The 71546-nt window shown below is 39.2% G+C and overlaps 5 protein-coding genes across 5 annotated transcripts in view; 2 read left to right on the plus strand and 3 right to left on the minus strand.

Annotated features, from left to right (window-relative positions):
• Positions 1–6038: 6038 nt before the first annotated feature.
• Positions 6039–13137, minus strand: LOC102777575 (G protein-coupled receptor family C group 6 member A-like). The gene is made up of 7 exons (XM_087852457.1): positions 12956–13137; positions 12708–12874; positions 11228–11334; positions 10066–10815; positions 7815–8030; positions 7339–7465; positions 6039–7171 (listed from the first exon to the last, which is right to left on the minus strand). The coding sequence occupies exons 1-7, from the start codon at positions 13135–13137 to the stop codon at positions 6039–6041; spliced, it is 2682 nt and encodes an 893-aa protein (XP_087708583.1).
• Positions 13138–23809: 10672 nt separating this feature from the next.
• Positions 23810–29555, minus strand: LOC102777284 (G protein-coupled receptor family C group 6 member A-like). The gene is made up of 7 exons (XM_087852607.1): positions 29362–29555; positions 29109–29275; positions 28839–28948; positions 27787–28536; positions 25894–26109; positions 25139–25265; positions 23810–24966 (listed from the first exon to the last, which is right to left on the minus strand). Exons 1-7 carry the CDS (start codon positions 29553–29555, stop codon positions 23810–23812), a joined length of 2721 nt encoding a protein of 906 aa, XP_087708733.1.
• Positions 29556–34011: 4456 nt separating this feature from the next.
• Positions 34012–51069, plus strand: tmem63a (transmembrane protein 63A). Its single transcript, XM_087851890.1, has 24 exons — positions 34012–34158; positions 36898–36985; positions 38630–38806; positions 38996–39075; positions 39200–39278; positions 39828–39865; positions 39995–40137; positions 40409–40460; positions 40573–40681; positions 40857–40927; positions 41037–41117; positions 41517–41634; positions 43245–43378; positions 43924–44067; positions 45284–45437; positions 45521–45627; positions 45721–45807; positions 46169–46234; positions 46615–46777; positions 46926–47031; positions 47153–47320; positions 48694–48809; positions 48898–48948; positions 49470–51069. Exons 3-24 carry the CDS (start codon positions 38654–38656, stop codon positions 49653–49655), a joined length of 2406 nt encoding a protein of 801 aa, XP_087708016.1. The 5' UTR covers positions 34012–34158; positions 36898–36985; positions 38630–38653; the 3' UTR covers positions 49656–51069.
• A 12246-nt stretch (positions 51070–63315) lies between these two features.
• Positions 63316–66917, plus strand: rsph9 (radial spoke head component 9). The gene is made up of 5 exons (XM_006797222.3): positions 63316–63705; positions 63819–63987; positions 64236–64365; positions 64781–64927; positions 66398–66917. The coding sequence occupies exons 1-5, from the start codon at positions 63479–63481 to the stop codon at positions 66556–66558; spliced, it is 834 nt and encodes a 277-aa protein (XP_006797285.2). The 5' UTR covers positions 63316–63478; the 3' UTR covers positions 66559–66917.
• mrps18a (mitochondrial ribosomal protein S18A) overlaps positions 66758–71546 on the minus strand; it is a 5390-nt gene continuing 601 nt past the window's right edge. Inside the window, exons 2-6 of the mRNA XM_006797221.3 lie at positions 70641–70672; positions 70254–70358; positions 70039–70162; positions 67406–67478; positions 66758–67307 (exon numbers count right to left, since the gene is read on the minus strand). Coding sequence (XP_006797284.1) covers positions 67163–67307; positions 67406–67478; positions 70039–70162; positions 70254–70358; positions 70641–70672 — 479 coding nt within the window. The 3' untranslated portion in view covers positions 66758–67162. The remainder of the gene's footprint in view (positions 67308–67405; positions 67479–70038; positions 70163–70253; positions 70359–70640; positions 70673–71546) is intronic.

Raw genomic sequence — 71546 nt, forward strand, 5'->3', positions numbered from 1 at the left:
GTACTGTGGAGCAGCTTGGTTGTAATATTTGTTCCTTAAAGACACAATCACGGGTAGTCCAGTGCTGTATCACTCCTCTGGGAGAAAAACAAAATGTTTTTAAAATAGTTTTAACAAACCACCAAGAGAGCCGCGTTTTTCTCAAAAACAAATGTTAGCTATTGTGGCTGTCCCGCCAACAGGTTGACTTTAATTGGCATTTAGATTAATGCAAACAAACATGTAAACAAGCATTATGAATGGCAGATTATCAAGAATTATGATGCGCTTACATGGGTGTGGGACGTAGATAGAGAGATAGAGTCTGTGACAGTGAAAAACAGAGGGAGCATGTCAGGGGGATGTGTGTATTCCTGTGGGAGGCTGTGTGCATGCGTGTTTCCTGTGTGTGTGTGTGTGTGTGTGTATGTGAGAACATGAGTGTTTGCGTGCCTCAGAGAGAGAAACAGTTGAAGATCTGATGCAAAGTTCAGATGCATGCACACACACACATGTGCACGCACACACACAGAAACATATCACAGGCAGCATAGTGATAATGACATGGAAATGATATGGTAATGATATGGTAATCTGGCAACATTATTCTGCCCACCAGAGACTAGGAGGGAGAAGAACCTGCCACACACACACACACACACACACACACACACACACACACACACACACACACACACACACACTGACAGAGAGAGCAAGCAGAGATCTATGCACTGACATGGCAAAGGAGAGTAAGACCAGTGTGGGGGAAGGTGTGTAACGTTAAAGTGTTAACGGTGAAAGGAAGGGTCTTTGGTTTGATTTCTTTATCATTACTTTGTTGATTACACAAGACTTTAAGTGTCTAATCTTTTTAATAAACTTAAAATTGAAAATCTGTGGTGTTCTGCAGAAAAGAAGTCCGACGAGCATTTTGACAAAAAAATTTCAATTCAAGCTCCCGGTTGACTTATTAGTGATTGATTTAGACCTTTTATTCTGATTACCTCTGATGACAAATCCAAAAGCTCAAGCTGTTGTTAAAAAAGCACATGAGATGGAGCTGGAAGTTTTGGAATTAACTTTTTTGCTGAGCTGCAAAGGTTAAGAATAAACTATCATGCTAGAAACTTATAATTACACACACACACACAGTTACATAGACACACATACAGGCAGACAGAGAGTTATGTGAGAGAGCATAATGCAAATGTAATGTAATAGGGGAAACAGACCTAAAAGCATCAACATAAAGAAGATGGCCATAAAGCACTAATAGATTATTTATTAGACAGGATGCAAGTATCCAGAATGAATACAACACCGCCACCCTCTGGAAAGACCTATTCACTACAATATTTCCAATGAAGAGCATATGCAATATACTGACTGTAAAATAAATAAATAAATAACTGTAACTTAGGCAGGCCAACCTGTTTTTGTCAGAGTGCCTCAGTATGTTTATGTATATGTATTAAGATAGGGTTGTCAAATTATAAAACAAATCTGACTGAATATCAAAATATTCAGGTGTATTGACTCTGATAAGATATTATAACCTTTATTAGTCCCACACGTGGGAAATTTGTTTTGTCACAGCAGAAAGTGGACAGTGCAAAGTTATATAGCAAAAATTTGAATACAATAAGCATAATATACTGTACACAACTGTACAGAATAGAATGGAATAAAATAAAATACTATATACAGTAGAATAAAATAGATTAAAATATACAATAGGATAAAAATAGAATACAAATGCTATATACAACTGAGTAAAAATACAACTTTGTCAGAAAAGAGTATTGCACTTAGTCTTATTGCACATGTGTGTGTTTGATCAGCTGCAAAAGTCTTTGTTGTGGAGTCTGACAGCAGTGGGGAGGAAAGACCTGCAAAATCTCTCTGTCCCACATCGTGGGTGCCGCAGCCTGCCACTGAAGGAGCTGCCCAGTGCTGTCAGTCTCCTGCATGGGGTAGGAGATGTTGTCCAACAGGGATGAAAGCTTAGCCACCATTCTCCTGTCACTCACCACCTCACTGGGTCCAGAGGGCGTCCTAGAACAGAGCTGGCCCTGATGAGTTTAAGGAAAGAAGATTAATATTATAGTAATTTGGTGACAACTCTTTCAGACATACTATAGTTATTTAATCTCAAATAGTTATTTTATAGGCACTCTTTCAAAATACTTATCACAGACTATACAATATTTGAGCCATTTGTGTAAAAGTGATTAATTATGTCACTTGCGCAAAAAGAACACAGAAATATCAGAGCCGAATGTAAACAAGATGCAGTGGAGATGAAAGTTCACCTAAAAACTCTCATTTGAATCACATTGCTGGTTTCTTACAGAGGACTCAGCTGTATCTTGTTGTCTTCCTCTTTATTGTTTCTGTCTCAACTTCATCTGCTAATCACTAGCAGGTGGGTGCTCTTCTACGCCAACATCACCGCTCCTTCTTTCCTTTCCTTTCTGCTTCTTGCTTCCTCCCTAGTTGTCAGTGTTTCCCTTGCTGCTCCTCTTTAAGTGGCTGTGATTGACAGGTGGGCTATATCCATGCAATATCACCCAGCGCACGTTCCTATTCCCTCCTGGAGCCTTCATCCGCCGGTCAAATTAACCTTTCGTGCCAATGGGAGGGGGCCCTGCGTGGGCCAATCAGCAGGTGATTAGGCCGGGGGTGGGAGGGGTTGGGGGTCACTGCTATGGGGCCATCGCAAGCCTGATTGGTTTCAATCAGCGACCAGCCGCAAGGACAGCTGGGAGCTGAGCCGCAGTGAGCGCTAATCAACGCGTCCCACAGTGAGGCATGAACAGTCACCGCGCACACATACACAAGCAGACCGAGATGTTGGTGTATACACACCGACAACACTTACCTCTCTGTGTGCACACATTCGCCCTGAGACAAGAAACACACACACAAATACACACAGTAAGACATGGGAAGCAGAAATGAACAGTCAAGACCACAACAGATAAACAGAAAATCCCATAATGGAAAACTAGAGAAAATCGAGAGAGGGAGACAGGGAAAGAGGGGCATACTCAGAGCAGCCACAGAATCTCACAGTAAATTGAATGACTAATTGCATTGGATTCGTTAATTTGACCACTGGCACATCAGATAGGGGGCCCGTGACATTGGTTAGAAATGCTCTGTCCTACAAACCGCGACAAGAAATCTCATGTGATGTTTCAAATGTGGAACAATCCACATTCGCTCCGCTATGGCTGATGTCATGCCGATTCTTGTTCAAATATCATAAAGTACAACACTGACCAGTCACTGATCAGATTAAAAAGAAAATGTTGCAAAGAGCACATTATAGCAACTCTTTGGTAGATCAGCTCAGGTTTGTTGTTTATGACAGTTAGACACTTCTTTGGATGGTTTCATTGAGTCGAATGTCTGAGCTACAGAGGAGAACTACACTTACAGATGTTAGGTGCATTGGCCTCCAAAGTCACCAGTAAAACATCGTTGAGATGTGGTTGAACAGGAGGTTCACATCAGCTGACAAGTCTGCAGCATGCAGTATGACATTATTGTTGAATCTATGCCATGAAGACTGGAGGCAGTTCTCAAACCATAAGGGGGTCCAACCAAGTAAGAAGGTGTACCTTAAAAAGTGTCAAGTAAAACCTACACCCAGATTCAAACAGATAATTCCTACTTTATTCAAACTATGAAACAATGTACATGTATTATATAACTGGTTCACCTGTAACTGAGTTACTATTGGTTTTCAAAGTCTTATTGTGACCTGAATATAAGTAACAGGTAACAGAAAGTTATTCTATCATACATACATTAACTGGCCACTTTATAAGGCCAGTTGCTAGTTAAGACAAATATCTAATTCACCAATCATATGGCACCAACTCTAGGCATTTAGGAATGAAGACATGGTCAAGTAATACAAAAAACAAACAAACAAATGAGAAAACACCCACAAATATTTCTGAAAATGTAGCGTTTTGTTTTTTGTTTGGGTTTTATTTTTTTTGTTTTAAATTTCAAATATTGTATAACAAGACAAAACAGCAAATGTGAATGTAATTTTTTTCACTCTTAATAACTGAAGCCTTTCATTGAAATACTAAATAAACAAACTGGTACTCTCTTTCTGGCCAGATATGTGGAAACACTTCTGCTATGATTTTGTTTGTAATTAACAAAATAAAAATGCAAACACAAATGTATGCATTAGTAACATTCCACTCAACAACAAACAAATCCTCCATAGAAAAAATTGCATTATATTTCTTCACATCAATATACAGGCCGCAAGTAGGGGGAAGTGGGCCACAAGTGGCACCCAGGCCACAGGTTTGAGACCCCTGGTCTAGTACAACTAGACCAAGTATTAGCACTTTGCAGCTAATGAAGTGAGTTTCGTTCTTAGAGAGTCTCTTAACCTTCAGCTGCATTTACAAAAATATAACAGAAGAAGACTTGATCAAATTCAGTTAAAATATGTAACAAATCTATGATGGTAAACATTGAAAGTCATAATGTTGAAAGTCACCACCAATAAATATGAATTACACAAATGCAGAAAGATGCTTTCAATATTTCAGATGTTTTAGTTAAAAAAAGAAAAACATCTTTTTAAAAATGATCTTTTACTGTACTGTACTCTTTTCACCTTTAACCCCCGACTAGTCAATTATTATGTGAATACTGGCCACTAAAAGGCCATCATCTAATTGAATGAATGTGGCTACACTGATTAAAATAATGTGTGAAGTCATCATGACATGATCATCATAACAACATGAAATCAACAGTAACTATGTTACCTCAGCTGCTAGCATGTTGATGTTCTGGAGTCGCACAAAGCTGGATTTAAGGAATAACTGTTTAAATTAAAGTTTTGAGAACATCTTTAATGCCATCTTGTCCAAATACATAACATGATGTCGTTGGGTTGGTTGCTGCTAATAGACTTACATTAGTTAAGTTTAGCTAACTAGTGAACTAGTGAACGAACCAGTGACTTTAAAAATAAAAAGCAGTGTAAAGGAGATCATTTTTACTGATCAGGCTGCCACAGTGAGTCATTATGTTAAAAAAAAAGCCAAGGATATACTGTCCACTTTGTCCACTTTTACTCTCTGACACTTAAGCAGTAAGTGGTTCCTCGTTGTTTGGCTACCTGTACTGAAATGGTAAAATCCACCTGTTAGCCATCATGTTCAGGCTTGTAAAGCACTTTATAAATGAGGACAGTGTGCAGGAGAGCCTGTTTGAGTCAGATTTCCTGGTAGTTCAAGAGAACGACAAACTGGAGTCAGACACAGAGTATCCCTCCTTGGGCCAGGTGTACAAGCAGCAGAATCAATTGATGAGGCATTGTTACATATTATAATAATGGTCTCTTACACAAGGACATTCAAACAGTTTACTATATGTGCACCCCAAAACAAACATGACTCAATTTCTTACTGAAACATGGTCGTGAATCTTTGCAGCAAAAAAAAAAAAAAAGAAAAAGAAAAGAAAAAAGGAGTCTCTGAGGAAGAGATGCAGTTAGTTTTGGAGGTCTTTTTTTCTCTCAGATCATCTCACTAAGTGGATTATTTCATATTAGAAGTCAGGAAAATCAAATGTAAGTGAAGAAGAAGGAATTTTTTTTTCCTATGGAGATGCTGATTGGTGTTTTCAATTATAAAGTGTTTTAAAAACCTGAACATTACCGCTAACAGGTGGATTTTCTTTCTTTCTTTCTATTTATTTTATTTTACATAAAACTGCCTGCTGCAGCCAGGGGCAGAACAAAAGTGATCCCCTTAGACTGTTTTTTAGTTTTAGTCTCCTTAATTTTCACGAAACTATTGGTTCTGTCACTAGTTAGCTAACATAAATTAATGTAAGTCTATGCAACCAGCCAACCAACCTGATGATGTCACATTCTGTACTGGCACAAGATGGCGATAAAGATGTTCAACAACTTGATAAACAACTTTAAAGACTTAAAAATGCATAGACTCTAATATTTTGTCCCCTTTACACTCCAATTGCTTGAATACCTTTTTAACTATTGTGAATCATTTGATTAGTGATGGTGGCAAGCTATTGTATCTCTGTAGGGTCTTCTTAGTGGATTTCAGGTTGTTTTCAAGGACATTATTCCATGAGTTTGAGACTGGAAAGAGAGAGTTTGAGGAAACACAGGGCGGTGTGACTGAATTCCAGTTATGCTGTGACTCAACTGATGCAGATAAAGTAGGGTTTTCAACTCTGTTGGATGACAGCTCATCCTCACTGCCTTTGTGATTCATGGAATAATTCCTAATATTGCAACGGAACGCTTTCTCTGTGTTTGCTTCCTTCTTACACAGAATAATGTAGCACTTTGTGAAAAATTGACAAAACAAGATGCCATAGCATGAGATGAGGATAACGATCATCTCCACTGCTGGAAGATATTTGCCTGTGACATTGACATAGACTGGGCCAAACATGATCCAGGAGATGAAGTAAATGAGCATTGCAAAAGTGATGAACTTTGCATCATTGTAACTGTCAGGCAACTTTCGTCCCTTAAAAGCAACACCAAAGCAGATGAGAGCCAAAAGGCCAATATAGACTAGCATGGCTCCAAATGCAGGAATTAGTTTCTCATTACAAAATATCAGTTTCATGTTGTCCTGTGTGATCTCTGAGTCAATGTATGGAGGACCGTGTACAAGCCACATGGTAACAATAACCACTTGACCTGCCATGCAGACTGCAATAATGAGGTAAGGCTTGTAGAGCTTCTTCAGCACACTTTGAATGACCGGGTCAAACTCAAAGGCTAAGACGATCTTAAAGGACTTGACCATGATGCAGGAGACACACAAGGTAAAACTTAAGCCAAACACCACCTGCCGTGCTTGGCACTGAGAGCTATTGGGTTGACCACCAAATAATATAACACTAGTAAATGTGATCATAAGGGAGAGGAGAAGAATGATGCAGAGGGGGCCTACAGATGAGCGCACAACAGGGGTATTCCAGTGTGCAAGGAAGATGATCCCAACAACAATGGTAAGCACTGCTCCTAAAGAAGTAAAAGACAGCAGCACAACAAGATATACATCACCCCATTTCAGAAAATCTGTTTTTCTGGGTAAACACACTGAACTGGTGTTTTTGGAGTAATAGTTTTCTTTGCAAGGATGACATGTCTCAGAATCTGGAAACAGAGGACAAAAGGTCATTAGAATATTTAACTTGGATTCAAATTCCTTGAGCTGTCAATGCAACAGACTGTGTAATATAAGCATTTCAAAACACTTGTTTTCATAATATTTTGCAGTTTGCAACACAAATGGAGTTAGGGTGTTTTTTTGTAATACACACCGTTGGTGTTGGAATATTGGTTCTCAGCACAGGGTTCACACTGATAGCAGCAACCAGGCTGGCCTGTAACTGAAGTCTTCCTGTAGCCAGGCCTACAGCTGTCTGTGCACCTGGAAGTCACATTTCCCTTAGAGAGGAAAGAATCACCATCATGGCCGTCAATTTTATTTACTGACCATATGAAATCATACCCCACCCCCACCCTTTTATTTTTAAATCAGTGTGGCATATACCATCTGTTCTTAGACACAAAGCTTTGCATGTTTTTACACACTAACATATACATAATTAACAGAAAAAGAGACTAAAGTCTCAATGATGGCAGTTTTTACCATGTGCAAACTCTTAAGTTAGCATGTTAGCATATCAATATTTGCTATTTAGCCACAAACACAAATTATAATGGAACCCAGTACCAATGATAAAAGAATGGTGTAAAGAATAAAATAACTTGCCTGTGGAAGGTAAACACTTACTATGTGTCTCTGAAGAGCCTGTTGTGTTTCCTGTGAGGTGAAAGTCAGGTTCTGGTGTTCTATACTGTAGTAGGCTAAAATGTTGTTCACATCTAGAGAATCTTGAGTCTGCTTCCACAGGATGATATCATATCCAGAGTTGAGGTCACCATGGTGATCAAATGAATAACTTTTTTCCTCCATGTGGAACGTTGCCTTCCGTAAGGCTCTTCGTAGCTGAAGTTTTGAGAACACAAATTAAAAATAATTTACCTGTAGCGGTTAGAAAAATTAACATTTATCAAGGATTGTGTTTCTGGCCACTTGTTCAATATCTAGTACAATACATATACACAAAAATATACAGTGGATAAAATAAGTATTGAACATGTAAACAGTTTACAAATTAAGGTGCTATTTACATGAAATTCTCACCAGATGTAACAACTCATCCAATCAACACGTGCAAAGAAATAAAATCTAGTGCTCTAATCGGGGGCTACAGTACTATAAAGTCATTACCACAAGATGCGACCTGATTATTCAAGAATGTGAATTCAGTTCTGGATTTAACATATATATAGAAAGACAGAAATATGGTCTCTCTTTCTGTTCCTGTTAGTACTCTTGCTTTGGCATTTTGGATCAACTAAAGACTTTTCAGGTAGTTTGTTTGGAAATCCTGCCTAGAAGCAATAAATGGATAAACTAGTTTTTCAGCTTCAGTCTGAAACAGGATATTTCTAATTTTAGCGATATTGTACAAATGGAAGAAAGCAGTCCTACATATTTGTTTAATATTCACATTGAAGGTAATATCATGGTCAAAAATTACTCAAAGAATCCTCACAGTGTTACTGGTGGCCAAGGTAATGCCATCCAGAGTAAGCATCTGGTTAGGTACGATATTTCAATGCCATTTCTTTTTTTATGGCTGAGTACAATAACCTCAGTTTTATCTGAATTTAGCAGGAAATGAGAGCTCATTTAGGTCCTCATGTCTTTCCTGGCATTCCTGCAGTTTAACTAATTGGTGTGTCTTATCTGGCTTTATGGATACATAAAGTTGGGTGTCATCTGCATAGCAGTGAAAATGTATGCTATGCCTTCTAATGATACTGTCTAAGAGAAGCATGTATAATGTAAACAAAATTGGTCCTAGCATGGAGCCCTGTGGAACTCCATAATTAAGCTTAGTGTGTGAAGAGGACTCTCCATTTAGATGAACATAATGGACTCTATTAGATTAGAAAGATATGATTCAAACCACTGCAGCACAGCATCTTCAATATCTACAGCACACTTCAATTGCTGCAATAAAATATTATGGACAGCAGTATGAGATGCTGCACTGAGGTGTAGCAAAACAATCACAGAAATGGCTCCACTGTCAGAGGCCATAAGAAGATCATTTGTAACCTTCACTAAAGCTGTTTCTGTACTATGATGAGCTCTGAAACCTGTCTGAAACTCTTCAAACAAACCAATTCTCTGCAGAAGATCTTTCGGCTGTTTTACAAATACTCTTTAAAGAAATAAAAGGAAGGCTGGAGATTGACCTATAATTAGCTAAGACAGCTGGGTCACGTGATGACTTTTTAAGTAACGATTTGAAGGCCTGTGGTACATAGCCGATTAATAGTTGATCATGTTTAAGAATAAACATTAACAGTAGTACTTCTTTGAGCACTCTTGAAATGGGGACAAGTTGATGGTTTGGAGAAAATAATTACAGAGGTTTCAGAAAAAAAGGTGCTAAAATGACCTGACCTGAATCCAGTTGAAAATCAATGGAAAGAACTAAAGCTCAGAGTTCACTGAACCTCCAGGATTTAACTGGTGTGGAAGAATGGGCCAAAATCTCACCTGAGCAATGCATGCGACTAGACTCCATACAAACTGTCATCACCGACGAAGGCTTTTGTACGAAGTATTAAAGAAATCTCAGTAAGCGTGTTCAATATTTTATTCCTGTGTCATTTCTCATTATTACACATAAGTTAATCTATGGAATTGGATTATGAGTTATGGAAAGAATTTCATGTCTATAGCACCTATAGAATTATATATTTAGAATATATTCAGAAGATTGGTGATGTTTTCAATACTAATGGGTAAGTCAGGTCCTCTGTGAGACCTGACACGCCTCTGTGGATCATTTATGTGCTTCAGTATTAATAGAAAATAATGAATACAGTTTCTTAGTATTGAAAGATTTTCTAATATGCTGTGCTGTATGTGTTTATGTGTTTTTGTGTTTCTGTGCTTTTACCTCCAATGGCCGTAAGGGCTGTCTTTTACAGTTCCGGTTAGTACAGAGGTCTTTAACAGCTTGAGCTATTGCTTTAACTGCCAGCTCAATACTGAATACAGCATATGGATATATCAACTTCTTTAACTCTTCTGATGAATTCGTCCCATGCTCATTTAAAAAATTAGACAAAAATGTGTTGTTCTCGTGGTGGTTGGGATTTTCATCAAGGTCATCGAGATATCGCTCAAACTTGGTTGTGTTTCCAGATTTAAGAGTGATCCCAAAGATTGTTCCTATGTCACTCAATTTGTAGTTCTGAGAACTCAGTACTTCAGGTGACTGTGACCAAATATCACCGGCCAACCAAACTTTCCCTCTGGCTTGAGGATATTTGAGAAGTTTCCCAAAAATATCTATCATACAGTAAGCTTTGGCAAAGGAAATAATAACACTAACATTTCTATTATCTATGATGCTTTTGATTGTAGAGTTAATTCTCTCTTCATGTGATTCATCATTTAAAGCATCTGGAAGAACAGAGATGAAGGCGAAGCAGATGCCTTTTTTGGTTGCATGATGCCAGAGGCGTTCAGTTATATAGCGACCGTATTCACTATCAGTTGCTACCACACCGACCCAAGTCCAACCGTAATGATCAAGAATCTGGGCAATGGCACGAGCTTGGTGATCATCTTGTGGTACGGTCCTCATAAAGCTTGGAAAACGGGTTTTATCACTCAGGAAACCAGAAGTTGCACCGTAACTTATCTGTGGAAAATATCACAAAACACTATGAAGTGAAACAAACATTTCATATTCTGTCTGTACACATATATCTTAAGTGGTAAAGTATCTAAAAAAAACCTTTTTTTTTTTAACAGTTTAAAGTCTTAATTAGCAAAATAGCTGCTTTATTAAGCACTGCAATATTACTCTTGTTTTTTCTTTCGGCTGAGGGAGTACAGAGACAAAGTTACTGCTACTGTCATTTTAGTGTGTCTGTTTCACCTATTTTCAATTTTTGTTGCTAAGCTATACTATTTGCATTTTTTGTTGTCTTTTTTTGCTGTTCATCATATCCATGAATGCAAAATGTATCATCCAAATATTATCTGCTAATGTTTGTACAATAGTTTTTACATTTAGGGTTAGGTAACATAACCTCAGAAGTCAGTCATACCTCAGGGATGTACTCCAGATGTAGCTGACCTGTAACTCTTATGGATATCTCTGAGTAGTAATCACCAATGACAACTAGGACAGGTGGAGAGGATTGCTGTGCACAATCTTGGCGATTATTACCTACAAATGAATTAACTGATACTATTACCTTCATTTAAACTGATACACACACAGTGTTGAGGACTAACGGAATACATGTACCGGTGTTACATATTTAAAATACAAAATATGAGTAACTGTATTCAGTTACAGTTACTGCTCAAATAAGTAAAATACAGCTACTTTGTTGAAATACATGGATTGCATGTATTTCTTTTCTGTTTCATGTGTTAGGCTATCCCTTCTCTAATTTTGGTAATTCCACATATTGCCGGAAATCCAAACAAAACACGCAACAAGAGGCTCTTATGTAAGCGCCTTGTTAATTTTGGTGGCATCAGTTACACAATGAACCCAGAGCCAACACAACAGAGCCAGCAGTGCACAGGCAGGAATGGATTTCTTACTTGGAAATTCCAACACCACTTCACAAAGAAAGGGATGGATGTAATCTGAGAGTGCAATGCAAACTGTCTGCCAGCAACCAAGCTGCTCTCCTAAAGAAACACCTGGAAGTAAGTTCTTTTTTAAAAACTAACATTACCCTACTGCAACTACCTTGTCATAGTTGTGGTAGCTACCTGGGTTATGTGCCACTTCAGTATCTTCGATGTACTATTGCTGTGTGATTTATTACTATTACTGAAGGCTGGATTACAGGCTGCATTACAACCTGCAGAAAGAAAACATTTTACTGATACAGACATTGTTTTCTATATGAGATCACTGCAAAAAGTGCTGTCTTACCTAATGTCCACCCTACTGTTACTAATTTTATATTAAGATTTAAAAATCTAGTTGGTATTGCTTTCAGAACGGCACATGATTATTTGCAGCTAGCAGGTTGTTAATACTATCCATCAAGTCTAATAGTCTGCGGTCTCTGAACTAACCTCAGCTAACGCCAGCTAACAAGCTAAAAAGCATGACAATATATCAAGTAATCCAAAGTATTCCAAATACATTATTCACATTGAGTAACTTAACGGAATACCTTACAAACTACACAAACAAATAATGTATTAATCTTTACTTTTGTTAAAAGTAATTTAGAATAACACTTAATTACAAGCCAGAGAAAGTAATTTGCTACACTATTCGTTATTCGTTATTCGTTACACTACTACATTACTTCCTGCTGATTCTGTAAAATTACCTGAAATGCACGGTCTCATAATTACCAGTTACCAATATAAATATAAATGTACAACTTTTAAGAAAATGTTCACAAATGCCTAATTTAGTATCCATTATCTCTCTTAGCTGATGTGCTATGTTCCCATGATAATCTCCAAAGAAAATTCAATTAGTAAGAACTATTGCGTGTCAAAAATGATTTTGAAATAACAAGGCAGATTTCTATCCCCGAGAGAACTCACTGTTTCTCATCATGAAGGACTGGGTTTGTATCAGGGCAGTAGTAACGTCCCCACAGGAGTCAAGTATGAGGTATCCCAAGGTGAGGTTTCCCAACTCTCGCTTCTGATTTATCTCCTCCAGTGCGTGCACCATTATCAGAGAGTGGACCAGACGAGCTGTGCTAAACCTGTACAACACAATCAGATATATTATATATAAATATACCCTAATAAAATGTGTACAATGATCAGTTGTGTGTGTGTATTACCTGTCACATGTCCGGTTTTCACGGCCATCATCATTCACAGTAACAGTAACGCTTTCATGAATCGGGAACAATCCTCCGATAATGATGTCACCTTCTGCTGTGGCTTCATTGGAGCATTTTGTACCAGAAAAGTGATGTGATAAAACTGCAAGAAAGATGTAGAAGCTGAAAGAATTTTTCATCTTCCTCGTGTTCTTCTTATGAGTGTAAATCAGTGAATCTTCAAAAACTTGCTCTGAAAAATAATTTGTGTGTATCTCTTCAGCATTCCTGCAACAGACAGAGGTGTGGTTAAAGTTCTTGAACTTGAAATACTATCATTTCTTTCATTTTCTTTTCTTTTTTTGGTCACATGGGGTTTGATGTCACTAAGAAATGGGATGTCCTTTACTTTCCATTTACTTTCCTTACTTTTCCTGGTAATTATTTTTGACAGGTTTCACAGTTGTGAGCTATAAAAAACAAGTGATTTATGAATTATTCGGACTGTAGCAGCTGTAGTTTTGTTACACAACATATATCCACTTTGACAACTCTGGTTACAGTTGAGTCGAAGCATTATCAGTGGTTGTACTGTTATATAATACTGACATATTATGCATCTGATACTTAGCAAGACAATACCAGGTATTTTCCCAGGAGGATTAAAAAGAATTCTATAGCAGACAAAGGAAGCAAAAAGGCTCCGATATATTAGCTGCCATGTATGTCTGCAAATCAAGAGTTTTCTTACTTGTTTACATGCCCTGCTGGTGTCTGTTGGCTGCTTTTCTGACTTTGTTGTCCCCACAAAACATTTGAGATTTTTATTATATTATTACAAGTAAAACTTTATTATATAAAGTAATGTCAAATTCATATGTTTTTTTTTTTAATTTCTTTACTTAACTACGTTCATTTGACAGCTGTTGTTGGTTTGAATTAGGGAATTTATAATTTTGTGCTTACACATCAATTGCCTTCCACTTTTCTTCAGGGACACCTGAGCGAGAGCCCATCCCAGCCGACATGGAGCAAGAGGCAGGGTAGAACCTGTACAGGTCACCAAGCTGTTGTAGTTCTAACCCAGAAAGGTAGACAACTGTTCATGCTCACAATTACACCTTTGCCCAATTCAGAATCACCAATTAATCTTCCCGCATACATATCACTGGATTGAAGCCATGCAAGCACATAGATGACATGCAAATTTTACACAGAAAGGCCCCAGCCTGGATTCAAACCCTGGACTTTCTTGATGTGAGACAGCAATGCCAACCACTGTTCCACCATGCCACCCCATTAAAAAGTTTCACACAATAATTCCTCAGCATTATTATGTCATATAGTTTAACACCTAAATGGCAAAAAGGTGTCACCCACTTGCATTTATGATTAGTCACTGTAGCCTCAGTTTACTGCTCTTTGTTGACTTCTACTTCTGTCTTCAACTGTAGTTCTGAGGTGCTTGTGCTACATTTGAAATTTTTATTACAATGATACTGCGCTTTTTTATATTTTAGAGGGCAATGCTTTTTTAAAAATGCTAAATTTCTTAGAAACACAGAACTACTTCATTAAATACAACAAAAAATACATCTGTAGTAAAAAAAAAAAAAAAAGAAGAAGAATTGGGGCAATATCACGAAGTCATTGAATGCACATGTTTGATACTGTATGTACATTTAGGAAATAAAAAATTCTGATGGTAAAACTTATACTACATAATCCAAGACTTTTTTTCTTTATTAAGTAGCCTATACACAATCTCACCGTACATAAAACTGAACGCATTTAAGTAAAGGTTCACATTGTATAAGACATTGTATAATAATGAGAGTCTAACCAAATGCTATGGCGATGATCAGAGCAGCTGTCAAGAGGATGGCATATTACAGTCTCAGCAAAACAATAGAGTAGCATGTGGCAAATCACCAGAGTTGGTGAAATTCAGCCCCTTTTTTCCAAGTCAGTCCAATATTGATGACGAATCCTTCTAACGTGGACTATAGATAACCTGAAAATAATAACCATGAATGAATATTGGAAAAATCAAATAACTTGCCAGTGGAGGGAAATACTTACTATCTGACTGCTGAGAGCATGTCTTGTTTCCTGTAAGGTAAAAGACAGGCTCTCTTGCTCTATACTGTAATGAGCTACATCCAAAAAATCTTGTATCCGCCTCCATAGGATGATATCATATCCAGAGTTGAGGTCGCCATGCTGATCAAATGAATAGTCTTTTCCATTCATATGGAATGTTGCCTTCCATAAGGCTTGTCATAGCTGAAATCGCACAATGTGGAAAAAAATATTAAAATAATATACGTAAAACAGGCATGAGAAGCTTTTTAGCAAATAAGATTTTGAATATAGGATGTGTTTCTGGCCATTTGATGAATAGAAGAGCAACATCTACTCTACTTTTAGCTCTTTTCTGGGTTCCTGCCAAGTCTTAGCATTTATATGCTTCATTATTAATAGGAAACATAATTAGATAGTGTTAAAGGATTTTCTGTCAAGCTATTTTGTGTATTTATGTTTGCTTTTGTGTGCTTTTACCTCCAAGGGCTGTCTTTTACAGTTCCGGTTAGTACAGAGGACTTTAACAGCTTGATCTATTACTTAAACTGCCAGCTCAATACTGAACATAGCATATGGGAATATCATCATTTTTTTCAGAAATTCCTCAGTCAGAACATGGTATATTATGTTAAGGTGGAAATTAGCAAGGTAACTCCCTGCTAACTTCTAACACTGTTTAACTTGATAAATTCTATTTTCATGGATGCCTGGATGCTAAACTTAATTGTTACACCTGGTAGAACCTCCACACTGATAATTTTATTAAAGATAAAAGAATTTAGACAGTTTTTAACTCTCAGTAATGTTGTAGTGTTTGTTTGACTTTGGAGCCAGTGATGTCAGACCTAAAGATCCACAGCCAACCGTAGATGGCTGTGGCGTGTGAGACCTGTCGGTGGTCTGGTTGAGTATTTGTAGCCTCACTACCAAACCAGCATTTCATCTCCGAGAAGGTTATCCCAGAGAGAAGTAAAGCAACTGTGTAAGTTCATCTCTGAATGTTTGTAAAGCATTCCAGCGTTAAGCTTAACAACCGATATATGGAGCGACTGCCTCTCTCTCTCTCCCTCTCCTGCTGCTACTTCAATCGTGAAACTGATTAATGATCAGCTGATTGGCTTTTCTGTCGCAAGTCCGTCTCTGTTGTTTGTTTATCGCCCACTTCACGCCAGAAAAAGGAAACCAGCGGCTGAACAACAGCAGCATCATGCGGTGGGGGGTGGTTCCCTATTTTTTTTGCTGGGAGTTTCCAACCCTATTAGTTAGGTTGCTTACTTTTTAAAATACCAGAATAGGGAGGATGGAGTAGGTTTAAGTTTATTAGATTGATCAGTATTGCTGAACTATGAAATATTTTGGGTGCAGTGTATTTTTTGCATACAGGTATAACAGAATAGCTTTAATGTTTGTTTGTTTTTTTAAACTTGAGTATGAACTTATACAAAATGCAGCAAGATATTAAAAAAAAACAGTTTTATTGATTAAAAAACATACTATATCGGATTCATATCAGTATTGGCCGATATCCAAATTTATGGTATCAGTATCGGACATAAAAAAGTGGTATTGTGCAATCTCTAGTTCTTAGTTTGATTGTTCATGGTTGTTTGATCAAGACTTTACTAAGAAACTTTTTTCAAGAAACTGTTTCAGTTCATGCTGATTTCAGTTAGCATTCTGCTTTAGGTTATCTGGTTTAGTATCTTATTCTTGTTAGCCTTTCCCATCTGTGTCAAGTTCATTGTGTTAATTTACTCCCTGTTTTGCCTTGATAGTCTTTTTCACTCAAGCTTTAGTTCTGTTTCCATTGTCATGTCTTCTGTGATTAGTTTTTGGATTACCTGTGTTCTGCACCAGTTTCCACTTACCCCATTACTTTTTTAATTTATTGTCTCTGTCTTCCTTTGTCATTTTTTGAGTCATCTGCCCCACTGGGTGCCATCCTGCTCTGAGCTTCCCTGTTTGTAATCTTTGATATTCCTTGATGTTTCCTGTTTTTTGAGACAAACTTTTGGACTTTGTTTACATCCTGGTTTATGTTGTTCTCTTTGAGTTCAGTTTCTGCCTTCTAGGAATGAGATAACATTCCTCTTCCAACATTCCAGGTCTCTGTCTGGTCAAATGTCTGGTCTCTATAACTCCCAGACATTTACAGGATGTTGTTTCATGAAGTGTGGAAGAATAGTGCTACACAGGGGCAAACATGGCTTTGTCCTATCTTTTCTGAGACATGTTGATGTCATTAAATTCTAAATGGCACAATTTTCTGGGTATAAATGCTTTTAGATGTTTTCAGTGTTCTATTTTGAATGAAATACATAGCATCCCACATTCTGGGAATTTGAGGTTTATATAATAGACCCCAAAAAGCAGTCATACCCCAGTTGCCTTGTAACTGCTATGGATATCTCTGTAGTAGTAATCACCAATGACAGCAAGAACAATTGGAGAGGACTGGTGTGTACTATCTTGACTGACATTACCTGAAAAAAAAATGTAGTGGAGTGAAAGCAGAAAATAGCATAGAAATAAGATAGAAATACTTAGATTAATACAAGTGCTTTAAATCTGTACTTCAATAAAGCATTCGAGTAAATGGCCACCCTTAAAGGCTGGACAAAGCTTCTGCAAGTGACAGACAATGGTGCCTGTAATCAGAGCTGCACACCTGTGGTGAGTGAAGTTATAATTACTCTATAATTACTGTTTGTGTCTTTGTTTTTCAACATGCCAAAAGATGTAAGCCGATACGCCTTGGTGTGTTTGTAATGTCTTTAGCCTTTCATTACTTTTTCAAACGTACTTTGAGTTTCATTTTCTTTCCTGCTAAAGCTTTGTTCTGAACCATTTACCCAAGCATGGATAATGTGCATTAATATCTTGCAAAACCAGATGAAGCATTTCTTTCAGGCCACCAGCTCACGGGTCATGACTCAGACATGTAACATGTTTTTTTGTTCTTCTAGATTATACTAAATAACATAAGTTCCTATCCAGTGTGTCAGTGTAAAGACATATTTCCAGTTGCCCAGAGGCCCAGGCACTATTCGAGCGCTGTAAAATGCCGAGGCGCTCCATGGCCGCAAACTCCTCCCGAGCGACGGACAGTTTCACAGGGTCAAGGCAGTGTGCATGCGCAAACACCATTGCCATGTTCGAGAAATTAGGAACAGTCTGTGAAGGAAACTCAAAAAGCAAACGCTGAAAAACATTCCCCAAAGTCACTAAATTAGCCTGATTCAGGGGCTCAATGGCCCAAATGAAACAGGTATTGAAGAGAAGCACAGGGCATCGATTAAGCATCTGTTAGCGACATCGACCAGCAGTCCATGGGCACAAAGAAAATCGGCACCCAAAATAGGCACAGAGCTAGCGGCAACAACAAAGCTTCACTGGAAATCCCAGCATGAAAACAAACAGTCACCAACCTTTTCCTGAATGTTGCAATGGGAAAGCCGTTAGCTGCGATGAGTTGCGGCCCAAGGATAGCATGTGCTCCATCAGTTCGAGAGCCGTACCGCCACCCAGGCCTGAGATTCAGTCATCCATCCATTCACACACACATTAGCACACTGGTGATGGCAAGCTACATTGTAGCCACAGCCGGCCTGGGGCACACTGACAGAGGCGAGGCTGCCAGACACTGGCGCCACCGGGCCCTCTGACCACCACTAGTAGGCAACGGGTGAAGTGTCTTGCCCAAGGACACAACGACTGAGACTGTCGGAGCCGTGGCTCAAACCGGCAACCTTCCGATTACAAGACGAACTGCCAACTCTTGAGCCACGATCGCAAACACATAAACACAGACGGCACGAGAGCTCTCGATTAACACTTCTTTTATTGCTCATCACCACACAACTGAATACTTTTACCTTCAAAACACAGCAACAACACTTCCTGTAAACTGGGTGTGAGTGGAGCCCTCCAGTGGTCCACCACAATGTCAAAGTAACAGGCAATGATCACTGAGACACCTGACTGCTTCCTTGTTCCTTGGGCATGGGGACAATAGTACCATATACAACTCCCCACAGGGACAGGTTAAAGATCTTAGTGAACACAACTGCAAGTTGGTTCAGTACCTTAAAATGAGTCAGGCTCCTCCCAGGATATGTCTTCTTTAATACTATTCGTCAGCTCTCTTTGGGCATTACTGTAAGCCAACTTTGAGGCCTTGCCTTGCTTTCGAGCTATCATTTTTGGTCTTGGAATATGGATGATCTTGGTGGTTAAGACCATCAGTGTTCCCAAACCAAAAATGATGCCTCGACAACAAGGCGTGGCCTCTGAGCTGTCAGTAGAGAAGGCTACACATGCCAGAATAGAAGAGCTGTGTTCTTCAAGCGCTGTACACACAACACTCAGTCTGGCTTGGACAGTTTGTACAGCTGGCCATGGTCTATAGAGGTCTATATGATGGACTTAATTCAAGATGAGATGGTCAGGGAGGCTAGGGTGGTGGCCAATGCTGCGACCGGTTGGGGTGAGAGAAGGAAGACAAGATAAAAGACATGCTGTGGAAGAGAGACAGAGGTTAATAACAGATATGATTCAATGCAGAGAGGTCTGTTAAAACATAGTGAGCGAGAATGGTGACTGGAAAGGAAAAACTCAATGCATCATGGGAATCCCCCGGCAGCCTACATCTATTGCAGCATAACTAAGGGAGGATTCAGGGTCACCTGGTCCAGCCCTAACTATATGCTTTAGCAAAAAGGAAAGTTTTAAGCCTAATCTTAAAAGTAGAGATAGTGTCTGTCTCCCGAATCCAAACTGGAAGCTGGTTCCACAGAAGAGGGGCCTGAAAACTGAAGGCTCTCCCTCCCATTCTACTTTTAAATACTCTAGGAACAACAAGTAGGCCTGCAGAGCGAGAGCGAAGTGCTCTAATAGGGTGATATGGTACTACAAGGTCATTAAGATAAGATGGGGCCTGATTATTTAAGACCTTGTATGTGAGGAGCAGGATTTTGAATTCAATTCTGGATTTAACAGGAAGTCAATGAAGGGAAGCCAAAACAGGAGAAATATGCTCTCTCTTTCTAGTCCCTGTCAGTACTCTTGCTGCAGCATTTTGGATTAACTGAAGGCTTTTCAGTGAGTTTTTTGGACATCCTGATAATAATGAATTGCAGTAGTCCAGCCTGGAAGTAATAAATGCATGAACTAGTTTTTCAGCGTCACTCTGAGACAGGATATTTCTAATTTTAGAGATGTTGCGCAAATGGAAGAATGCAGTCTTACATATTTGTTTAATATGTGCGTTGAAGGACATATCCTGGTCAAAAATGACTCCAAGGTTCCTCAGGTATACCAGATATCCAATATCAGGAGTTCAGTGCATGGTGATGTCTGTAGATGTACACTGGTCATCATTAAAATATATGCGCACTCCTTTTCCCTTGCTCTTAATGGAGTCAGCCATTCTGTCTGATCACTAAACAGACGAGCCTGTGAGGTTATTTGAACTTCTGCTCACTGAATATCTCCTCTTTTTCAGCTGTAAAGTCAGTAAACCGTAGAGATAATTGTGTGGGAAAAACCCAGTAATTCAGTAGTTCCTGAAACACCCAGACCAGCCCATCTAGCACCGACAACTGTGGCATGTTCAAGTCACTTAAATTTCCTTTCTTCCCCATTCCAATGCTTGGTTTGAACTTTAGCCGGTGTCTTGACCATGTGTACCTAAATGCTTTGATTTGCTGCATTATGATTTACTGAATAGATATTTAACTTAAGCAGCTGAACAGGTGTACCTAATGAAGTGGTGAGTGCAAAAGAGGCTTTCCTGATAATCCTCTCCATGAGTTTTTCACTTAAAGTTTTTCTTTAGTTTTGGTATACTATTAGTACTTTTACTCAAGTAAAGAATAATTCAAATATTTTTGTATTAGTTTCTTTTTTAAAGTAGGGCAGTAAAACATATATCTGTCACACTAGAAAGAACTGGAGGCTGGCCACGCGGAAGGCAGTGGTGGCGACGACCTCGTTTAGCCCCCCTCGACGGCGATGACATCCAGCTAAAGGCCTGGAAAGTGGCCGGCAAAGGCGAGGTGGTTCAAGCCGATCTGGACCAGACGGCGGCGTGGCAGCTGCGGATGGTGACGCTATAGGTGACGGTGTAAAAGCTGCAGGCATTGGAGCAGGTGTTGGCACTGCTGGCAATGGCGAGGATGAAGACGCAGAGGCTGGACCAAGCAAGGCTGATGCTGACGCTGAAGCTGCAGGCGTGGATGATGCTGATGCTGCAGCTGCAGGCGTGGATGATGCTGACGCTGAAGCTTCTTTGAAGATAAACATTTAATTTATACCACATTCAAGGATTCAAAGCATTTATTGTCATATGTACTAAGAAAGCATTTCTCTGTGCAATGAAATTATTTGCTGTCCACACAAAGATGCCGGTTAATATATAAAAATAGTAATGATAAATAAAAACAGTATAAATAAATAAAGACACGAATTTAAGCTTGAAATGGATGTGTGTTCAAAATATCTATGAGCTTAATGTGCTAGCTTAATATGCCTGATGTGCACAAATTATTATTATTTTTTTTTTTCGCCTGTCCCGTTTGGCTCTTTTGCCATCAGAATTATTGTCTAAAGGCGAAGAAAGATGCCCAACGGATTTACTTTACCAAATGGACCCTCCCAGCCTTGCCGTAATGGTCTATTTGATTCTCCTTTTAATTGATTCAAGAAAGAACAAACATACACATATCAGGTATAACATTATGACCACTGACAGGTGAAGTGAATAACATTGGATTATTTCTTCATTACAGCATCTGTTAGTGGGTTGTATATATTATGGAGCAAGTGAACATTTTTGTCAAGCCTAAGATTTGAGCTTGTTTGAGAAGGACCAAATTATGATAGTTTGACGACTGGGTAAGAGCATCTCCAGAACTGAAGCTCTTGTGGGGTGTTCCCGGTCTCCATCGGTCATTATCTCCAATGCATTCTCTCATAGTTACCATTTAACAATATACACCTGAGACTAAAGTCTCACACACCTACACAAATCCTGATCCTAATGAGGACACATTAGTAGTAAGGATTTAGGTATGAACACAAGTTGAAAACACAGAGCGAAAATGAAAACCAGCACATAGAGACATTTTAAACCAATCACCACAGTGATTCTACTGTAGCAACATGAACACATAGAAATGGATGCCGCAGTCTGACTCCTCATCAGTTTGTTACCTGTTGAAGTTCAGGATTTGGCTGAACCACTGAAAGAATGAACAATTACAAGGAATTGAAGTACTCTTTAAGAACCGAATATACTGAATATAAACAGATGATTAAAAAAATTCTAAAAGTTATTCTCTTACATACACTCACAGGCCATTTTATAAGGTACACCTGTTCAACTACTTGTTAATGCAAACATCTGATCAGCCAATCATTTTTCACCAACTCTAGGCATTTAGGCATGGTCAAGATGACCTGCTGAAGTTCAAAGCAAGTATCAGAATGGGGTATAAAGATTATTTAAATTACGTTGAACATGGCATGGTTGTTTATCTGAGTATTTCAAAAACTGATAATCTACCATCTCTATGGTTAGCCAAAAAGGTTCCCAACACTGTCCGGAAAAGAGTTAACTGATGAACTAATGAAATGACTGGTGAGTGTATATGTCTATTTCTTATATATAGTCACTAAGCCTTTAGATACAAAAATATAACAGAATACATGATCAAATTTAAATATGTAACAAATCTGTGTCAGTAAATCATCAACATAATGTTAAAAGGCACCACCAACAAATACACCCTACAGAACTGCAGAAAGATGCTTACAAGTTTTCAAATGTTTTACATTTTAAAAAGTTTTCTTTATTGTGTCGTATTCTTTTGACCTTTAACCCTCTGACTCAACGAGTCAGTGAGTCCAGAATAATAGAACAATAAATCTGCAAGATAATGATGATTTGAAGAATAACAAACAGTCTGTAAGCTTACAGCCATACCACTCTGAGCAAGCCCGACTGGTGAATCTAAATTGTCCACAGGTGTGAATGTGAGTGGTTGTTTCTATGTGTTAGCACTGCATCTGGGTGGTGACCTGTACGGGGCTCAGGGGGTTGGGAAGCATATCTGTAATCGGAAGGCCGCCGATTCGATCCCTGGGCTCTCTGTCTTGGTTGTTGTGTCCTTGGGCAAGACACTTCACCTGCCGCCTACTGGTGTTGGCCAGAGGGGCTGATGGCGCGATATGGCAGCCTCGCTTCTGTCAGTCTGCCCCAGGGCAGCTGTGGCTACAACCGTAGTTGCCTCCACCAGTGTGTGAATGCGAGAGTGAATGAATAGTGGCATTGTAAAGCGCTTTGGGTGCCTTGAAAAGCGCTATATAAATCCAATCCATTATTATTATTATTATTAGTAGCACACCCCGCGGCCCTGATGAGGATAAGCAGAAGAGAATGGATGAATGGATAAACAGTCTGTAGTGGCTTTGCAAGCATCCTCCTGCGGACCAGTCAATCCATCTACTTAAAGATGCAGAATGCTGTCAATTCCTAAAATTGTTGAAATCAACTAAATATTATCAGTTTTGGGGATTTTTACATGAACAGTGTGGACCAAACACATTACAATTGGTTGGAAATTACATATTTTAAGACACAAACTAATTGACTGAATCAGAAAATAATGTGCTTATTATCCATTACTTAAAATGCTAGTGGCAGTCCTAAAAATGCACAGACTTTCATATTTATTCCACTTTGTGCTGCAATTCTAAACATTATGTTGCCTTCTTAATAATTGTGAATTATTTTATTAGTGATGTTGGCAAGCTTGAAATTCTCTTTAGGGTGTTAGAGGAATTTAGGTTGTTCTGAAGTATGTTTTGCTGTGTGTTTGAGACTGGGGAGAGAGAGTTTGAGGAATCACTAGGCTGCCTGGTCGAACTCCAATCAGTGATTGAGTCTGAAAATTGGGAATTTGGGAATGACTCCAAAGATAAAGATAAAGTAGGGTTTTCAATTCCTTTAGATGACAGCTCATCCTCACTGCCTTTGTGATCCCTGGAATAATTCCTAATATCCCAGCGGAATGATTTCTCTGTGTTTGCTTCCTTCTTACACAGAATAATGTAGCACTTTGTGAAGAACTGACAAAACAAGATGCCGTAGGCTGAGATGAGGATAACGACCATCTCCACTGCTGGAATGTACTTGTCTGTGACATTGACATAGACTGGGCCAAACACGATCCAGGAGATGAAGTAAATGAGCATTGCAAAAGTGATGAACTTTGCATCATTGTAACTGTCAGGCAACTTTCGTCCCTTAAAAGCAACACCAAAGCAGATGAGAGCCAAAAGGCCAATATAGGCTAACATGGCTCCAAATGCAGGAATTAATTTCTCATTACAAAACATCAGTTTCATGTTTTTCTGTGTGATCTCTGAGTCAGCAGTTGGAGGACTGTGTATAAGCCACGTTGTAACAATAACCACTTGACCTGCCATACAGACTGCAATAATGAGGTAAGGCTTGTAGAGTTTCTTCAGCACACTTTGAATGACCGGGTCAAACTCAAAGGCTAAGACGATCTTAAAGGACTTGACCATGATGCAGGAGACACACAAGGTAAAACTTAAGCCAAACACCACCTGCCGTGCTTGACACTGATAACTATTGGGTTGACCACCAAATAATATAACACTAGTAAATGTGATCATAAGGGAAAGGAGGAGAAGGATGCTGATTGGGCCTACAGATGAGCGCACAACAGGGGTATTCCAGTGTGCAAGGAAGATGATCCCAACAACAATGGTAAGCACTGCTCCTAAAGAAGTAAAAGACAGCAGCACAATAAGATATACATCACCCCATTTCAGAAAATCAATTTTTCTTGGCAAACACTTTGAACTGCCTTTTAGGGAGTAATAGTTTTTTTCACAAGGATTACACTTCTCCGAATCTGAAAAGAAAGAAAACAAGATCATTAGAATATGTAAGTTGGATTCAAGCTCCTTGAACTGTCAATGCAATAGACTGCAATATAAGCATTTTAAAAACACTTATTTTGGCTTTTATGTAATTTTACAGTTAACTGATACAAATGGAGTTTACTGTTTTTTTATAATACATACCAGTGGTATTGGAAAAGGTGTTCTCAGCACAGGGTTCACACTGATAGCAGCAACGAGGTTGGCCCGAAACTGAAGTCTTACTGTAGCCAGGCTGACAGCTGTCTGTGCACCTGGAAGTCACGTTTCCCTGAGAGAAGAAAGAATCATGATTATGCCAGTCAATTTTTTCAGTCTGTATAGTGTACTCTCTTTATTCTGTTTGACAAATAAAACAAACCTATGTTCTTGCTGATGATAATGGTAATTTTCAAATACTTAGGTTATCATTTAAGTATGCCAATATTAGCACAACTAAGTATGATCAGATTGCCTTTAACCTCTTAAGCCCCAAGCCTACCTGATCTCCTGCTTTTTGCCCCCGTATCAGGGGGCGTTGGGGCTTAAGAGGTTAATTTCATTCACAAAATCAGTAGAGAGACAAATTGTGACCTTTGACAGTGCAAGAGTTAATAGTTTAACCCAAAGTCTGTATCAAATGCCATGGTAACCAATAGTGATTTCTTTAAATATGAAATATCAATATCAGCATAGCATTAGAGTAATATTTAGTGAATCACCAGAATTGGTGAGATTCATCTTAAATATTTTTTTAAATATCAATTCAACATGGCTGATGAATGAACCACCAATGAGTCCAACAATATATTAATCTTGCCAACACTGACTGTAGATAATGTGAATATCTAAAAATAAAAACAATGAATGAATGGAAGAAGAATAAAATAATTTTACAGTGGAGGACAAGTTATACTTACAATGTAAATGTAGAAAGCATGTTTTGTTTCCTGCGAGATGAACGTCAGGCTATTTTGCAATATACTGTAGTGAGCTACAATGTCATTTACATCTAGAGACTCTGAAGTCTGCTTCCATAGGACGATATCGTATTCAGTGTTGAGATCACCATGGGGATCAAATGAATAGTTTTTCTCATCCATGTTGAACTTTGCCTTCCATAGGGCCCCTCGTAACTGAAATTGCAGTGTGTGTGAAAATATTGATTAAAAATAATGTATCTAAAGTGGACAGGACAAAACATCATACACACAGATTAGGTACAACATTATGACCAGAGACATGTCTTTTCATCATAGGACCTATTAGTGGGTGGGATGTATTAGGGAGCATGTGAATATTTTGTCCTCAAAGTTGATGTTGATGTGGGTTTTTCGTGGTCTGCAGTAGTCAGTATCTATCAAAAGTAGTCCAACAATAGAACCAGTGACAGGATCATGAGTGGCCAAGGCTGACTGATACACATGGGGAGTGAAGGCTGATAGAACTACTATATATACCCCATTTCTCCTGCGATCTTTTTTTTTCTTGAAGCTCCAGCTTGAGAGTTCTGTGGAGGGAGCTTTAGGGTTCTTGAGGTTTCTGTGCAATATCTTTGCTGTTCCTAGGACTGCATTTCTCTGGACAGAGATCTCAGATGTTGTTCCTGGAATCTGCCAAAGCCACTCACCCAGTGTGGAGGTCACTGGCCCAGCTGAGAGAGGAGCTATATCTCCTAAAGCTTCGTTGATATTATTGCTGTAGATCAAGTGGTGTGGATCAGTGAACTGATGTCTCGTTCACTACTGGCATACAGCTTGATGTTATCCATGTAGAAGAGGTGGCTATTGACTACTCCATTCCATAGTCGGAATCCATAGCCAGTCTTTTTAATGATCTCACTGAGGGGATTCAGGCCCATGCAGAACAGGGTGAAAATCCTTGATGAAAGGTCAAGTGGAGACTTAATGAAAACTTGTGCTATTGGCTTGAAGTTGGTCTCTAGTGTTGTTTCCCCCATCCACATTGTATTCCTGATGAAGGTCTTACTTCATCAGGTCTTAATCCAGACTTTTCAGGATCCATGGCATGGCATCCAGGCAGTGCACAGTTTGGTGAGTATGGTCTTGTCTTATTGGCTGGTAGTTGCATGGGACAGGTCCCTTCTACTGTCCAAGCCTTCGTTTAGTCATTCCAGGTGTCTCTCGTCCATTGGCAGCTGGTTCATTTATGCTGCCAGTTGCTAGTGAAGTGCAGTCAGCTTCTTTAGCCAGTAGGCATGAATCATGTCAGGCCCTGGTGCTGTTCAACTCTTCATACTAGGGACCCTTTTTTAGATGTCTGCATCTGTGATGGTCACTGGATCCTGTTCAGGGAGATGTGGTTTGCTCTTAAATCAACTAGCCACTGAGCCTTTTTTGGGTTGTGGCCTTCCATTTGCTTTATTGACAAGGCTGTGAGTCTTCACCTTTAAGTTTTTAAGGCCTCAGGTATGCACAGCTTGCTGCAATTTTAGGCACCCCTTTCTTCATTATCACCTTTCTGCAGTCCTGCATCTTGGCCTCCAGTCTCCTTCTCCATGGAGGGTACTGCTCCTTGTGCTGTTCATTTTCCACCCATCTTGTACCAAGCATCTCAGTGATCACTGCTGCCATGGTGTAGATAAGCTGGTTGGTTTTGAGATCTGAGATCTCTGTCATATATATATATATATATATATATATATATATATATATATATATATATATACATATATATATATATATATATATATATATATATATATATATATACATATATATATATAATAGAGAGAGAGAGAGAGAGAGAGAGAGAGAGAGTGAGTGTGTGTGTGTGTGTGTGTGTGCATTTACCTCCAATGGGGATGGGCGTTTTGTCTTGCAGTCTCTGTCAGTGCAGAGGTCTTCAATGGCCTGAGCTATTGCTTTAACCGCCAGTTCTATACTGAACACAGCAGATGGATATATCATAGTCTTTAACTTCTCTGATGAAGTCGACCCATGCTGCTTTAAAAATGTAGACAAGAATGGGTTGTTGTTGTGGTGGTTTGGATTTTCATCAAGGTCATCGAGATATCGCTTCAACTTGGTTGTGTCTCCAGATTTAAAAGTGATCCCAATGATTGTTCCTATGTCACTCAAAGTATGTTTTTTTGTATTCAGTATTTCAGGTGATTGTGACCAAATATCACTGGCCAACCAAATTCTCCTTGTTCCTTGAGGATCATTGAGAAGTTTTTGAAAAATATACATCATATGGTCAGGTTTAGCGAAGGACACAATGACACTGACGTTTTCATTATCTATGATGGTTTTGACTGTAGACTCAATGCTCTTTCCCAGCAAATAATCATTTAAATTATCTGGAAGAACAGAGGTGAAGGCGAAGCAGATGCCTTTTTGGTTTGTGTAGTACCAGAGTCGCTCAGTTATATAGCGAGCATATTCCCCATCGGTTGTCAGCACACCAACCCAAGTCCATCCATTATTATCAAGAATCTCGGAGATGGCACGAGCTTGGTGATCATCTTGTGGTACAGTCCTCATAAAGCTTGGAAAACGGGTTTTATCACTTAGAAGGCCAGAGGTTGCACCATAACTTATCTGTGGAAATAATCACAAAACATTGTTTGGACAAGTGAAACATGCTTTTTATATTCTGCCTGCATTCATTCTTTTACAGTGCAAGGCTATTTATGGTTATGTTTTACAATAAGTTTGAAAAAATTAAGCACTGTTAGCTGAGTACAGAATGGAAAGGTATATCAGGTCATTTCATCCATTCTCTGAATAATAGTTGCTGCTGTTTGAATAATAGACTTTACATTCAGTGATAACTACTACTACTACTACTAATCATCATCATCATCATCATAATCATAATAGACCCAAATAGTCAGTCATACCTCGGGTATATATTCCAGGTTGAGTAGCCTTGTAACTGCTATGGCTATCTCTGAGTAGTAACCACCAATGACAGCAAGGACAGGGGAAGACTGCTGTGCATTAGTGTTACCTGCAAAAATGTATTCAGTGACACAATTACTGGCATTTACATTAACTTATATTAAGACAGTAGGATTACAAACAATTACATTTACATTTATAAGGAATTAATCAAACTGACTAGCCGGAAAATTCTCATATTTTCATTTTTTCCCCCTCAGAGTACTCACAGTTTCCCCTCATAAAGGACGGGATTTTTCTCAGGGAGGTAGTAACGTCACCACAGGAGTCAAGTATAAGATATCCCAAGGTGAGGTTCCCCAACTCTTGCTTCTGATTTATCTCCTCCAGCGCCTGCACCATCATCAGAGACTGGACCACGTTAGCCGTGCTAAACCTGCATGACACAATCAGATATGTTATATACAAATATACCCTAATTTAACACACACTTTGACACTCATTGCTAAAGAGTAACAGCACCTGTCACATATCTGGTTTTCACTGCCATCATAATTCACAGTGACATTAACGCTTTCGTGAATCGGAAACAATCCTCCAATAATGATGTCGCCTTCTGCTGTGGCCTGTTCGAAGGATTTGGTACCATGGTGTGATAAAACTACAAAAAAGATGCAGAAGCTGAAAGAATGTTTCATCTTCGTCCAGCTGTCCATCTTGTTATTAGAAATCCAATTCGAATAATCTCCGAAAACGTGCTCAGAAAAGTCACTTGTGTGTATCCGTTCAGTGTGTTTGCAGAAGACAGAACTGTGGATAAACCTCTTTAACTTGACATACTGCTTATCTTTTTTCTTTTTTTTTTGGGGGGGGGGGGGGGGGGGCTTTTTATGGTCACATGGGGTTTGATGTCACTTCAAGACATGGAATGTGACAATGTTATCGCTACTTCCAGGTAATTATTCTGATAAGTTTCAGTGTGGTTTAAAAAAAAGAGATATGAAGTGTTTGGACAGGTGTTGTATTGACATGACTCATATCCACTATGTATAAAGATAAATTGGCTTACAGTTCAGTAAACCAATCTGTTGGCAGCGCTGTTATATAATACTGACATACTATCCTACTATACTTGGCAAGACAATGCTAGGTATTTCCCCGAGAGGCTTAAAAATAATTCTATAGATGCTAAAGTAAGAAAAAGACGTAAGAGGGCTTAACTTATGTCTTATCTGTAACACTTGTTTGTAACTTTGATCTTTAACCAGGTTAAACAAGATTTGTTGCACACTCCTCTGCATTGCATGCATTTCTTGGTCTGTCTTGGCTGCTTTTCTGATTTTATTGCCTCAACAAAACCCCAAATTGTTCTGTTACAAAAGAACACAAGAAGAATATGTAAAAAATAGCATCATATTAATATAAGTGAAAATGTGCTACTAAAAATAAATAAGGCTACAAAATACCCAAGCATAGAAAGTATCTAAGTTCATTTAACCTTAATTTATAGATTTATGTGCTTTTTGATACTCCACTACATCTAATACTTTTACTTAACTACATTCACATCAATGCTGCTGTTAGCAGTCTCTTTAAGGATTTAAAAGTGTGTATTTACACATAAAAATGCTGTGAAGTACACAACTCAGGGACACTTGAGCCGGAGCCAGTCCCAGATGCCACGGGGGATGAGGTTGGGTGAAACCTGTACAGGCTGCCAATCTGTTGGAGAGCTAACAAAGAAAGGCAGACAAATGTTCATGCTCACATTCACACCTATGGACAATATAGAATCAACCTAACCACCCTATGCATGTTTGGATTGTGAGAGGAAGCATGAGTACCGAGGGACAACTCAAGCACAGATTCCACACAGAAAGTCCCCGGCCTGGATTTTAACAGTGGACTTTTCTACTGTGAGCCAATGGTGCTAACCCTCATGCCGCCCCATTAAAATAAGTAATCATTAATAATGGGTAGTAATCCCTCAGCAATAATACAACATATAATCTGGCACTCCCAAGTGCCACAAAATATGTTGTATAATTTAATTTCTGATTATTTGTTGCTAAACTTTAAAAATTTTGCAGTGTCACTAAATGAATATGCACACACTCATTAATAGGTACACCTCGATATTGCCAGGTTGGACTCACTTTTGCTTTCAGAAATACTTTAATTCTTTATGGCATAGATGAGATCCAACAACATGCTGGAAATATTCCTCACAGATTGACATGATAGCATCACACGGTTGCTGCAGCTTTGTTTGTAAAATATCATGATGTGAATTTCCTGTTCCACTTTAGATTAAAATCTCTTGACCTTGGATGCCATTTGAGTACAAAACACTCCTTGTTAAGTACAGTGAACCAGTCTGACAAAGTTTAAGGCTTCTGATATGGTGCTTTATCCTGCTGAAAGTAGTCAGAAGATGATCATAAATTAATGGACATGGTCAGGTATAATACTCAAGTAGTCTGTGGTTTTTAATGATCCTCCATTGGTACCAAAGGGCCCAAAATGTGCAAGAGAAAATATCATCTACACATTATAATACCAGCAGAAGCAGCGGCCCGATGCAGCTGTTTTTTCATGTTGTTCGCACCAAATTGTGATCCTATCACTTGCATGTTACAGTAGAAATAGAGACTCATCAGACCAGGCAACGTTTTCCCAATCTTCATCAGTTTTGGTGAGCCTGTGTGAATTGTAACCTCAGTTTTCTCCTCCTAGCTGACAGTGAAAAGGAGAAAACTGAGCCATGGTGTGGTTTTCTGCTCATATAGCTTATTTGTTCAGTGGTTCAATGTGTTGAACATTTAGAGATGCTCTTCTGCATACCTCAATTGTAACAAGTGGCTATTTGAGTTAGTGTTCCCTTCCTATGAGTGGAGAGAGTCATTCTCCTCTTACATCAAATTAAGTAGATGTGTTCTGCTCGGCCATCTTAACTATGCCTACTTGCCTAAATGCTCTGAGATGCTGCAATGTGATTGGCTGATTAGATATTTCTCTTAACAAGCAGTTGAACAAGTGCTCCTAATGAAGAAGACGTAAAATTCTCGAAGATCAAAGTTCATTTTTTTTAATGGGTTAAGGAGCAACCTTATGCTACTGTCACACATATGAAAGAGGAAGTTAAACAGAAGTATCAGGTTATCAGTAACATTCTTACATCTATCCAGTGTACTGAATGTCAGTTTCACTACATGTCTCTTGATTGATTCTGACAATATAACAATTACAAGTTTTTTTCTGATAACTAAATCCAAGTGCAAAGTACAAAATGGAAGAAGAAAAGTCAGATTTATTATTTTTATTACATATGATTTCACTGTTAAAAGGCACTGCTTTACTTATTTAAATCACTATGTCAACATGAAAACTGGAACATGGAGCATCTGACTGAAGTCGTGTCACAAAAGTCATCTGATGTAAAAAATCTGCCAAATCAAGCACGTGGAGCTACTTGCTGTGGTGACCGTGGTGACCGCTTGTGAATAAATGAGGAGCGGAAAATATCTCCTTCTTTATAAGATGCCACAGTCCTGTTGTTCTCTGCTTTTGTTACTCGTCGAATATCAAACTTGAGCATTATTCTCTTGTGAATAACTTTGTATTAGCAACATAGACTGTATAAAAGGATAAGCATGCAGTCTGTAGAGAAATATGATGTGTATGATGTGAGTTTGAAGAAGTGGTTGTTGTTTGTGGCCTGAGCACAGTTTCAATTCTAGTATGAAAAACCTGAAGTAGAGCTTTAGATACATCATAATTACAGTTGCAAAAGTGACTTACAGTACAATATCCCGCGGACACACTGAGGCGTCATGTTCAAAGCAAACTAGTTATTTCAAACAGTGCAGCACATGTTTGCATAACAATGACAATGAAAATACTTAAATTAAAAGTGAAACAGAATTATAACAGGCTGCCAATTTAAATCTGTTTACTTGTCGTAATGTTGGAGCTGTGCTACGTTTTACACAAACTAAGTAGCCATGCTGTGTATTTCAATCAGCAATATTCTTCACAAACTAATGTTAATAACCATTCATACAAACCAACTCACTCTATGTACTTCCCAGTTTTTGAGACTATTATCACTTTCTTTGTGCCATTTCTTTCCCACATTTGCTTACAATAGCATTCACACAACTGTAAGGCCTTAAATAGAGTCATGTCAGTTGAAAATCTGCACAGGGTGGATTTTCCTACCTGCTTCTCTGCAGGTTTTAAAGGTGTGACGGGACTACAGGACTTTTGTCATTCTTCAGATATTAAAAATAGCAGGAAGGTTTGTTCCACATAAAAGAAAAAAAAGATAAGACTTAACAGTAAGACGGATGTACAGCTTTTACAGACATAACTACAGCAGGTTGTTTCCTTCATTCCAGTTTTTAAACTTATTGGCAAGACTGCCAGCTTTTGATTGATAGGGAGTCTCAGTGTACACAGTGCCACTACTCTCAAGCACAACGCACTACACACCCAGTGTTGTCCTTACTTATGCAAGTTTTGTCAGCTTTAGATTAGAGTGTATTATGTTTTCACAAATTGATATTTTTAGTTATGCCAATGATACAATCCAATACAATAAAGATTAACTTTATAGGAATGGCATGTTAGTTTGTGACAGATAATCAAGAAAAAGAAACAAAAAACAACATTTTTGTACTCCCAGCAGAGGTGTCTTCTGTACAACTTTAAACTTTGTCAACTTAAACCTCATTAACTATGCATGCTGTTTTCTGAATCACGGTTCAATGTATTGACTAATGTTTTAGTATTGACTAATGTTACCATTAGTCAATACTAAAAGACGTGGTATAAATACTTCCCAGTTTTAGGGGGTGTTTTCACTTTCGCTGTGCCATTGCTTTCTCACATTACTGTCATGTTTAACCAGTTCAGATATTTTCAAAAATATAGTCCCTCCAGATATTTACGCATGTGGTTTGAAAGTCTGCAGTAAGCGGATCTTCCTGTCGACTACTTGCTTCCCTGCAGAGTTTGAAGGAATGACAGGACCCCGAGCGCAAGCTTCTGCTGCGTCTGCGCATACTCAGTTCATTAAAGGAGGGCAGAGACGGGAGGGGGGCGAAGTTTTACCAGACTTCAGTTATTTAAAGTAGAAGGAAGTTTTGTTCCACACAAAATAAAACAAACCCCCCCCCCCCCCCCCCCATTGGCATACTGGTAAGGCTACTCAGCACAAACCTTTGCGGATAATCTGGAAACCACGCCTACACCCGGTCTGAACAAGTTAATCAAGTTGTTTAGCGGATGTTGACGTAGCTTCGTGACTTGGAGTAGGTAAGCAAAGTTTTGTTTACCTTATTAGCACTAGCTAACGCTTTCGTTCTTTAACTATTTTTAACCATTGCTTCATTTCGGTGTAACCATTGCTTCGGTTAACCAGTTTACACTACGCGTTTGTTTAATTTTGAGCTTGGGTATTTTACTCAAGTTTAACAACAGCCTCTTTGTGTGCGTTCAATGAAACTGTCAAACAGCTGTTTCAGAGACACTTGTTTCACCTTGTGTTACTTGGAGAAATGTCTCAGTCACGTTAAGACTAAACAACGTTGTCCCGCTTTTGCACTGTGAATGTACTCGTAATTTTGTTTTGTGCTAGCGTTGAGTAAAGTTCTTATCTCGTAGCCTATATTGCAGTTTTGATCCGCGTGACTCAGCGTGGCGCATCTGTTTCAGTGAAGGTGGATCACTAGAGATGAATGCTAGTTAACATGGAGCTAAGTGGCTAAATGACACATCACCAGCATTACTTCACACGACAAAAAAAAGCCACAGACCTTATCAGGTTTCTGCACGCCTTTCAGAAAGCAGACTGCAGTACACGACAGGAAGCTGTCAAGTGTTAATCAAGCAGAGGGGAACGCACATGTACTTAGTTTCTCAGTCTAAAAAGTCACATAGTACGAACAAGTAATTGTATAAAACACCACCTACCTAACAACAGTTGATAGATTCAACTGTATCTAATATGAACAAGCTACAGAGACGACCCTGCTGGATATACAAACCTAATTAAAAGTTATGCATTTACTACACTACACTCTTACTACTTTTACTTCTGTTATAAGATCTCTGTAGTGCTTTTCTCTGAGTTATAACTAGCAGCTGCCACTGCATGCACAGACAGCAAAAACTGATTATTGCAACACGGTTCAAGTGTCCTAATCTGGGATATCGTCTGATTTAATCTAGAGCCACAAGACTTGAAACTTGCTTTTGAAATCCTGAAAGTTGCAGAGTTGTGAAACGCTACGGCCTATTTGTTCGCTGTTGCTCACTGAAAACTCTGATAATCAATTAACTAATTAGGTCATTAAGTCAAATAGCAACTAATGTAGTGCTTCATAGCAAGGTTCTTACTGGGTACTACAGCTTCCTCCCACAGTCCAAACACATGCCTCTTAGGTTGGTGCTTCTGAGCTGGCTCTTGGCATGAATGTGATCATAAATCGCTGTCTGTCTCACCCATGTGACAGACCCATACCAATATCTGTGACAGCTGGCATAGGCTTAAAAACTACTGAAACCTTGAATTGGATGAGCAGAAGAAAATGGCTAGATTATTAGCAAACATTTGCTGGTTTCAGCTTTTCCAGCATATATCCTCCTTTTACTCAGGCTGGACGATTCTAAGACTCTTACATCAAACGCCATTTATGCAGTCTGAGTCCTGCTGTACTATCAAGAGGACATCTTGTAAAAAAATTTAATTGTGCTGACACTTTTGTGGGGGTTGGGGTAAGGGAGAACATTAACTTTCATTTCAAAATGACGGGAAATTTGCAGCTTCCACATTTTATGGCCCCAAAGGAGGCTGGGTGATCCTTTCTTGCTAATATTATGACTCTTTTGCTTAAAAAACATTAAATAGTTTCCTCAATTTTAGAGTCTTATCTTTGACTTAGTAGGATTTCTGAAATGTACAGTAATTTTACCACTTCCAAAACAAAAGGGGACGGCAGGATGTAAACCTGTGGCCATACTTCAAACTGTACATGTCCTGTATTTAAGAATTCATTTTAAATGGTACTGAAATTGTTTTTTAGCATGAAACATGAAAACAGGACAACTCTGCCCACAACCAACAAGACAGGTAGTCCTCTGATTTAAATCAAACAGAAACTAGGCAAACCAGAGAGGGGAAGGGTCCACAACTTAATTAGGAAGTCCATCAGGATAACCCATGATCTTGATGTCCCTCTTAAGGGGATACTTCCTTAAACAGAATGCCACAAGCCTTCCTCAATCAGCTGAAACCATACGTGTCCTGTAGGGCTGGGGGATATGGCCTAAAATCCATGGTATTATTTGAAGCATGTGCGGTAACAATATATGTTGCGATATATTCTTTTCTTCTGTATACCGTATTTTCCGCACTATAAGCCGCACTTAAAATCCTTTAATTTTCTCAAAAATCGACAGTGTCAAAAATCTGTCAAAAATGTTTTAGAATGACTTTGTTAAGCTAACAAGCTGCACTGCTTGATGGATTGTCGGAGCATTACAGTTACCATAGTCAGGAGCTCGCGGAGTATTCTGGGTTTAAAACTCTGTTGGCTTCAGGTTCCAAAATCAAACGAACACTGCGGCATCACTGAGAGTTAAAAACTGTCTAGATTATTTCATCTATAATAAAATGTTCAGTGTAACAATTAAGTTTAACATCCAGGCATCTATGAAAAAAGAATTTATTAAATTTAACGGAGTTAGAAGTTAGCAGGAAGTTAGCTCACTAGTTTCCACCTAAACATGATATACCATGTTCTGACTGAGATATTTCTGAAAGAATTCTAACGTACAGCTCTGCTATCACTTCCAACGTAAATGAAGACAGAAAACTAAACAGCAGTGTCTTTTTTAGGGTTACTAAGTTGGGCTAGCTGGTATATAATGATGTGCTACGTGATCACTAGCGACACATTTATGTTAGCATAACATAAACACAGTGAAGCTGGATGATGAACGCTAACCTTTTTCCATTCGATAAAAGTTAACCAGAGTGTTCCTGATGTTTAGGGACAAATGCAATCACATGGCAGGATGCTGTAAATGGACCAAACTTCAGTCAGGAGAACAACTGAGATAATCCATCCACAATACTGAGGTTAGTCATTAATATACTGCATCATCATTAAATATTAATGAATAAATGGTAGGGAAATGGAAGAAGCACAGTTTTTGGCTTTCCTAATATTCCAAAACATGCTTCATCTTCTCCCTACTACTGTCGATCAGCTACTGGTCGGAAGGTTGGTGGTTCGATCCCTGGCTCCTCCAGTCTGCATGCCAAGTATCCTTGGGCAAGATACTAACTGATGCATTCATTGGAGTGTGAATGTAGTTTAGTTTGCACTTGTGTTTAGAAGTGCTTGTGTGGGTGGCTAATGGGTGAATGAGGCATGTTGTTGTATACAGCGCTTTGAGTACTCCGGGAGAGTAGAAAAACGCTATATAAGAATCTGTCCACTTACCATTTACCATGATGACACCATTAACATGCGCTATCGCGGTACCGTTCATATGGTTTCTACTATATACCGTTTATACCGGCCACCCCTAGTGTCCTGTTTGGCAGTTCATAAACCAAATCCCACAGCCTCAGAGCCATTGCTTACACATTACTCAATAATAGACTTCAGGTGTTGTCAGTTTGCCAATGCTCCTCAAAAGCTGGTATGTACAACAGTACTGTCTGGCCCTCCTCCAGCTCCTCTCCTGACAGCACTAAGTATGACTCCACTTTGACAGTTCTGAGTAAAATCCTGTCGGCCTCACTCAGCCCTCTGTCCTTTCATAATAATAATAATGGATTGCATTTTATATAGCGCTTTGAGGGGTCCCGAAAGCGCTTTACAATACCACTATTCAGTCACTCTCACATTCATACACTGATGAAGGCAAGCTACAGTTGTAGCCACAGCTGCCCTGGGGCAGACTGACAGAGGCGAGGCTGCCATATTGCGCCATCGGCCCCTCTGACCATCAACAGTAGGCGGTAGGTGAAGTGTCTTGCCCAAGGACACAACGACCGAGACTGTCCGAGCCGGGGCTCGAACCGGCAACCTTCCGATTACAAGACGAACACCCAATTCTTGAGCCACGATCATTGTTAGTGCCATGGTTGACAAGACTTAACAACCCAGCTTTGTGTGACTATTAGGTGTGTAGAATGGATTTTAATTGTTTTTTTAAAGTTAGACTCTGAGAAGTTATTGGTGTTTCAGTGTTCAGATATGTTTCCTTCATTTAACCATTCAAGTTTGGCCAGAAATCCACACAAAAATGGAAACGGTAGAATTACATTAATTACATTTTTTTTTTGTGATCTAAAGACCTGATGTCCACTACTAAAAAGTAAATACAGTCATTAAAAATAGTGAAATAATTAATTAAATTAATTATTTAAAGTAAAATTTAATTAAATAATTAATTAAATAATTAATTACATTATGACTATTTATTTATTTTACTGTAACATGTTTCTCAATAATAGCAGTAATTGGTGGTTGATTGTTGCAATTTCAAAGAAAATGTTGCATCCCTTATTCAAAGGTTTGTTAATCGGGGAAATCATTGTTCAAAAGTCGACACTCAGGGACCATTGGTTTGAGATTTGTTTGTGATCACACAGTTTAAAGCCTTAATGGTGGTACTCCCACAAGTCATCAGTAGTTGAGTTAATACGTCTTCCACTTCTGTGACTATGAGAGATCTCATTTTAATCGTGCAGTGCTGTTATTCTCTACAGAGGGACAGCTGGTCCATTCCAGTAATGAAATCACTGTGGTGGGAGCAAGAGTCCCACCTGCCTACAAACCGTAGCGATGGCGCTGTCTGCTTCAACTCCACACAGAGCACCGTCCTAAAAGGACTCAAATTTGGAGGAGTGCCAGATGTCCTGCTAATCAACTTCGTTGTCTTTGTGGTTTGTTTCTGCCCCTTTCTGATCTACTTCTGATAAAGGGAGACATAATTACAAATACTTTAAAACTCAGTTCTTTGTCTTGTGAATACATTCTTTCCTTTTAATGTTTTAAAAGCTAAAGTAAATTCTTCTAATAGAGCAATTTAAGACATAATAGTGATAAATGGTCAGTTGTATTGCTATCCACAGGTTCTGCTGATCATCTTCACGATTATCAGGAAGCAGTTCTGGGACTACGGACGTTTAGCCTTGGTCGCAGACGATGACGGGTCAGTTAAGTTTGAGCATAATCTAAGCAGAAGGACATGTGGTGCACATACTACCCAGAATCTAGATTTTGAAATTGTAAACTGAATCTGCATTAGTCTTTGACACAGCCACTTTGTATATCAGGTTCACTGGCTCATCACGCCGCCGCTATGGACGTATGTCATCCACTGGGTCCATCATGGAGGAACCAGATTATGACACGGTATGTAAAAGAATGTCACTAAAAATAGAATTAATAAAGCATAAAACGGTGGTTGTACTGATAAAGATAAATGGTATCGTTAAGGTAAACTGACTTCAGTTAATACTCGATGTAGTAATGATCGAAAAACAGATTTTTTTGTTTGGGTTTTTTTGTTTTTTGAGTTTTTTAAACACTACCTTCTTTTGAAAATGTATGAAACCCACTAAAACATAAACAAACCATCAAATTAGGATGTGTGTTTGGGATATGAAGTGAGCTCAAGTTCCTCACCAAAACCGGTTCACAGGCTTCCCTTAATACATTTGACCGCATATACCTAATAGCATTGTAGGCAGACAGTTTTAATCCACTGGAATGTTGGTTGTTCAAAGATATCAATATAATGTGCTTTGGTAACACTTATGCCCTTTTTTGATTCAGTGACCATGACTTGCAATTGTAGGAAGTTGGTTTCAGTCTCAGCGTGTTTTTGAAAGGCGACGAAGGGCTTTACGCAGGTCTTCTTTGGGTATTTTAGAGCAATAACAGATCTCTCTTTTTGTTCAGGGATTCTGCTCTTGGCTGCGGTATATCTTCACAATAGAGTGAGTGTTTTTCTTTTTTTTTTTCCTGTTTTAATCATTGTTTCACTCCAAAAACCTACTTTGTCATCCTTTCAGTAATGAGGCAGAATATGTGAGGTGTGATTCTGTATTTGTATGCTTATGTCGCAGTGATGAAAAGATAAAAGCCAAGTGTGGCATGGATGCTGTTCACTACCTGTCATACGAGCGACATTTGATTTACCTGCTGGTGATTCTCACCGTCTTGTCCATTGGTGTCATACTACCTGTCAACATGACTGGAGGCCTTCTGAGTAAGTTTTAAAGTATACCCTTCACTCTTGTGTTTCAAGAAAAAAAATCAGCTTAATGGCTGAAGTTAAAAAATGTACTGATTAAAGATCAGGCGCGAGTCAAGCAACAAGAACTCAGGAGCTGAGCTGTCCACTTCATAATCAGTGATTTGTACCCACAGACCATTGAGCATGTTTTTTAAGCCATTTTTTAAAGGTTAAATTCATTGTTCTGTGATATGTGTCTATTCATATTTTTGCTAATTTTAAAATTTTATTTTATTTCTTTCAGATATTGACACACAGATGTTTGGAGAGACAACTATTGGAAATCTGAAAAAGGGGTAACTGCTTTATAAAAGTATGACGTTTGAACAAACCCTGATACCGTAGGATGGTATTTTCTTGTTTTTATTGTCTACTTTGAATAACTGTCCTTCTGGTATTTTCTTGTAGAAACAACCTGTTATGGCTACACACTGTATTTGCAGTTATCTACCTGATCCTGACAGCTTTGCTGCTGCAGCGTCACGTGTCACAAATGAAGGGCACGCGCAGAGAGATAGTGAGTGTCAGAGCACTGGAGTAGACTAGAGTACTCAGACTAGACTGGATGCTATTTGATGTAAATTTATGATAATACATGGCTGGGATGTTAGTTTCCCACTATCCTTTTACATTGGATTGCATTTTTCTGTGAGAAGTGTTAAGTTGTTCCCCTTCTGATTTTCTTTTCCTAGGCCAGAAACACCTTGTTTGTGTGTTCCCTCCCCAAAGAAGTAACAGCAGAAGATGTAAAGACCCATTTTGTGTGAGTAAACAGAATTGTATAATAAAGATTATAATGAAATTCTGGTTTTGTTCACATTTTGTCTTGAGCATGGAGACTAGTATTTGTAACCAACTGTGTTTGTTTAAAGAGAGGCATACCCTTCCTGTCAAGTGTGTGCTGTCACCTTGGCGTATAATGTGACCAAGCTCATGTACCTTGATAAGGAAAGGTAAGAAAATCATGTGTGTATTTTATACTCTATCAGTAAGTTCAAATGTTTGACAGTTTCGCATTTGTTTTTCTAACCTCAAAATGTTCTTGTAGAGCATATTCAACTTTTTACAAAAGTAGCGGACCGCCTACACTACAAGAGCTGCACAGCCATGGCAACCCAGGTCATGAAGCTCATGGTGCACAGATTTTGTGCTGATGTTAATTTCACAGAAAGTGGGCAGAGCAGCAGTCAGTCAGCAGAGCATTGGCGACTTTTATGCAAATTCAAGCATTAGGAAGTGTGACCCGTTTTTTTATGTACACATAGTTGTCAATCACTTCTGTGTTTTTTTTTGTTGATTTTGAGTTTGTCTTTTTGTTGTTCTTGTTGTTGTGGGGTTTTTTTTCATCTCAGGATACGTGCTGGGAAAAACCTGTGCTACTATGAGCATATCCTACAGAAAAAAGATCAACGTGTGTTCATCACCCCCCGTATGTGTGGCCACTTATGTTGCTGCGTCAGCTGTGTGAAGGTGAGCCAGGCCAGATGATCAGAGTTCTGCACCATTTTAAGTTCAGTATTATGTATATAGCGCCAGCTCACAATTACAGTTGTGTACGAAAGTAGGAAATTAGAGGACATTTGGGTCTTTATATCTTTAAGACATAGTAGTTTAACTAGTTAATTTGTATCATGAATAAATAAAGCTGGGTATCATCTGCATTGCAATGAAAATGTATGCAGTATTTTTTAAATAATATTTTAATCATTTACCCAAGGGAAACATATAATGTAAACAGTATTGGTCCCAACAACAACAGACCTGATGTCAAATTAAAATCTCATAACAGAGAGGAGAGAAGAGTTATGTGGAACTCTGTGAGTGACTTTGATGTCTGAAAAAGACTCCCTGTGTCATGCACAACTTGAATTAACTAGCTATCACATAGATATGATTCAAATCACTGCAGCATAGTATCTTAAATACCTCCGGCAGGTTCTAATCTGTATAGTAAAATATTATAGTTAACGGTGTTTAACTCTTCACTGAAGTCTCGCTGGAACTGTACAGAAATGAATCCACAGTCGGTGGATGCAAGAAGACCATGTGCAACCTTCACTAAGACTTTCTGTACTGTTATGAGTTCTCAGTCTAAGTAAAGATTTAATTACTGCCACCCTAAAAGCTTGTGGTATGTGATCTCTTAATAAAGATAGATGAATCATATTTAAAAATGAATCATTAATTAATGGTGAAACTACTTTGAGCAGTCTTGTAAGAATGTGGTCTAAAAGGGACCTTAATGGTTTAGAGGAAGCATTTATTCAAGTTAACTCAGATCAGTGAGAGAGAAAGTCATAGTAAATATCAGCAGTTATTTGAGTTGCTAGTTCTAAGTTCTAATGGTTAAAGGAATGTTTGGCTCAACAGAGCTCTAACCACTCATTGGCCATCTGTCTGATTGCAACAGATGTTTGCCACTCCCACAAGCACTTGGTGACCCACTGTCATCAAGTACTTGTTCATAGAAGGTTGTTGGGGTTTTGTGTGTTTGTTTATTTGTGTTTTGTTGTGTTTTAAGTGAGTACAACTCAATATTCTCTCTAATTTATGAGTTATTTGCTTTATGGTGCTTGTTTGTGAGTTATACCAAGGAGTTAAATATCCTTGATTTGTTGCCTTCCTTTTTAAGCCACAGTTTCCAGGGTCGTTTGCAGTGAGGCTTTAACACTATTAACAAGATAATCAGCCTTTGTAGGAGTAGAGTTTAGATGGTTTGCATTGTGTTTGCACATAATATTGAAGAAATAATGGAGGAAACACTTGCTTAAATCTAGTTACAGCGCTTTCAGAAATGTATTATCAGCTGCTTTGTATTCCAGTATCGTAAAATTAAATGTTATTAGAAAATGATAAGACAAAAGAGGATTTTTTTAAGGGAATATGTTTAAATGTTCAGTTTCAATGCTATGTAGAACAAGATTCATAAAGCATTTAAAGTAGTTGGTGAGCTTTTAGTTTAATCTTTGAAATATAATTAAAGATCTACACTGCAGAGTGCTAAATCTGAAAATGAAACTGATTCAGAAAACATGTACCGTCTATTTAAAATAATATTTTCTGTGTTTGTGTCTTCTCAGGTTGACGCCATAGAGCATTACCATGCTAAAGAAAGGTTACTGCTGGAAAAGGTGAGACAAGAGGCAGAAATAGCACCACACTACCCCCTAGGGATTGCTTTTGTCACCTTACAGACTGAGGCCATGGCCAAATTGTGAGTATTAGTGTAACCTTTTGAGGTCCAAATAGTCATAAGTGTTAACCCTAACCTTAACTCTGCCCTGTGTCAGATTATTTCCAAATTAACAAATTTACAAAAAAATGCATAATTACATACATATTTTAATAGCCTAGGGTTAGTGTTACAGTTGGGGTTGTCACTGACGGTGACTTAAGTGTTCTTACTATCTGTAGTATCATTACTTGCTGTACAGTATGTACTACTTTTGTATCTAATGGGTCCAACTGCATTGTAACTCATTTGGTGATTGACTGCTATTTCCATTATTTTTATTTTTGTAAGAACAACGTGCCTTGACAGTGTTACCAACATTGGCATGCCAAGTGTGTCAGTGTTTTTCTGTAAGCAGCAATATTCGGTGTGGTTTATCCTCTTCCCTGATGATGACCATGATCTCTTAATTTCATGTCATTAGATTTCTTATTCTGTTGACGTTTAGTGGGAAAATGCCTCGTGGCAATTTTTCTGAAAGCTAATGCAAACGTTAATCGCTAAAAGTTATCATTTACCTGCTGCAGAATTCTGAAAGACTTCAATGCAGTCAAGTGTGGTACCATGAGCAGCTGTTGTGGAGCGCAGCGCCAGCCGTCATCCAAAAGCCAAAGTCTGAAAGTGAACAAGTGGCGGGTCGGGTTTGCACCATATACAAGGAATGTTTACTGGTAAGATCTGAAATGCTAACCTTTCACACTGTATGCTCCCCATGCACTCCATAGAATTTTACTCATAAACTAATTTATCTATATAGATGGACTAAGTGGCAACAATAACAAAATAATAATACAAAAAAATACATTGACTCTGGCAAAATTGTTAGTAAACATTAGTATTTGTGAAATGTAGCAAAGTTATCTGGTTTATTATTTTTCACTCCAAACTGTGGCAACATTTAGAAAAAAGGGAGCAGTCAAAAGTACCTTTATTTGTGTCAGCCCAGAATTTTACAATTTGAGCATCTAAGTTCTGCCTGTACTAACATCAAAACCTATACTCTGCACATAGGCTACGTTCACACTGCAGGTGAAAGCGCATCAAATCTGACTTTTTTGACCCTATGCGACCCAGATCTGATCATGGTATGACCGTGTGAACAGCACAAATGCGATATTTTCAAATCCGACCTGGGTCACTTTCGTATGTGGTACTGAATCCGATACATATCTGATGTTTTAGAAAGCGACTGCTGTTTGAACGGTCATGTCGCATTAAATCCGTCTTTTACGTCACTGACACAAGACAGACGCCAATTATCAGCGCCGGAGAAGCGCCCGATAAGGCACTGCGAACGCTTCCTGGCCATCCAGTGTAGATGTTAGTGAAACTGTTGGGAAGACAACGTTGGAGAAACGTGAACATTTTATTTGTACTGCATAATCTGCAGATTCTGACAGAAATCTGCAACTATCCTTTGAAGCACCGCTCCTCTCTAAAACAGCAATAAGGATAATTATTAGGCCATTTGTAAATGACAAAATAACTTGATAACTTAAAGCAAAATTGGGAAACGTAAAGTCCGAAACAAGTCTTTATATTAAGGGCCATCAGAGAACAATACTGTTTGGTCTGAGTCTAAACAGAGCGCGTTGTGTGTGACGTCTTCTTTTGCGCATGCGGACCGCTTTGAGGGTTCACACTAGAGCACGTTTGCTGTCACATTTTATCGGCGTAGTAATTTAACTTTTTTTGAGAAAATACAGGTCTTATATAATGTTGTGTGCTTGCGTGCAGCAACATTTGTATTCTTAATGTATACTGTTCACATCAGAAACAGGAGACATTTATGAGGAAGTATTCAGGGTGCACACCAGCACTTTGCAGTGTCTCTTTGTATGTAACTCTCCTGTTATTTCTGTTTTTCACGTTTTTCCTAACCCACAGGGAAAATCTCTCAGTGCAGGGTTTTTTCTGGTACGCGCGCTATATAGCGCTAAATTTATTCCTTTTCATCCTGCTGACCTTATTCACGACCCCCACTATCATTATCAACACCATGGATAAGTTCAACGTGACCAAGCCCATCAACGCTCTAAATGTGAGACTGGCACATGCAAACACAGTTAACCATCACAGGTTTGCAGCAAGTCTAAAGGTTGTTTTGTTGGTTTTTTGCCCTAGAGCCCCATCATCAGTCAGTTCTTCCCCACGTTCCTGCTGTGGGCCTTCTCTGCTCTGCTTCCTACAATAGTGTACTATTCTACACTAGGAGAGGCACACTGGAGCAGGTAGAAAGGACACACACACACACACACAGAGCAGTAGTGTACTGATTGGTTTCAGAGGTAATTTGTTTTATTCCGCTGCCATCTGTGTCTCAGGTCCAGCGAGCAGCTGAGCATGATGCGCAAGCTGTACTTTTTTCTGCTCTTCATGGTACTCCTCCTCCCCTCGCTGGGACTCACCAGGTAATTTTTATTACTGCCAGTTTGAATAAGCACCACTTTACAAAAAAACTAGGTTTATTGTCTATTCACTGAAACTACTTCTCAGTATGTCGCATACAGCAAGAAATGGAGGAACTCAAACACTTCCATGTATCAGAAGCCATAACTCACTGTTGGCCTACATTTCATAAGACTCGCTGACAAAAACTATCCAAGTTCAGTCGCCACAGCCAAGTGTAAATGCTTTGCATGAAATAAATCCTTTTTATGTCCATATGTCGTTTTCTCAGTAAAATAAAAATTCCCCCAAGTGAAGAGATGTTTAATGGTGTCGGTACATGTAGCCAAGAAAGCTTGCCTAACTTTCTGTGTTTTTGTTTAGTCTTGCTGTGTTCTTCCAATGGCTATTTGACAAAAGATTTCTCTCCAATGGGACAGTGAGATTTGAGTAAGTGAGCTCTTTTGAAAGTTAATAGAGTTGAGATTAAGTCATCATTTCTCTGATATTATATAATACAAGCTTTACTAACATATTAATAACTTGCCTGTTTTTAAGATTATTTTGTACTGTGTTCTTTACGTTGTTTTAGAATATAAATTTAACATTTAAAGTATGGTTGTTGGTTGTTTTATTTACAGCTAGATGCTTTTCTGAGATTATAATGGTTTGGTTGAAGCTGACATGCTTAGACAATGTGTAATATCATACAAAATGGGTAAATGTTTTTAAATATAGCTTCTTATGATCCTGGACAAACTATTTATTTACCGAAATTAACGTTTTGCCCTGTTCTTCTCTTTTGGTGGTCTCTGGTTTGATTACACCAGGTGTGTGTTTTTACCTGACCAAGGGGCATTTTTTGTCAACTACGTGATTGCAGCAGCCCTCGTGGGCTCTGCGATGGAGTTGTTGCGGTTGCCAGGGTTACTGCTTTACGTCATTCGTTTGGTGATTGCTCGCTCTGCTGCTGAAAGGAAATATGTCAAAGAGGTTTGTAGTGGCTTTAGCTGCTATACTTTGCTCTAATTTCATTCTGTCATAAATCTACAACTGTTAGAGAATATATTGTTTGTGAATATCTTTCTGATTCTCCCCTTCGTATTTAGAAGGTGAATAACTTGTCAACATCGTGTTACAGAATCAGGCATATGAGTTTGAATACGGAGCCATGTACGGCTGGATTCTTTGTTTATTTACGGTTATCCTGGCTTACAGCATCATTTGTCCTGTAATAGTGCCTTTCGGTGAGTACAGAAGTGTTGCTCCACTAGATGTTTTTTTTTTTATATATAATTCGTTTTTCTTTATTATCTAATAGTCTGTTGACTTTTCAGTTTTTAATCGCCTCCTTTCTGACTGTATCAGGTCTCATCTACATGGTTCTGAAGTACCTGGTGGACAGATACAACCTGTGCTTTGTTTACCTGTCTGCTCGCCTAGACCGCCAAGTTCACCTGGAGGCTGTGAATCAAGCTCTCGGCGCACCCATCATCTGCCTAATATGGCTTTACTTCTTTTCTGTCCTCAGAATGGGTGAGAAATAATCTATCCTTTTTCATAAGGGTTTATCAAATTATCAAAGAGTCACGAGAGGCAGACTCTGTCCCAGCAGACACTGGATGATAGAATACAGAAAGTAGAATACCATACCATTTTAATTCATATCCATACAAACTGCCAATTTCTAATCCTCATAAACATGCTATCTGATGTGCATGTCTTTGGACTCTGGCGTGCTAGCTAGCCAGGCATAGATGAGTCAAAACCTCCTTGCTGTGAGGCGGCACTGACTGCCACTTTTAAAATTCTGCAACGATTGGCCATGTTTAACCCTAAACATGGCCAATAATGCTTGAGGGACATTTTATCTCCGAGTCAAATGTACACGCTTTTCCTCTGACCTTTGATGTCCTGTCTACATTGTTTTGCTGTGAGAGTCACAGTTTTATCACTACGGTGCTAGTTCGCTTCTTTAAGTTGTTTTGAGTAGTTTGAGCGCACAACAAGGTTTATGGATATTTTATTGAGTAACTGAGTCATGATTTCTGCAGAGAGACATTGCTGCTGAGTTTTTAAAATGTTATTTTTGGGAAAAAACTCCTGCTACTTCAAGCATCAGAAGACTAGCTCTATGTAGTTGTAGTTCAAGAAAAGCCAAACGCAGCCAAAAATACAGGACAAGCTTATTTTGAAGATAAAATGAAAGTTACACAAATTGATTAGCCTCATCTGTTTTTAATGATAAATTATTCATTCACACTTAATGCTTACTTGAGTTCACGTCTTCAGTATTGAACGGTTATTTCAACCCAAAGGTACCCCCCTCCCCCCTGTCAGCTATGAATTAAAGTTTTCCATACCTGTATTTGAAATCTACGGAGCCCCTCTGATGACATGGTCCAAAAAATAAATAAATTGTGGCCACAAAATTCTACTTCGTGCCCACAAAATGCTAATTTCCTGGACAGCTGCGTAGAGACATAAGCATAAGAGTAGGCTAAACCTATACACCATGGACAGAGACAGTATGATTGAGTTTTATTTTAGGCTGGGAATGAGCTACAAATGCATTTTGAAAAGCCTGCAAGGAACCATTATTACGGAAAGACATTTAAACAGCATATTGAGAGCCAAGTTGCTTTACAGACTAAACTACAACCTGGACGCCGGGATCGATTTTATTGTCAACCAACTGCAAGGGCCTGGGAAGGATCACGGTTATCGGTCAAGTGTTTCGTGCCCACAAAATAGTATTTCGTGGGCACAAATAAGTATTTTGTGGGCACATTATACCCATTTCGTGCCCACGAAGTAGTATTTTGTGGCCACAATTTATTTATTTTTTGGACCATGTCATCAGAGGGGCTCCGTAGAAATTGTGTTTGTGTGTGCATGCAATGTTTCAGGTTTCTGGGCACCCACATCTCTGTTTACTTTGGTGGTCCTGTGTATCACCATCATCATCTCTCTCAGCTATACCTGCTTTGGCTTTTTCAAGTACCTCAGTCCACTCAACTATGTGGTGAGTTTTTCTTGTGCGTGATCAGTACTCTGTTGTTTCTATGTCGTCCTGCACAATCAGTGCTCACAGCGTTTGCGTTCTCTCTCAGGTCAAGGACGAGGACGAGGATCCAGGAGAGGGCGTGGACGAAAGCACTTCGGTACTGTATTTGTTCTTTAAAATGTGCACATTATAACTAAAGCTCAGGCATATTTAAGAGGGGCCTGAACTTATGTCAACCTGCATGTCCATTCATTTGCCCTATTTGTCATTTGTCCTGTTAGTCATTAACAAGCAATGACTTACATAATGATGAATTACTTTGGCTTCAGCTGCCACAGAAAATGCAACTGCACTTAAATAACACAAAACATTGGAGGATTATAGACCCGAGAGAGATAAAATGGAAGTCTACCCAGTGGATCCTGAGGGTTGTTCAAGTCGTGAACTTTGAGCCTTATTAGTAGTTTCTACACTTATGTTCAAAGCTGACTCCAGTTTTGTTTTTTCGAAGCTGTATCTTTCCTTTCTGTCTTCACAAGGTCATACTTTGGCCACCACTTTCAGCATTGCATGAATCACATCACATAGAGTTAAGAATTTACAAAAATCAGTATAGAGAAACACGCTTTTCTTTTGTTTTCACTGCTCATCCATTTTGTCTTGGCTGTACGTTAACAGGTTTACCTTCCCAGAGTACTCAACCCTAAATCACCTGCCAGCATCTCACAAAATGATGATCAGCCGCCGCAGTCTTATGGGTCTTTTGATGACACTGCAGCCTGCAGCTTCATACCAGTAGACAAAAACATGGAAAAATCCAACAGTGATTCGAACCCTGGAAGTCAAGATGCTCCTTTGTCTTGATCATAAATTTGCTTCTTCGAGGTTTTACAGACAGTCCCGTTGAGTCCAGAAACCTTCATAGATCAGCACCTACGATGTTACAAAGTGGTAACTTATTTAATTTCTTCTGTGAGATAAGTTTATGGTTTCAGGGAAAATGTGTTGTTCATTTTGAAATTACTATTTATGGGTGGGACTTTTATTGGATATCTAGAGAATACGTTTGACCAGTATAGACGGGAAACAAGATTTTAATATTATCTGTCATAAAGCACAACCAATTGTTTGAAACCTCACTGATGAGGACCAACTCACCATGTCATGTCAGTTGTTATTATGCTCATTTCACAAGCTTATGGGGTCCACTGGGATAGCTTTATATGGTTTAATGTTTCAATACACCTCAAGTGTAAATTGCAGGAGCCTTCTCAAACACTCCTGAGCTTTTCTCTTTAATTCTCCCCTCCTGAAAAGCTCGGTCAGCTGGCATGAGGGAGGCAACTAAAGAAAAAAAAGTTTCATCTTTAGCTTGTTTAAAAGGAGCATTTTATACATCGCTGTCACCTTTCTAACTGGTTTGATTCTCAGGTGACGTCACAGCTGTATTAACATCTGGGCAGCAGGTTAAAAGGCTTTGGAGTGGCAGCTGGTTTGCATTACACCAGGCTGCCTTTGAGTCATTATTTCATGTTTGTTTGAAAACAGAAACTGGGAAATATTGTAATGAGAACACTTTGCTGTATGAGTACACGAAGAAAAAGGGTAGCAAACGTGCTAATGTACAAACCTTTTTACCAAAAAAGCAAGAAATCTTCAGGGTCTTTGTTCACCCTTGCAGCCAGCAGCAGAATATTTGGCATTTTAAACTGACGGTTAGCATTATTAGCTCTGGCTGGAATATGATGGTGGGCAATGAGCACTTAGATTTATTTGAGGCAGCTGCTCATTCTTTGTTTAAAACCATGGCATTAATTGATGTAGATATGTTAAGGAACAAAATGAGGGGGAAAAGGGGAAGACATGAACAAATGAATATGAGTCATAATATTTGCAAAGGAACACCAGAATTAATTTCTCACACATACTGATTTACGTCTGCTACACAAATGCCAAAGGGATTGAATGCTGATTATTGCCAGAGCACCTGCCAAGGGTCTCCTTAATATTGTACTTTTTTGTATCTTTCTTGTGTTTACTAAAAAAAATCAGTTTTTGCTTTTTGTAATACAATCAGTTCTACAGGAGGTGGAAACCAAAACAATGTTTTGATTGTTGGTGCCATATACAATGTTGTATAAGGTCAGATAAAAATTCTTAAGCATTATTTAATGAATGTTATAAACGGGTCAATGTTTATCTGCGTCAAATGTATCTTTTGCAGCTTAAATTAAGCATTTAACAAAGAAACAAATTATTAAAGAAAACTTGATCAGTGGCGGGTAAACAGAGTGTTGATTCTTTGGAGTTATAATAGATAACACGTTGTCAGATCATGCAGTTATTGGCAACACATTAACGTTCATAAGTCTGTTTTGTCATTGGGGGGCACTGTTGAGCTGCAGTGGGTTTGTGTGATCTCTGAAATATTCATAGAGCAGTAATGCACAATGCTACATAAAGGATTTCTAACTTACTCTGACATCGGTATGAGCCAGTTTACTGGGTCACTATTCCAGCAGCTCCACCTCCTCACCTGATCCCTCGCTATTGTCTCCTTTTCTGTTCCCTTTCTCTTCTTCTTGGCCTTTTCCCCTTTCTCACCACGGGTACCTGCCTCAGCTGAGAAAGACCACTGTTGTCAAATAAAAGGCTTTTAGGGTGCCGTAGTTGTTAAATATGGGTAATGAAGTGCTAAGCATCTAGTAGCTGTGGTGAAAGGAGACGTACGGACCTGCTGGACGAATATCAGCGCAGACTAACGGAGCCTCGCAGTAGCTCTTGAAGAACAAAAAATCTGTTCAGGAAGAGTAACTATTGAAGAGGTTTGGGACAACTACGTCCTTGTACATCCTGGCCCAAGAATCCAGTATAAATGTGCATGCATTTATTTGGAAGCTTTATACATCAGCTACTTAAGTGACGGTACAGATGATAAAAAAAGAAATGAAGAAATATTAAAAAAAAAAAAAAAACCTCCCCCTGAGCAATATAAATTTTGTAAGCACTGAGCACAAAGGTTACTGACTGTGCTTTACCCCAATGTCTGACAAAGATTAAGTATTACAAAACAGCCTCTCGCATATTTACCCTTTCTCAAGTGTTCGTATTGTGTGAAAGTGATTAAGCAATAAAGTTCTGTTCTTAGTATTACTCGATCTCCAGTATGCTTAAAGTCATAACACAATTTTCAGTGTAACCTTTTTAATGAAAAGCTAATAGTGAGAAGGAAAAGAGGGAAACCTGCCTGAGTCTCACGCAAAGAGATTTGGAAATAGATCTGAAAAACTTGGAGAAAGTCACATGAGAAAAGCTGTAGAGGGTCAGGATGCAGGGGAACTAATAACTTGCACATATCCTCATGTGGCTCCAAAGATGAGCTGGTGAAATAAGATTAGATTTTGATATTAGACACCTGATATATCCTCTGTGCTTTGAACATGTAATGCATGGTCGCTGCTGGAGAAACTTGCCTTCTGCTAGCTCAGTGGAGCGGCAGTGATGTTGATGTTAAAGGCTGCAGGAGCCTGGGAAGGAGCTCTGAGCGGCAGCCAGAACTACAGTGTACAGTACAAGTTTCCAAAACCACACACCAAACTCTGACCCGATGTTAAAAACGCCACAAACTCATTGGCTCTTGCTTTGGCCCACATTGTGCTCGACTTTATGTCATGGGTGTGTGAAAGTCTGAAGTTTGATCCAGTCACATGCAAACTTGGGAGTAGTTTGTGGCATTTCACATGCAAGGAATTCACTTGGATTGTCACATATTCTCTTATTCTCATTTTCTTTCTCCTCTGAGTATTGAATTCATACACTGCGCATAAAGAGAAATGTGGAAAAAATATAGTTTTGATCACATAAATTTGTTTGCTAAAGCTTTATTTATATGGCGCTGTAATTTTCTAATTTATTTCCTAACAGTTACCAAGACGTTTCTTGGAAAACAGTTGTGTCATTTGGTACAAATTTCAAGGAAAATAATAATGTCTTTAGGAGAAATGCTTCATTTAAACCTGGGCAAATATTCCGCTTTTTTCACTTATTATTGGAAACTTATGCTGTGTCTGCGCATTATCGTGTGTCTGTCCTTACCCTGTTGTTTTTTTTCCCATGTTTAGCCAACCAGCTTTAAATAGCCCTCAAGGTTTGCTAGTAAACAGCTAAACAGCTTCTATTAGTACCAGCTGCGATGGTGGCTTAGTGGAACCATTTAAGCAGTTAATAAGGTTCGTTCAGAAATTATCTGGATGACAAGAAATACTATTTTATTTATTTTAACTGGCATTAAAATTAGATTATTATGGCTGTCTTGCCAAGACTTAGATGGGAACTTTGATATCACTCTCAAGTATATAAGAAAAAGAATAAGCAAATTTAAGGAGAGTGGGTAAGCCTATTGATTATAGTAATTACTGTGTTTGAGTAGATTGTTGGGGCCCCTCATCAATTGAAAGAGCAGAGACTTAGCTTGTACTTGCACACACAATACAATTTATCCACTGTTAATCCAAACCCTCTCTGGCTGTTTTGTATAGGTGTGTAAAGCGTTGAACTCAGTGCCCTAAATGCATTCTTAGTATTGTTGACGTCTGTGCTTTTGTGTACCACAGATGCTATTATGTCACTTCCCTCCCTCTCTCTCAGTATTCACTTAATTGTGCACTCCCAGGACACTGAAGTTAAGAAAGAGCCGCTCTGTGTGTTCGGGTGTGTGGATGTATGTGTGTGTGTATCAAATAAGAATTAAGCCCATTTAGTGTTTTGAGGGTTTGGGGTCAGATTTCCTTCATGTCACCACCAAGATCGATGGAAGTGACCTCTGACTGCTGCAATTTGTATATAAACACAGTTCTGGCCAATCACAACATCTCGTGGGATGGTGCCAACCAATGAGAACCCCTGGAAGCATCATGCTCTGTGGCACTCCTATCTTTTGTCCGTCAGGATTAGTGCCATGGCAACGCTGGTCGCCTGGGAGGTAAGTTTCCCAGAGCAGCAGGACAAGCACAGAAGCAGGCCGCTTGAGTCCAAGTCTTAACTTCCTCTCTGGCCAAATGGAAAGCTGGACTGAAGCAGTGTGTATGTGCGTGCGTGTCATTCTGTAAGTCCAAAACTTCCACCAAGACTGCCAACTCTAATGAGGTGCCAATGTGAGCCACAAGCTCAAAGTGTGTTTTGTCTGTGTGGGTGAGTAGGTGGGTTGATGAGGGGCCGTCCTTGTGTGTTCTCTTCTCTGTGGAGCTCTCTGTAGAAAAGTCACCCCACTCTCATTCTCTTTTCTCTTGGTGGACTACATTAGCCAGAAGGGCGGAGGGCCAGGCAGCTGAAATCACCGCTGCTGACGAAGCATGTGACTCCAGACCGAGGCCCCTTTGTTTGGATGGTTACAGCCAACACACAGTCCTGGAAATGCAGCGTGACAAGGGAATAGACGAGCATGGGAATGAATGGACGGCAGTAATAATTAAAACCTGATTATCTCTTTTGTGATTGCTGAGAGGAAACATCTGCAACGGTCTGAGAGTTACAGCCCTTTGGCAAATAAGATGTTGACCACAAATGTGATCAGAAATGGGGTGAAAATCCAAAGACTTCAGTGCGGATCCACCATTAACTCCCAGGCTGAATTCACGATGCTTTCACAGTATTCACAGGGTGCACACACACCCAACCGCTTCTATTTGATATTGAATTAGCTGAATTGGCAGTAATTCAACGCAGCTGTGAAGAGTGAGTGAAGTGTGAGCGCTGAAGCTAGTGTAAGTGAGATACAGTTGCAAACCTTTACGCTGACTTGATTACAGTAAATCTGCTGTAGAGTGAGTGAACTGGACCCCGCAATTAAAATTAAAACTACTTCATGGAGAGAAGGTGGTAATTGAATGATTAGTGCATAAAAAAATTATTATAAATGTGACCAAAAATATGGATTTATTTTCTCATTGGTTATGACAGCTGGGTAAGAATAAAATATATATGTGCAAGGGTGAGAAGTGAAAATAATGCCCTGTATTCTGCTGTGTTGTTTCCGTGTATGTATGTAATTGAGGTTTCTAACTCAGAAACCCTCACATTCTTGGATTGCAAGGGCATACGAGTCATATGGCACAAATTACATAGTGGAAAGCTCAGCTGTCAGGCAATGTAAAGGCCTACAATGGGATCACCATGGCCAAGATTTGCCCAGCAGACTGTCCAGAATCTTTCATTGGACAGTAGCCAATCATGTTTTTCTGTGTAACTTAAGCCAAGTTCATGCTGCTTGTTCTGGCTAAGACTGCTGGATGTGAGCCAGGATAAACCAAACAACCGATGTTCGCTTAGTGTCTCTCAAACAAGATTTGCTTCATACAATACTCAATAAGGGGGCCAGTGATTTCAACACTGCTGAGTCTCTCTATATACTGTAAATACAGTATATATGCTCAGCCAATGTTTTAGGAACAGCTGTTCAAATTAATACAATAATGGAATCGACCAATCACAAGGCAGCAAGACAATGCATTTAGACATGTAGACATATTCAAGATGATCTGCTGGAGTTCAAACTGAGCATCAGTATGGGGAAGAGAGGTGATTTAAGTGACTTTGAGCATGTTGATTTGAAACAGGCTGGTCTGAGTATTTTACAAACTGCTGATGTGCTGAACAGCCATCTCTAGGGTTTACAGAGAATGGTCTGAAAAAAAGAAATATCCAGTGAGGCCTGTTCTCTTGGTGAAAATGTTTTTGTAAATCCTTGAGGTCAAAGGAGAATGGCCATACTACTTTGAGCTGATGGGAAGGTAGTAAAAGTAACTCAAATATCTATTGGTTACAAAAAAGGTATGCAGAAGAGCAGCTCTGAAGGCACAGCACATCAAACCTTGAAGGAGATGAGCTCAAGCAGCAGAAGACCACACTAAGTACCACTCCTGAAGCTACAGTTCGCACAGGCCCACCAAACTTGAAAAAGAGAAGGCTGAAAATTGCCGCTCATCAATTTGATCAGCCTCGATTCCTGCTGTGACATTCAGAAGGTAGGGTCAGAATTGGTTGTACAACATGAAATTATGGCTGTACCCTTCCTTGAATCGATATGGTGATATAACAGTGTGCAGGATGTTTTCTTGGCACTACACTTTTAATATGCCGATCTGACTATTATTCCTGACTATATCCAGTCCTTTATGACACGGCTATCCAACTCCAGTCCTTGAGAGCTACTGTCCTGCAGCTTTTAGATGCATCCCTACTCCAACACAGCTGAATCAAATGATTGGATTACCTCTTCAGCATGTCATCAAGTTTGGCAAAGGCCTGGTAAAAAACCATTCATTTGATTTAGGTGTGTCAGAACAAGGATGCATCTAAAAGCTGCGGGACAGTAGCTCTCGAGGACTGGAGTTGGACACCCCTGCTTTATAACAACTCTGATGACTTATTCCGAAAGATACTACACCATGTGAGAAAGCTCAAATATCTGTACCACAAAGAAATAAGGTCCTTCTGAAGCCAAAGGCGGGTCCAACCCAGTGCTTGCAAAGTTTATCTAATAAAGTGACCAGTGAGTGTTTGTATATTGTTAGAAATAAACTGGTATGAATACCAACAAATAAAAGAAGCAACAGACAGAGGCAGAAACACAGGAAGGGATCATCATTTAGAGTCAAACACTTTTGGATGGAAGATGAAGACTCTTTGTTAATTGCTACAAGATGGCTGGGTAATTGTCATGGTGAAAGGGATGGTGGATGGTTGCCCATGTATTTACAAAGACATTTAATGAGCAGACTGGTAAACAGATGACTGATCAGATGTGAATCAGCATGGTAAATGAAAGGAGTTGACAGCATAAGAAAGAGAAAACAGATTTAATTGTGCCATGTAATCAACAAAAGTTGTCCCAAAGCTCTATATTACAAATAGAAGACAGAGAGAAAGTAAGTTATTTTGAACTGGAAAAAGCATAACGGTAGAAACTAAAGAGGAAAGAGGTTTGGTCTCTTCACAAAATTCTGACCTTTAAATACAGTGTTTTACAAAAAGTGATTAAACCAAGCCACAGCAGCTTAGCTGATTGGGAGGCATCTCTCTATCAAAATAAAAACTCTTTGTTGCATCATCTTTCAAAAGCAAACAGATTTGACTGTCAAATACAGATTAGCACAACTGACTGCAAATATTCAATATGATGGCAAAAATCAGACAGCACACACTGACACATAGCACCCTTTCCCTCCTCTCCTACACTAGATAATGTCATGCCAAGACTGCCTTAACCTTGAAACAGACAAATGAAGAGACTATTTGTTAACTTTTAAGGCCTTGGATCCTGGTTGTTAAATTGCTTGACACCCATACAAATATATTTTCACAATCCAGTAAACTGTGATGATATATTGTCTGTGAAAGGATGATATCTCATCACTAATTATGCATATTTAGTGAACTGTCATACACAGAAAATGACCGTGAGCAGAGGAAAAGCACACTAAGCTGGTTTGCTAGCAATGCTATTTTCTCCATGTGCAAATCACTCATCGAGTCAGAGAGATCTAAGCTTGCGTCCTACCAGATGTTTATAGTGCTTAACCAATTATATGCATAGTTTGGTCGAAATTGCCAAACCAAAGTCTCTTGTGTGGGTCCTCTGTATGTCTTCCTTTCTTTGTGAAAGAGAGTGAGTGCCTAAGCAAGCACAGTCTAAACTTAATTGATTTATTATTACATTTATTGGACTTCTTATGATTTATTTTATACTTTTTTTTCAAGTACTTGTTATTTTATGGATTTTAAAATATCATAGTAATAGTAATCATAGTAATATGATATCCTATATTACACCCTGCATTAGAATCATACCTGTGTCAAACTTTAAAATGATACACATTACTAATAATGTGTGTCTTTGTTTCATTACACATTAATAAAACAAAGATTATGACCCACTAATATAATGCATACTTTTGTACAATTAAGTAGGAATGTGACCCGAGCTGTACTTTAGCAACAGGTCAAAAGGCTAGTTTTGCAAAGCCATGCCACTTTTCATGTAAAACCATCCGTATGAGGGCACTTGAGCCTGAAAATCTGGCTGCATTATTGAACTCTGTGACACACCATTTAGAAAACCTGGAATTGTGCTTGGGATTTTCCATCGACAGTATAAATAAAGGACGTAGCCACCATGACATCAACAGGTTGGCAGCAGACCTTTTGAACTGAACTAGCAACCAACTTTGACAGGAGGGCTCAAGTCACTTTGCTATTCCAAAAAAGAAAGAAATAATGGATTTTCACTGCACGCTTACAACCATCCACACACAGTACATTCACAGTGAAATGTAGTCACAGTTTTCTCTCTTAGATTGCAGAGGCAAAGCAGAAGACAAACGGGAGAGATTGGTCTGGAACCTTGAAACCCGTCCATGACGCCAACATTAGACACTTCAGCATTCTGAAGCTTCAGTGTATTCATTTCACTGCCACCATGTTGCTTTTTCCAGCTAGAGGTTAATTTATACAAATGAGAGGTAGTAATCTGTATTCAAAGACTGTACAGGTGCAATGCAGTCATATTGAGTAAGTCAATGTGAGTAGGACTACTAAATGACTAGAATTTCACTCACCAAAGCTGTAGCTTGCACTTGTCAAGCTGCACATCCAGTATAATATAACCAGCAACTTGACCGGGTTTTTTTATAGATTCATTTTTCATTAATATTTTTAATCCTGCTGTAGGTACATACAGTTAACATGACAAAGTGCTAGGTTCTAAACATCTACAGCAGTACTACTAATCAATATAACACTGATGGGGAATTTTTTACACAATTTGCCAATAATACAGTTTCATATGTAAAGAGCTGTTTTCAGCATTTTATTACTTCTTTTGCTAAAGATGTGGCTCTAAAAGAAACACTCTCCACCATTCGCCCTACTTATATGATAGTAAATATTTAGTAACGTACCAAATATTTAACTATAGAAGCAACAAATTTTACAATTCCTCAGCCAGGAATGAATGCAGAAAGGTCAAGGTGTCCAGGAATAGTGCTGCAAGCTGCAAGACGCTGTCAGCATATGTAAAAGAATAAAATATGGTAAAAACTTTTTTCTTTTTTTTGTTAACTAACAAAAAATTGTGTGTTTTAATCTTGCCCAATTTGCCATGTTAAACGGTGGAGGAAATGTGAGGTTAAGACTGTAAATATGCTTTGTAATACTGTTAAATTGAACATTTTAACATTAGACTTTGTGGATCTGATCCATTTTAGAGCCAAATCTAGTGCAGAGGACATCAAACTGATTTTACATAATGGACCAAACTGGCTTTTCTGTCTCTGTAAAGAACACTACCCATTTAATCCCTTTAGATATCTCAAAATAACAAGAAAGAAGTGTCATTTTACCAGCATCTCTCAGTTTTTCTACATGCTATTGAAATACTGCGATGGTAATCTCCAAAAAGTTGATTATGTTCATCTGGATGTAGCGTTTTGTGGGAGAAACCTTTCGTCACTCATCCAAGTGACTTCTTCAGTCTCAGCTGACTGCAGGTTTCTCCAATCTTATAAACAGTACATTTGCATAATGACTGAAACCAGCCCACTGAAGGAACAATGGGCTGTGAGGTCAGTCCCTTAATCTTAATTATGCAAATTCTCATGACCATTGATCAACAACCACTGACCAAAACCCACTGATCAAAGACCACTGATCAATGACCATGAGTACCATTCACAGAGAGTTGGGGAATGGCTGCAATCACAGCATTGTAAGATGGCGAAAGATGTACCCTTAGGCCCCCTCCTCGATTCAGAGATGGTCTTTCCCTTTTCACGTAACTGGCCTCCTTGACTCCGCGCTCAAACCAGCGTTCCTCCCTGTCCAAGATGTGTACATCCTCATCCTTGAAAGAGTGTCCACTGGCCTGTAGGTGTGAATAGACTGCAGAGTCCTGGCCTGACGAGGTAACTCTTCTGTGTTGTGCCATCCGCTTCGCCAGAGGTTGTTTGGTTTCCCCAATGTATAAATCCTGGCAATCCTCCTGGCACTTAACAGCGTACACTATGTTACTCTGTTTGTGTCGGGGGACCCGATCCTTGGGATGGACCAGTTTTTTGCGCAGCATGTTTTGGGGTTTAAAAGCCACAGAGACCCGGTGTTTAGAAAAAATGCATCTCAACTGCTCCGATACTCCTGACACATATGGGATCACTACAGGTTTTCGCTTGGGCAGCGGTTGTCCTTCTCTCCTAGATTGGCTGGAGCTTTCTTTAGGTGCCTTTCCAGCTTTGACAAAAGTCCAGCTGGGATAACCACATTTACTCAGGGCCTTCTTGATGTGCTGTTCTTCTGCCTCCCTGGCTGCTGTGTCAGTGGGGATGGTGTTCGCTCTGTGTTGTAGCGTCCTGATGACACCCAGTTTGTGCTCCAGTGGATGATGAGAGTCAAACCTTAAATACTGATCCGTATGTGTAGGTTTACGGTACACATCAGCTTTTAGATGTCCCCCATTACTGATGGAAATCTCACAGTCCAAGAAGGCTAACCTGCCACTTTTCATATCCTCCCTGGCGAATTTGATGTGTCGGTCCACCGAGTTAATGTGATCCGTGAATTGTGGTACATCCTGAGATTTGATTTTCACCCAGGTGTCATGAATTTGCATAATTAAGATTAAGGAACTGACCTCCCAGACCATTGTTCCTTCAGTGGGCTGGTTTCAGTCATTATGCAAATGTACTGTTTATAAGATTGGGGAAACCTGCAGTCAGCTGAGACTGAAGAAGTCACTTGGATGAGTGACGAAACGTTTCTCCCACAAAACGCTACGTCCAGATGAACAGAATCAACTTTTTGGAGATTTACTTTCCTGGATGATTGAGAATGCAGCAAGACTGCGATGGTAAATGTACAGTGGGGCAAAAAAGTATTTAGTCAGCCACCGATTGTGCAAGTTCCCCCACTTAAAATGATGACAGAGGTCAGTAATTTGCACCAGAGGTACACTTCAACTGTGAGAGACAGAATGTGAAAAAAAAAAATCCATGAATTCACATGGTAGGATTTGTAAAGAATTTATTCGTAAATCAGGGTGGAAAATAAGTATTTGGTCAATAACAAAAATACAACTCAATACTTTGTAACATAACCTTTGTTGGCAATAACAGAGGTCAAACGTTTACTATAGGTCTTTACCAGGTTTGCACACACAGTAGCTGGTATTTTGGCCCATTCCTCCATGCAGATCTTCTCAAGAGCAGTGATGTTTTGGGGCTGTCGCCGAGCAACACGGACTTTCAACTCCCGCCACAGATTTTCTATGGGGTTGAGGTCTGGAGACTGGCTAGGCCACTCCAGGACTTTCAAATGCTTCTTACGGAGCCACTCCTTTGTTGCCCGGGCGGTGTGTTTTGGATCATTGTCATGTTGGAAGACCCAGCCTCGTTTCATCTTCAAAGTTCTCACTGATGGAAGGAGGTTTTGGCTCAAAATCTCACGATACTTGGCCCCATTCATTCTGTCCTTAACACGGATCAGTCGTCCTGTCCCCTTGGCAGAAAAACAGCCCCATAGCATGATGTTTCCACCCCCATGCTTCACAGTAGGTATGGTGTTCTTGGGATGCAACTCAGTATTCTTCTTCCTCCAAACACGACGAGTTGAGTTTATACCAAAAAGTTCTACTTTGGTTTCATCTGACCACATGACATTCTCCCAATCCTCTGCTGTATCATCCATGTGCTCTCTGGCAAACTTCAGACGAGCCTGGACATGCACTGGCTTCAGCAGCGGAACACGTCTGGCACTGCGGGATTTGATTCCCTGCCGTTGTAGTGTGTTACTGATGGTGACCTTTGTTACTTTGGTCCCAGCTCTCTGCAGGTCATTCACCAGGTCCCCCCGTGTGGTTCTGGGATCTTTGCTCACCGTTCTCATGATCATTTTGACCCCACGGGATGAGATCTTGCGTGGAGCCCCAGATCGAGGGAGATTATCAGTGGTCTTGTATGTCTTCCATTTTCTGATGATTGCTCCCACAGTTGATTTTTTCACACCAAGCTGCTTGCCTATTGTAGATTCACTCTTCCCAGTCTGGTGCAGGTCTACAATTCTTTTCCTGGTGTCCTTCGAAAGCTCTTTGGTCTTGGCCATGGCGGAGTTTGGAGTCTGACTGGTTGAGGCTGTGGACAGGTGTCTTTTATACAGATGATGAGGTCAAACAGGTGCCATTCATACAGGTAACGAGTGGGGGACAGAAAAGCTTCTTACAGAAGACGTTACAGGTCTGTGAGAGCCAGGGATTTTCCTTGTTTGAGGTGACCAAATACTTATTTTCCACCCTGATTTACGAATAAATTCTTTACAAATCCTACCATGTGAATTCATGGATTTTTTTTTTCACATTCTGTCTCTCACAGTTGAAGTGTACCTCTGGTGCAAATTACTGACCTCTGTCATCATTTTAAGTGGGGGAACTTGCACAATCGGTGGCTGACTAAATACTTTTTTGCCCCACTGTAATAAGTCTGTCAACACAAATCTTTGGGCTTAAACTGTAAGAAACAAATATGTAAAATTACAGAAAATATTTCTGTCAACATATTTCCCAGGCTGTGTTGTAATTAAAAAACAGAGTTTGATAATTTAGAGAAAATGATTATGGGTTTGCTCTTTATCAGCAGATAAAGCTGTAATATTTATCAAAATACAGTTAAAAAGTCCAAAATCTATACCCTTCTTCACATTTTCCAACTCTTCAGTGGGCCAGATTGGAATCTTTGCTGGGTGAGTGCTCTAGTGGCACTTTGTCAAACTTCAGTTTTTGCCCCATTTCCATGTTGGCTTCATGTTTTGTTCTGTTTTGCTTTGTTTGGAGGTGGGGGGCAGAAGTTACCTTTTGCACTTTTCCCCAACCAAATGTACCCATTTTACATGTTAATAGTCATATTACAAAACTTTTTACAGTACTGCAGCATGACCAGATCTTAATAAAAGCATTCACGCTGACAGGGTGTTTTTCTATTTAGGTACAGAGGCCAATTTAATGTTATTAGTAACACCTGAGTAAAAATGGCTTCTGTGACGCCCTGTGTAAAGTTTCGGTTAAGACACTTTTATTTGCAGCTTGTACAGAAAATAAATCTATCCGCCAGCAGCCAGGACACAGTCGTCTACTTGGCTCTTCTTCCGACATGTTTTTGTGTGTTAATACCTGTCCCAAGGGTTAAGACGGAAAGCTTTCATTAAATCTTCCCTCCGGCACAAACGTGACCATATTCAGACAGGTTGACATTTATACGTTTATGCACTTTATCCGCCTGCTTCACCCCGAACCGCTGCTGGCACGCACACACTTGAGTTGATGACGTCAGTCGCTCGTGGTCTGGTTTATGGAAACATCATAACCAAACACGCCCGACATGAACTATGTTTCGTGTCTGTTTTAATCGTTATGTCCTGTAGAGGCACGACACACTTGGGGGGGGGGGGGGGGGGGGGTATTCAGAATAGTAAATAAACACGATGAGCGAAATAACCCTGCGTAACCATGGCAACTGTGTTTGTTTGTTGCCATTAGAGCGCAAAGACACGACCTGTAGGGCTTTTTAGCTGTTATTTTAGCTAACAAATAGTCGAAAAAACACGTTAATTTAATTGAAAACGACTTTGTAAAAGCTTGTAGCTGTTACACAATGGACTCAAATTCGTTGTATTATTCTTTGGAGCTCGTTGCCGGTAGTGGACATATTTTAACCCTCGAGCAAAGAACCGCCCTGGAGTCTTCCTTAGTGCTCCTGAAGAAAAACTACAAGTTCAGTCGAGTGTTGTTTTGGGGTAAAATATTAGGAATTAATGCGGTTTATTTTATTGCTCAGGGGAGAGGAGAAGATGAGATGAAAGACAAAAAGAACCTGTATAGGTAAGACATCCGCTTCAAGTGTCTTTTTTTTAATTTTTAATTTTAGCCACTGTACATTTATTTAAGATCGTGAGATATACCATTTGGCTGCTATTTTGTGGTGTTATTTCCAGCTTGAACTGCATGGATTGGTTCCTACTTCCCCCTGCCTCAGACTCTATGATAGAGGAAGTGTCCAAAGCTACAAAGGGTCGCTTCATGGGAGACCCGTCATTTGTGTATGAACATCAAGAGATCCACAGGCAAGGAAAGGGAAATGAGCCTGTAAATGAGAAGGCAGTGGTAAGTGTGATCAGTGCTGTTTAGTAAGAAGGCAAATTGAATGACAGGATGAAGTGTTTTCCTGTTCCATTCAGTGTTACTGCAGTGTTTGATGATGCAATGAATTCAAACAAGAATCTACATGCAACCAAACTGAACATAATGTAAACAAACAAGACCAATGCAGAAGAGAGGTTTTTCACTGATTTCTTTGCTTTTTCTTTTTCTGGCTTATATTGGTTACAGTGACAGTCTGTTCTTGGTTACAGATAACAGTAACCGAGGAAAAAAGACTGGCAGTGTCCGTTCATCAGATCGATGCAGAAGTGTCTGTGGTGCCTCGTGGTGCCTTCATCAAGACTCCACGTGGTCTTGTCCAGCTCAACCGCAGCTTCTGTGGTAAATATGTATATACTGTGGGGGAAATAACAGTTTGATCCCCTTGCTTCACTTCACTTACAAAGAAATGAACAGTCTCTTAATGATCTGAAGGCAGTTGGGAGGACCACGGTCATCAAGAACAGCATTGGTAACGCACTGTAATGGATTGAAACCTTGCAGCACCCACAATGTTCGCCTAGTCAAAAAGGCACATGAAAGGCTTGTCTTAAGTTTGCCAGCCAACAAACGTTTGGCTACTAAAACAAGTGCATTGTTTCTGTTATTCCTTTTCATGTTACCTTTGGGCCAGCATGATGGTGAACCTTAATGTCATACATCATGATATGTTATTGCATTTAGCAACAACAAATACAGTATTTTGTTGTAAGTATCTTTTGTAAAACATGGGCAAAATTGTGTGATTTTTCTTCAGGTCTCTCTGAGGCAGAAGCAAGGAAGCTTGACAATTTCCTTCACTTCAGACCATCAAAAAATATGAAGAAGAAATCTGTCCTGGACATGGGTAATTGGAACCCAGCAATGGACTATCTGGATGCACTCAGTGATGACATTCCTAAAGGTGACACTACAGAGCTTAATCTGTCCTGAACACACATATTTTTTTCACTGCATAAATTTAACAGTGCAGGTCTTAAGATTTGTTTTTAACAAGTATTTCATTTTCTGCTAATTGCTCTTATTTTATAACTGATCTCTCAGCAGAATTGGGTGGTGATTTGACGTTAACATGTGTTCCATTTCCTGTGCTACATTATAAGGGGTGATTTTCACAGAAAACGCTTCAGCTGTTTGAAAACCATAACGGTCTTCTTCCAAGTGGAAACAAATTGCATAATTTTACCAGTAAAACGGTGGTTCAAGTGAGGCTACCAATAAACACAAACCTCTAAAACCGTCTGACATTAACATACCAGCCACATGGGAAGGATTTTTGGGAATATATGCTTAGAAGAATTTTCTCACATTTGGATGGGAGTCAAACTATAATATCATCTACTGACTTACTACCATCTATCATTATGTGGCAATGTAGCAGAAAGCATGACATGATAATCCTGGTTGCACATTATTGAAAAAAAAACCCATCACACATAGCAGGAAAACATCAACAGTGAATACTGTGCAAAGAATAATGTGAAATCAGACATGCAAAGTCATGTCTGCGAGGTTAGCGACTGGATACGCTCCAGACCAGAGTGAATGTAAAGAGTGTCTGGATTTAACAGGGTGTGTGAGGGAGAGAGAGAGACAAAAAAGGTTTAGCACCCTTAACCGAACATGCAGCAGATGTCTGACAGAGAGCTTCCACATGTGTACAAGTCGGTGTGTGTTCTTTGTGTTGATGCGGATGTCAGCTGCATCATGTCTAAAGCAGACAGCACACAGCTGTTTCAGTGCCACGCTCACTGCAGCGGATTGCATGTTCCTGCCTGAAAGGATAAAGAGTTAACATTTCTTAACGGGACACTGGGGGAAAAACAGGATCATGTATCTCCACCAAAAGACAGGTGCTTTCCTCTGAGACCCTAAGCTGGGCTCTCCCCCTTTTCCTTAACCATCCCACAAACCGCTTCCAGCTCCTGATTTACGTATGTTTCTCCTCCTGCTACGCACATTACATGCTGTTGACTTGGGTTTTTTTACTTTTAGTTGCATCATATTTTTAAAATCAAATCCAGAAACAGGAAAGTTGCAACTTGTAAAAAAAAATAAAAAATAAAAATTGGCCTTTAAACTCTTATGTAATCACATGTTTTCATAGTAGCAGGTCCAATTAAATCATTGTTTTAATTCCCTAGGTTCTTGGCGTTCATGGTCACACCCCGAACATACTTGGCAAACGGGTTAGATTATAGACAACAAAAGCGTGATTCACTGGTGTATCCTCTGGCTGAATAGTGTAAGATTTCCAAAGATTAGTGTTTAGCCTTTATTTCAGCTCAGCTTCACGGTTCTGTTGGAGAACATAATTTAGCAGTGTCCTGCTTTTACTATTAACTGTTTACAAGTCTTGTGTGTTTGTGTCTAGGATCTTGGAGTCTTCACTTTGAGTTCGCAAGAAAAGTGTGCGTGCTTCGTAGTCTGCTGTGGTTCGGCCTGACCTTCTACCACGTGCCAATGACACCACAGCATGGATACATCTATATAGGTGACGGGACCAAGAATTTGGACCTTCCTTTCATGCTATAAAAAGCTTTTTTTTTTCAAGCTGTTACTCTACTTACTCTCAGTAATTCACAAAACCAAAATCTGCTAAGATCTTGTCATATTATAAAACAAATAAAACTAGGTTGGCACAGTCAGTTTAGTGTCTACAGACATTTTGTTGTATTTACTTCCAATTCACAAAAGCCGTGCCTACACAGTAAACACATGTTGAGAGGCAGAGTAAACACACATATTTTATTTGCACATCTGTGTTGCATTGAGTATACACAGTCACCATACCACCTACTTTGAAACTGTAACACTGATCAGGTTGTTGCTTGCATTAAGTTGTCAGCAGGTTTCCTTCAAGAGTCTTTTTTTTTTTTTTTTTTTTTTGAAAAGCAACAGTCAGAATAGATGGTGTCGGGTGGGTCTGAGTGTGATTCATTAAAAGAGTGACTCAGCTTAATAAACAAAAGTTAGAATAAACACAGATGGATGAAGCTTTTAGGAATTGTTCCCCCCCTTCTCAGAACTGTGTGACAACGGTCAAGGTTAACAGTCAGGGATATGGTGGTTTCATCCCTGAATAAATGGGCCCACCCACTTTCCTCCAGTTGTACCAATCTTTCAGGCTTTTGGTCCTTCAGTGTTTTATGTACAAGGGCTTGACACCATAACGCACATTGTTCTTTAGTATTGGGTGGCCAACAGGCATACGCTTCTTACACCACTTCAGTCCAGTTTTATAGATGGGTTTCACTGAGTCGATGGACCAGCGAGTCAGGTATCTGTACAACAAACAGAGATGCAGGGGAATTAACTGCACTGCGCTGGATACAAATGCTGGGGAAAAAAAAGCATACGCAGACATAGATACATGCGTCACCTGTTAAGTTCGGGCTTGGGTCTCTTTGGGACATGGTCTTCTGGAAGTTTGGGTTTATGGTCAGGAAGCAGACCTGAACACACAAAATAACAAGATGCATTTATTAACTTCAATTTCTCAGTACTTGTATTAAAAAAATACTGTTACAAACTCTCAAAAGACAGTTATAAAAGACATAATGTACTGATGACACATTTATTTACATGATTTACTTCTCACTGTCATTACAGTCACCAAATTGCTGCTCAGTTTTCATTTAATGTAATGTTACAGCTGACAGTGTTTATCATCTGCGTAGTAGATAATAAACACGTGAAGCAGACAAATCCAGGTTGTTCTATAATGAATAAAAGACTTGAGGAACAAGCAAGAACAAGTTTACAACCCTACTATCATGTCTTGGTCCAGGTTGCACAATTATTTGCCTTTAGGCAGTGCCAAATTCAAACCTTTCATAACAAGCTGTGATGCTTTGTAAAATGAAGGTATAAACAGAACTCAAAAGTTTTAAAAATTATTTGTGCTTGATTTTGAAAAGTACAAAGAAAATGCAGTGTACTGCCAAAAGTATTCGCTTGTTTGCTTTCACACGCATATGAACTCGAGGATATCTCATTCTTAATCCATAGGCGTTAATATGACGTCAGCCTAACCTTTGCGGCTATAACAGCTTAAACTCTTCTCGGAAGGCTTTCCACAAGGTTTAAGAGCGTTTATGGGAATTTTGGGGCATTTCTTCCAGAAGCACATTTGTGAGGTCAAACACTGATGTTCCATGACCAGGCCTGACTCACAGTCTCCGAGTGCACAGGCCAGTCAAGTTCTTCCAGACTAAACTCACTCATCCATTTCTTTTTGGACCTTGCTTTGTGCACTGGTGAGTAGACCAGAAGGTGTCAAACCTCTCTGCATTTAACCCATTCACTCAGTGAAGCAGTGGGCAGGGGAGCAGTGTGTAGGGATGGTACCTTGCTCAGGGGTATCTCAAGGTAGCTGTTCAGGGGAATCGAACCCCCGACCTTCCAATCATGGGGCCACCACTCTACCCACTGAGCTATCCCTGCCCCTGTTGGGGAGTGAAATTGTCCAAAATGTCTTGGGATGTTGAAACATCAAGTGTTTCTCTCACTGGAACTAAGGGTGCAAGCCCAACTCCTGAAAAACAACCCCCACACCATAATCCTCCCTCCACCAAACTTTACACTTGGCACAATGCAGTCACACAAGTACTGGTTTCATGACAAACACCAAACCCAGACTCGTCCATTGGATTGCCAGACAGCATGGTAATTTAAGGCTTGGATGCAGCTGTTCGGCCATGAAAACGCACTCCATGAACCTCTCTACGCACTGTTCTTGAGCTAATCTGAATGCCACATGAAGCTTGGAGGTCTGTAGTGAGTACTCTGCAGAAAGTTGGTTTGACCTCAGTGCAGTAAGTGCCTTAGCATCCCATAACCCCCACTCTAATTTTACATGGCCTATCAGTTCATATCTGAGTTTCTATCGTTCCAAATCACTTCCACTTTATTTTAATAATACTAACTGTGGAATATTTAGTAGAGAGGAAATTTCATGACTAGACTTGTTTTTAAAAACAAGTCTCATCCACCTGAATACTAGAGTTAAGGACACAGTAGCGTTTGTTGACACAGGCAGCTAGAGCCATTCAGTGTCTGCTAGGGTCCCCCTCCAATAACAGGACTCACTGAACTGCATCTCTCTGCTGTCTTTTAATGGAATTACCAACAAATATTATATAATAATGCATGTTGCTAGTATTCATCCATATAAGGTAACTGATAGCTCTGAAAAATAGTGGGTTGTATCACAATGGCTATATCAGTGTTTTATATTAAAACAGGAAAAATGTTGGAAGGGTCCAACAGGTGGAATATCTCACTCATTAGGAATTCATTAGATTCATTAGCAACAAGTCAGCAAGATGCCTGATGATGATGATTTAAAAAATGCACATAAATCTTTAGGAGAAAGACTTAGAGGGGTTTCACAATTGTGTACTCAGGTGAAATCTCTCAAAGCAAGAGAAAAAGCCAAGAATTAACTATACTGTGATCTTCTGACCCGTCGTGTGTGTTTAATGCAAATACTCTGACGGGCTCAGGAAAAGTATGAAAATCATGATCAGTGTACACAGTTTGTTCCCTTGCCGTGCTTAAAAAACGACTGACTGCCAAACACTGAATTCCTTTGTTTCTTGTAACCTGTTTTGCAAGTGCTGCATTACTGCACCGACATTATAATCAATTTATTCCTGCCTGGCCTCTTAAAATGTCTCTATATAACTGGTATGTTACATTTGTTACAATTTGCTGCCCTCTTGGCTACATCTCTTTTGAAAAAGACCATTTTTATTGTCAAACATTTCTACCTTGCTAAATAAAGGACACATAAAAGTCACTCCGCTGAACCCAAGCTAAATAAAAATAGACTCAGACAAAGTGGCTATTAACCTTTGTATTTATTTTATCTGAGTAAACTAAATAACCCACTTACAGGTGGAAAGAAAGTACAAGGAGGCTTCATGATATATGACACATGTCTAGAGCTGTGGAGGTGCTACTGATGGGTAACTTAAAAACTTAAAGCACAACAGTAGGACTTCCACTGACCTGCTCTGTGAGCCATCTGTACACAAATGGCAATCTTGCGGTGCTCTTCTGGACAGAGACCAGTGACTCTCCTGGGCAACATCCCTCCATCTGACCTGATAAACTGACTGAGCAACAAGACATCCTGGGAAGGGAAAATACAAAAAAGAAAGAGAAAATCAGGCTAATACACTAATATTAATAATAATGTCACTAATAACAGTGAAAGTATTTACTGTGTAGTTGTATTTGTTCTGCAGATTCCATCTGTAGATTGGACACTTGGCTGTGGGATTTGGAGGCTGTGCTCCGACTGGAACTTCCAGAATTTGTCCTTCAATCTAACATAAAAATAAGAGATATGACAGTTACTTTATCAGAATCAAAGCATTTTTATTATACTAATAGCATTTGTTATTTATTTACAAGTGCAGAATAATACTCCTCAACTCCAACATGGTCTCTCACTGCTGGTTACAGAGTTTATTACGTACTTATATTAGGCCTTAAAATACATTAAAATGTTTTGTGTAATTATTCAAAACAATGATGATTCAAAAAAAGTTTTGCAATTATTTAACTTCACAACAATGAAATTTTGAATGGTTCTGAGCTTTACTTACGTTTGTTGTTTTACCATCTTGCTTCTCCACCACTGCAACAAACATTATGAAACATCAGACTTTACATTAAATTTTAATTTTGCAGTTGAATTTCACTAATTCATGTATTAAATGTTGTTTTATTCCAAAGTAGGACGCTCTGAGGCTGGAGCCCAGCAGTCATGGGGTGAGAGGTTCTAGTACACCCTGGACAGTCTGTCGTAGGGCTAACACTGAGATACAGACCACCAATCACAATCATTGTGAGGTGACAGTGCCAACTACTGCATAGTGGAAACAAAAGTGGTTTCCACACTGACATTGTAATTGACAATAAAAATCCTAGATTCAAGTTTTACTAGTCTGTAATTGTAGATATAAACAGTGCTTTTTCATTTTAGTCAACAATCAATATTACTCGTTCAACTACTAACTCCAAAACTATCAACAGAATTGATCTTTCAAACTATTTTCATTAACTGTTAAAGCTATTCCTGTAGCTTTAACACATCTAGTTAAAGCTACAGAAATCTTTCTTGATTCTAAGTGAGAACAGATGACTACAACTTCTTACAATGCAATATTAAAATCTTTACATTACTAGTTTCAAAGTAATATTTTCCTCTGTTTGATCCGTCTTGGGTCTACCAAATTCAAACTAGATATCTATAATTTCCTTTAATTCCGAAAATGAAAGAAGTTCATTCATTTTAACTAACATAAAGTTAGTTGTTAAAGATGAACAACTAATCTTTATATTAATGCATATTATATAATATTTATGCACGTGCTGAATTGTTGAGATTAAAGTTTAAGTTCGACAGTAATGCACACAGCATTCTGTCAATAAGACACTTTTGTAAAATAATCATGACTCAGAGTTGATCTGTGGTTGGTTTGGATAAATGTAGTACCTGTATTAGAATA

The sequence above is a fragment of the Neolamprologus brichardi genome, chromosome 15 (genome assembly GCF_056152115.1).
Source record: "Neolamprologus brichardi isolate AB-2024 chromosome 15, ASM5615211v1, whole genome shotgun sequence".
NCBI classification, from domain to species: Eukaryota; Metazoa; Chordata; class Actinopteri; order Cichliformes; family Cichlidae; genus Neolamprologus; species Neolamprologus brichardi.

Bases quoted from the DNA above. Each gene is read 5' to 3' on its own strand.
- LOC102777284 (XM_087852607.1), bottom strand. From the start codon at position 29,555: ATGGACAGCTGGACGAAGATGAAACATTCTTTCAGCTTCTGCATCTTT. The intron at 29,276-29,361 runs GTGCTGTTACTC...TGTGTCATGCAG, and splicing joins GAAAACCAGATATGTGACAG to GTTTAGCACGGCTAACGTGG. The intron at 28,949-29,108 runs GTGAGTACTCTG...ACATTTTTGCAG, and splicing joins GTCCTTTATGAGGGGAAACT to GTAACACTAATGCACAGCAG.
- tmem63a (XM_087851890.1), top strand. From the start codon at position 38,654: ATGAAATCACTGTGGTGGGAGCAAGAGTCCCACCTGCCTACAAACCGT. The intron at 39,866-39,994 runs GTGAGTGTTTTT...CTTATGTCGCAG, and splicing joins CGGTATATCTTCACAATAGA to TGATGAAAAGATAAAAGCCA. The intron at 46,778-46,925 runs GTTTGTAGTGGC...ATCGTGTTACAG, and splicing joins AAAGGAAATATGTCAAAGAG to AATCAGGCATATGAGTTTGA.
- LOC102777575 (XM_087852457.1), bottom strand. From the start codon at position 13,137: ATGAAAAATTCTTTCAGCTTCTACATCTTTCTTGCAGTTTTATCACAT. The intron at 12,875-12,955 runs GTAATACACACA...TGTGTTGTACAG, and splicing joins GAAAACCGGACATGTGACAG to GTTTAGCACAGCTCGTCTGG. The intron at 10,816-11,227 runs GTATGACTGACT...TATTTTCCACAG, and splicing joins ATCTGGAGTACATCCCTGAG to ATAAGTTACGGTGCAACTTC.
- rsph9 (XM_006797222.3), top strand. From the start codon at position 63,479: ATGGACTCAAATTCGTTGTATTATTCTTTGGAGCTCGTTGCCGGTAGT. The intron at 63,706-63,818 runs GTAAGACATCCG...TGTTATTTCCAG, and splicing joins GACAAAAAGAACCTGTATAG to CTTGAACTGCATGGATTGGT. The intron at 64,928-66,397 runs GTGACACTACAG...GTTTGTGTCTAG, and splicing joins CAGTGATGACATTCCTAAAG to GATCTTGGAGTCTTCACTTT.